Source organism: Pyrgilauda ruficollis, unplaced genomic scaffold (assembly GCF_017590135.1).
Source record: "Pyrgilauda ruficollis isolate IOZ18807 unplaced genomic scaffold, ASM1759013v1 scaffold93, whole genome shotgun sequence".
NCBI classification, from domain to species: Eukaryota; Metazoa; Chordata; class Aves; order Passeriformes; family Passeridae; genus Pyrgilauda; species Pyrgilauda ruficollis.
This window is the reverse complement of record NW_024531377.1, coordinates 3432224-3493171: the sequence shown is the minus strand read 5'-3', so window position 1 is coordinate 3493171 and position 60948 is coordinate 3432224. Positions and strand designations below refer to the sequence as shown.

The 60948-nt window shown below is 48.2% G+C and overlaps 3 protein-coding genes across 7 annotated transcripts in view; all 3 read right to left on the bottom strand.

Moving 5' to 3' along the window:
• Positions 1 to 8113: 8113 nt before the first annotated feature.
• LBH (LBH regulator of WNT signaling pathway) lies at positions 8114 to 19973 on the bottom strand. The gene is made up of 3 exons (XM_041489345.1): positions 19805 to 19973; positions 18936 to 19038; positions 8114 to 10594 (listed from the first exon to the last, which is right to left on the bottom strand). Exons 1-3 carry the CDS (start codon positions 19828 to 19830, stop codon positions 10394 to 10396), a joined length of 330 nt encoding a protein of 109 aa, XP_041345279.1. The 5' UTR covers positions 19831 to 19973; the 3' UTR covers positions 8114 to 10393.
• A 7632-nt stretch (positions 19974 to 27605) lies between these two features.
• LOC121365316 lies at positions 27606 to 41138 on the bottom strand. Its single transcript, XM_041489410.1, has 4 exons — positions 41060 to 41138; positions 40674 to 40850; positions 35405 to 35631; positions 27606 to 28239 (listed from the first exon to the last, which is right to left on the bottom strand). The coding sequence occupies exons 1-4, from the start codon at positions 41136 to 41138 to the stop codon at positions 27766 to 27768; spliced, it is 957 nt and encodes a 318-aa protein (XP_041345344.1). The 3' UTR covers positions 27606 to 27765.
• A 16877-nt stretch (positions 41139 to 58015) lies between these two features.
• YPEL5 (yippee like 5) overlaps positions 58016 to 60948 on the bottom strand; it is a 12611-nt gene continuing 9678 nt past the window's right edge. For all 5 annotated transcript variants that reach the window (XM_041489347.1, XM_041489346.1, XM_041489350.1 and 2 more), the window contains one exon: positions 58016 to 60172. In XM_041489347.1, the coding sequence (XP_041345281.1) occupies positions 59948 to 60172 (225 nt within the window). In that variant the 3' untranslated portion in view covers positions 58016 to 59947. The remainder of the gene's footprint in view (positions 60173 to 60948) is intronic.

Here is a 60948-nt window from a genome sequence, read left to right as displayed (position 1 = left end):
AAGAGAATCGTTATCTGCTATTTCACTTTGCTGGTTTCAGACTTGGCTCCAATTTTGTGAAAAACAAAATCACCTACAAAAATCCCACCCCTCCAACTGCAGCCCACTGGGTCATCTCACCCAGCCTCAAATCTCGTGGTAAACAACACTCATAATGACAGACACCAGGCTGCTCCAAGCCTCTGCACACATTTGTAATGTGTAACACAGCGCATGAAAACTGTATCTCTGTGTAATTAGCAGCGCTCAGCGCGGTGACTCAGACATTCCAGGGCACTTTCTTCTTGTCGTTAGTGTGCGAAATCTAACTTTACTCATTTTTTCCAATGACTTTGGACTTTAAAAACAGCAATTAGCAAAGGCAACTTGTTATCAGCTCCTGTCGGTTGCTCGTCCTCCTGCCAGTCCTCCGCTGTGTTTTGGTCACAGGCAAAGCTTTGGCAGTCATTTCCCCAGACTTGCTTTTTGTCCAGAGGACCAGGGCAGCCAAGTGAAGGAAATAGGTGCTAAACCTGAAACCCTTCCACATGTCTTCGTGTTAAGCATCTGAAGTAGCTGTAGACTGGGCCTTTATGTAACACGGCAAATAGCAGATAAGACATGGAATAAAACTTCAGGGGCATCATTTTCTCACTTCTCCTTCTAGTTGCCACTAGGAAAGTGAAAATACTGTACTCTCATCGTTGTGCTTCTCCTACCGTGTTTTTTACGGTGCCTCGCACCTGTGCTGCTCACAGCTGGCTTTACATGCATTGTAAAGCCATACATGCAGCTTTACATGCATTGTCACACACTGCTGCAGCTGCACGAATGGCAGGCTGCTGCTCTCCACTGCTGGTGGGTGCTCTGCCCTTCCATGAAATGTTTCCAAGGGTGCTATGGAGCCTGCAGTGCTTTGTGAGGGGCAGGGAAGCTGCTGCTCTCTCTAGCATGCTGCTGGTCCCTGTATTTTCTTTCCTGGTGGGACAGACCCCAGCAAAGGAGGTTGAAAGACCAGCATCCCCCTGAAATCTGTGGGGAGACTCTTGTCCAGCCAACCTGCCCAGGTGAGCCACCACGTACCTGGACTGACGTGTGGGAACAGAAAAATGCCCAAAAGAAATACTTAAGTCCACAACATTTTAATATGAAAAATTGGAGTGGAAATAACAACTTTTCCTGAGACACTGAGGTGATTCCTGGCGAGTAGATTGTGCTTGTCTGCCATTTGTTGCAGTGAATCTCTAACACCCACAGAAAGATGGGGCACTGTGCAAGCTCCACGTACACCCAGAGGTTTTTGCTTTGGGAGCAAGGGAGCAAACAGGATCAGACGCTACAGCTGGGCTGCAGAGAGAAGACAGGGAGTCTATTTAACCTCCTTGGTCTGTTTTCCTCAGCTCAGGTGGGAGGAACCTTATCAAGAGTTTCTGAACTAGCTGCATGTGGTTTGTCCCTGACACCTCTCCTTCTACTTTCATGGTCTCCATTGCAGTCTTGCCTGTGTGTTCCTCATTCTTCCCATTCGCCACTGGGGTTTTTTTCACCAGTCATGTCACTTCATGTGACTGATGTCCTGCTGGTTCGGGGTTATTTTTTAAGAAATGTGAATTTTCCAGCAAATTCAGTCCACTGGGCTCACACAGAATGGCTGCCCATGGATGCATTAATCTTTTTGCACTACAGAAGTGGGGGCACTGACATGTGAAGGGGCAAACCCAACAAGGTGAAGTTACAAAACAAACTAAGGGTGAGGTTCAGCTCATCTGGATTCAGCTGCTTGAAAGCTGGGCATGCAAAAACATTGAATGGTTTGGGTTTGGAGGGGACCTTAAAGATCATCTAGCTCCAGCCCCCTGCCATGGACAAGGATGTCTTCCACCAAAGCAGGCTGCTCAGGGCCCCATCCAACCTGGTCGTGAACACTTCCAGGAATGGGTAATCCACAGCTTCTCTGGGGAACCTGTGCCAGTGCCTCACCATCCTCACAATAAAGAATTCCTGCTAAAATCTAATCTAAACCTACTCTCTGAGTTTGAAGCCATTCCCCCTGTCCTGTCACTACAGGCCCTCCTAAATAGTTCCTTTCTGTCTTTCTTGTTAGGCTCCCTTCAGGTACTGGAAGGCTGCAATTAGGTTACCCCAAAGCCTTTTCTTTTCCAGGCTGAACAGTCCCGATTCTCTCAGCCTTTCCTCTTAGGAGAGCTGCTCCACCCCTCTAATCAACTACATGGTTATCTCCATCCTCTTGCTGGCCTGAGGACATTCTTTCCAGATAGGCTGTTAAAATGATTCACCTTCTGGAGATGTTTACTTCCTTCCATGGAGTACAGCAGGAGACCTAACAACTACCTCAGACTAAGCACCCAGATTTTAATTACGATGGAGGCAGCTTAGCGTGAGTAGCCCAGCGCCAGGATGGGAGGTGGCATCACAGGGTCTGAAGCTTTTGGGGTCCTTTCTTCCAGGGTCTGGAGCTTTTGCTGGCTCCCTGGGTAAAACCCAGCCAAATAAACCATTTCTTCTTACAGCAGTGGCTCTGGACATTTCTTCTGATCAGGTTTCCTCAAAAGTGACTGCTGCTGCATCACACCAGGAACCGTCCCTGTAGACAAACACCTAAGGCTTGTTGGAAGAGACAGGTATGGAAAGTTACTGATGAAAAGTCCCTATAAAGAACAAAATACTCAAGTTAAATATTATACTTCTTGCATTCTGTGGCCAATCCCATTTTACAGAGGTCAGGACTAGTTACAGAGGTTTAGTTGCTCAGATCAAGTAAGGCAGAGACAGGAAGTCCTGGAGAAATCTCTTGGGCTGCTACTGAGACAAAGTAGAAAGGATTCTGTATGGAAAGAAGCACATGGATAGGGTGCAATGTGTGACACATGCTGCAGCAAACAGGCAGCTGAGAAAGGCCCTGGAATGGGCCAGGACAGCTCAGGAGTCCATCTGGGAACAGCAGTGGGGTGCACAGTAGCAGGCAGCACGACTTTCCCCTGCCCCATATGAATGCCCACAGGCTCTTCCCCCTTCCACACAGAGGCACCCACAGCAGACCCAACCAGGAATCCACATCCGAGTGCTGCAGATTTGGGCAAATCCCATTCGGGTCAGCTGAGAGCCGCAGGGATAGAGACGGGTCATGAGACTACCCACTACAAAATCCCTTTGTCCTTGAGTGCAGGGGATAATGGCCCCAGCAGGATCTGCTGAGCCTGGCAGGGACTGAAGAGCCCCTGCAAAGTTCCCCTGGTGCTACTGTCACAGCAAGTTCATGCAGGAGACCCTGCTCTAAAGCTGCCTCTGCCTTCCCTGCCTGTGAAGGTATCCCAGATCCCAGCAGCTGGAACGTTACTGGCTGAAACCCAGCGGATCCATGCCAGAATGTGCCAATTTCTCAGGAGGCTGAGCAGAGGGAAAAGCAAGCTGTGGGCACTGGAGCAGGGGAGGGCAGGGCACTGAGAGGCAAATCCACCTGCACACACACACGGAGCCTCCTTGGAGCACTGGAAAGTGTTTTCCCACCCGAGGGAGCATGGAAAGCAGCTCCACCTCTGCTGCTTGCCCCACCAGCCACCTTCAGCCAGTTCAGCTCCAGCCGGGGGACCCAGCGTTGGTGTCACCCGGCCACAAAACAGGTTTTAAGCAGGGCAAGTGTGGCTGCAGCTCCGGTGGCAGCAGGGGTCAGTCCTCACCCCGCAGGCAGCATCCACGGCAGGCCTGGCGCTGCTGGCAACAGCTGCAGTGGAAAAGAGTCGTCAAACACCGCTCAGGAAGGCTCGTGCTTGACAAATATTTGTTGAGCTGATTGTAACCTGCCTGGCTCATACCTCTGAATGCAGAGAACCTGCGGGGAAGAGCTCAAACCCCTGCAATACAGCCACCCTTTCTCCCTGCCCCGGCGCAGCTGGAGAAAGCCACAAACCTGAGCCACCTCCTCACCCCAGCTGAGCTGTTCTCAGCCTGCAGAACAGCAGGGGCAGGCTGCTACATGGCAGTGACCACACTGGGATTATATTGCCCTGTGTCCCCTTGTGCTGATCCTCACCCTTGCAGTCCAGAGCCAAAGGCACTGGCCAGTGCGATCCTGGAGGAGGTGTGTCCCCTTGTGCTGATCCTCACCCTTGCAGTCCAGAGCCAAAGGCACCGGCCAGTGCAACCCTGGAGTAGGTGGGGAGTTGCCTGGCTGCAGCTGGATGAGGTTCTGGCTGCTGCTCCATCCCTAGCCAGTGCGATCCTGGAGGAGGTGGGGAGCTGCCTGGCTGCAGCTGGATGAGGCTCTGGCTGCTGCTCCATCCCTGCAGCTTGCAGCAGAGATGCAGGCTGTGTGCATGAGGCTCCCAGCATCCACGGCAGGGCACTGTGCACACAGCAGGTGGCCACGAGCACCCCATGGCCAGGGGATGTTTGGGACAGAGGCAGGACACGCTCTGGGACACAGAGGGTGGGAAATACCTGGGCTCCTGAACTGGCTGAGGGCAAAATAAAGAAGGAAACACTGAAAATGAAAGCAGAGCTGCTGTGACATTTTCATGCTTGGCTTCTGACATCCTCTCCCTCTCATACACTTGACTTCCTTGCTTATTTTTATCAGATGAAGCTGATGGTCGCTGCTACGGTAACCCTGTGTGGTTACAGCTCTGGCAGCACCGAGTGCTCAGTGCATGCTTCCTTTGTGGCTTGTGCAGTCTTCCCATCCCTCAGGGCTCTCAGAACAGTGGGTTTGACTTTGTTATGCCTCAGCTGCCAGTTGTGGTGGGTGGAGGTTCACCCCTCCAGGCTCTGTTCCCTTGTCCGAAGCCACTGCTATCTTCCATCTCTTTTGTCCTGTCTTTGCTCTCTTTGGTGGGAAAAGTACAGGTCACTGACCCCAAGCATGGGGCTGGGGGTTTTTGTTTTAAAGCAGATAAAGCACAAGACAACTTTCACAGAGTTGGTAAGTTGGTGTGGGAGAAAAAGCTCTTCATTGACAGGAAAAAGTCTGATTTGAAACAACAACAAAAAAATAACTTCTCTTGCTTGGACCCCAATCCTTCCCGTTTTAACCATTAGGGAAGGTGAGACCAGAGAACAAAGGACTCTCTTCCCCAGCTGGTTTGTCTCCAGTCCTGGCACCCAAACTGCCCCAGCCTGCTACCCCAGGCTTTTGGCTCATGCTGGGGCCATCAGCACAGCATGACACAGTCGAGCCCCACACATCTTTTCCTGCAGGTGAACTTCCACTGAGCAAAAGGTGGGAGCTGCAGAGGTCAGTGGGTGCCCTAGGGTGTGTCCTGTCCTTCAGGCATGAAACCATGGAGCTACAAGGAGCTTTGGCAGAGCAGCTCTCCACTGTCACACCTAACAACCCCACCCACAGTGCCCTCGCCTGCTTTGCAGCAGCTCCTGTTCTCTCCATCCCTGCTCATCATCACATAAACACACACAATGCTCCCACCAGTCCCAGGCATTTCCTGGGTGAAGCAGGTTTCTCTGCACTCAGTTCCTCCCTAGGTGATGAGCATGAAGCCTCCTCACTCCTACTCCTAAAACCAGCACTCATAAAGCTTCATTTGTGTAAGGATGGGTTTGAGCTTAGTTCAGCAGAGCTCCGCTCCAGCCAGGTTTGCACAGCCCTTTCTGCAGGTGGATGATCACCAGGGCTTCGGAAAGTGACACATTTGTAACCCAAGTGGCTCAAAGCCAATGACACTGTGCTATGACACTGCTGTGGGATGGGCCACCATGCCTCCAGGGATGTCCCACACGCTGCCCTCCCGCTGCAGAGACATTGACACAGACGCTGCTGACTGTGGGGACACCAGGCAGGAGCAGAACTAAACTCTGCTGTGCTCCTCGCAGATCCAGACACAGATTTGTGCTGGCCAAACATCAGCAGAAAGGCATCACTTGGACCATGAAACACCCAGAGCTTTTCTCCTCAAGTAAGGATTTAGGGAGAGGAATTCCTGTTGTTAATATAGAGATGTGTGTTGCTCAGGATTGCTTTTTGAGAGCACGGAGCACGTGCATTACAGGCTGTTGCTCCTCACATCCCCGGGTTTGTTCCAGGTGAGTAGACTTGGAGGATTTTGTTTTAGTTTTGATTGTGCTTCAAGGCATTTTAAAGCAGATCAGCATCACCAGGATGAAAGCTCCACATCCTCATAGGCTGGGAACTTCCTGCTGGGATTAAAATTGGAAGGAGACAGCTCACCTGAAAGAAAATTCAGCTTCTCCTGTTGCTTGCAATGATAAAGAGTGTGGTTACACCAGAGCACAACTTCAGCCTGCACCAAGGGGACCTGCATCTTAGGAGTGGCTGCTCCCCACGTGCAGTGCTGGTGCATTATCTTTGCACTCCCACAGAGTGAGAATTTTTCCTGTCTGCACCCAAATGCAGGCAAAGTCAGATACCAGCAGTTCATGTGCAGAGGTTCAAGTGACTGTGGGCTTGATGAAGGCAAACAGAAGTGGGTGCACACTGAACACTACAAATGAATTATCTGGGAGTGTGAACACAGGCTGAACGAAGCAGGACAGCAGAGCACAGCTTGCTGTGTCATCAGTTTCCACCACAGGGCAAAGCTTGAGGAGAACAAATGCCTCAGGTTTAAATGTGACCCAGGAGAGACATTGTTCTGTGTGCAAAGAAAGGTCCTTATGCCACCCTTCCTTTTTTTTGAGGATGACTAAGGCTCACCCATTCAGCAGCAAGCCCATTTTCATTTGATGATCCAAGTTCCAGTTTGGCCACAATAGTTGGAGTCAAGGAGCAGGAAAGAGCCTCCTTCCCACCAGCACTGCTCCAGGCAGATACAAGGCAGACCCCCTGGCTGAGCAAGCCCCACTCAGGGGCCAACCCTTCTGGTCTTACCCCAAAACAGGATGATACAGCAGGATTCATTCTTCATTCTGATGTGAGCCTGAAAAACCTGTTGGTGTGCAGCACATGGAAGCAGCAGACAAGTTCAGTATGTTTGCAGTTTCCCTAACCAGTGCTGTATTTTAAACAAAACCATTCTGGGTCAAGAATAAACATCTTTGCTGATTTCAGTTCAGCACATCTGGTCGTCTTGGAAATCCTGCAGCAGCTTCTACAAGGCAAGCAACTTCTGCTAAGGCAAGCAACTCTGTGCCTGAGGAAAGGAAGAAATCAAAGCACCTCTGCTAGAGGCTGACTGAAGAAAAGGAGAGGTCAGCTTTAATATTGCATTTGTTCCCATGGCATAAAATATCCATGAAGGTTCAGCATGATACAGTTCATCTTTGAACTGTGGGGCTCACATTGAGCATGACCTCAGTTCAAGCATTAAATGGAAGGGTCATTAGTTAGTGTGTTTAAACTAGTCTCATGTAAACATAACACTCCAGCCTCAGCTGGGCTTGTTTGCCTAGGTTAGATTAGAGTGTTAGCTGCCAAATGACAGGAACTTCTATCCATGTACCTTAAAGATATGGGAATGCCAGGGTATTTGCTTCTTATCACCGGGTCTTAGTGGAAAATTTAATCCCATTAAGTACACAGCTTGAATTACTGAATCCTGGCGTGGTCAGACTTGTACACCCAGAACAGTGCCTTGGTACCAGGGAAGCTCAGACTCACACTCAGAAATGCCATTTCCCCCAGCAGCATGTGGCCACTGGTGAGTGGCACAACTAGTCAGGAAGAGCTGACCTCTAGACCCAAAATGGCCAACACAGACAACCCCGGGTAGCTCAGCTGAGACCCCAGGAGCACACAGCAAGGCAAGGCTTGTCTTCATGAGTGCTGCTCAGGGCAGGGAAGAGCATGCACAGGGAACATGACTAACAGCAGCTGTGAATAGTTTCCACTCTCCATTACTTCATGTTTTGCAAGGTTAGGTAAGGGGGTAGATGTAGAGGACAGATACAAATACAATTTTTTTTTTAGGAATAAATAATCTGGAGCAGCAGTTTGCTGCAGCTTTTCACACAGCCATGAGCAACCACAGGAAGATGGAAGGCAAAGGTGCTGCCCCTCAAAGTTGACTTAGGTTTCCAATGCCAGAGGGCATGATCTGAGGCCAGCCACCAGTATGCAACCAGCATCTCCAGGCTCAGCTGATAGCCATGATCTGGAAGGCTGACCATCCCAACCCACTTTCACAGTAAAAACAAAGCCAGTATGTTTGGAAAGCATTTTCAAACTTTATTTACAACTGTCACAGTGACAAAAATGTAGTTTGAAAAAAATGCTAGCTTCTCCCTGAGGCTCAAAAAAGAATTACAGAAATATAGAATGTATATCATACAACAGGAGTTTTACTGGAGTGCTTTGTTCTTCAGATACGTTCAACAACAAATAGAAATATACACAATACTTCCAAAAAAAGGATGCAGACAGAAATATGCAAGTCTTTAGGGCAGACAGCAGGTCTGAAGTCCAAGGATTGCCATCTCACAGCTGCCCACATGGTAATATCTTTGATATAGAGCTTTGACTTGGTGGTACAGATGGTAGAGACCAATAGAGAGTAACACTTAGAAATAAGACAACTGGCTGGTATGCAGGTGTACAAGCTCACTCCAGTAAGACAGCAAGACTAGAACAAGTGTTACAGACACAACAGCTGAATCCATCACTAGAGAAAATGGCATCACCACATCATGGCTGTTCAGTGATCAACCATCCACCAAGGTGGGCAGGGAGAGTGTCTGACTGGGTCTGCGTGGCTGGACCAGAGGCCAGCTGCAGTGTAGGAACACCGAATTTCTCCTGCTTTGTGCTAACTCATCTCCAAACACCGATCTGTCCAAAAATAGTTACACAGCTGATAAATTATTGCCATTATGTTGAAACACAAGCAAGACAAGACTAAAACAATCCTGCCAATACGTTAAAAGCAGTTCCCAAACCCCACCAGCGTTTAACTACTCATGAGGTATTAAAAATACAAATACACACATGTCCAAATAGATTTTAAAAATGGAACCAGTTATAAGCAAAGGGGGGTGGCATTGGGATTATTATGGAAGTTTGGTTAAGGCCTTGACATTTCTTTTTCTCTTCCATGACCCCAGATTTGGTTTAGGTGGTAACTGCTCTCATCCTATCCCAAGATTGACTGGCTCCCAAGCTGGTCCCCAAAACTGCAAGACCATCCCTTTCCAGGAAAGCAGCAGGTAACCTTGTCTGGCAGCAGACTGGCCTTCTCCTTGAGACAGAATATGGTGAAGAGAGAACAAACCCAGACTTCACAAGCCAGTCTGCACTTCATTAAAACAACCATGAACACTTCACCCTCACTAAGAAGCAGGAATGCATCTTGTCTCAGGACACCCACGCTAATCCTCTTCCAGCAGACCCCATCCTGCAAATCCCACTGGTGATCCACACTAGATCTGGTGTTTCGTCTTTGGATGACCCCCAGGTCTGGCAGCCCCCCCACAACATTCCCCACCAGCCTGTCCTGCACTGAGGAGACCCTGCAGTGCAAAGCTGGAGGAGAATCCCCCCCACCCCTCTCAAGCCCACTGACCATCAAGTTAAGAGACACAAAACCCTACAACTTCAAGGACATCAAGGCAAGGAGGCATAAATCTCCACCCTTAGGCTTGGGGCACTGTACAAGACGAGACCACCCACAGCAGCCTCAGCAAATAGGAGAGAAAAATCTGAGGTGTTCAAACCTACATGAGCTCTTGCTGCAGACAGAAGCACCTTTTTACATCCGATGCACACCACCTCATGCTCACCACCTGCAAGATAAGCTAGGGCGTTGCAGGAGAGATGACAAGCAGCAGCCTAATGCTATCCTGCAAATACAGCTGCTCAGCATTGAAGAGTCTAAAGGCAAACAGGGGGAGAAAGTAACTTTGGGGAAAGTGGCTGGAAAACAGGCTCAACAGCGAGAGCAAGAAACCAGACTACTCCTATGGACGCTCACCTTACCCTAGGAGGTGCCGAACCAGGGAGAGCTACAGGCCCCTTGTCACTAGATCATTTAGCCATGCTTCGCTATAGACACCCTTCCACCCCCCAACACACAAAATGGAAGCTGTAAGAAAGGCAAATCTGAGATATTTTGGCTCTGTTCTCATGCTTTTAGCCGGAGGCAGCTCCCAGCCAAACGCTGCCACCTCCAACTGTCCTCCCCCTTCCCGAGCTCCCCCCTCCAGCAGTCCTCGTGTGGTCACCCTCTGCCATGTGCTTGGAATTTCACTGCTGCCTCCGCCTCGGAAAAATACAGATAATGATCTCGAGAACAGCAAACATTTCTCTGCGTTACTTCCTTCCTTCCTCAGGAGGTCTGGTGACACCGAGGGCTTCAGTTCTCGATACAGAGAATACAAAAAAACTAAGATCTCGCAGGTGCAAAATTGAACTTGTCTTATTAAAAAGACTTTCAAAGAAAGTGTGGCTCTTCCTTCAGAAGGGTGCAGTCCCTTGCCTTTCCGCAGATGCCATTTATTGCTCCTTGTTGTCCTTCTTTGCATCTTCACAGTTTTCTTCCTCCTCCTCCTCGTCCTCCTCCTGCACGAGGAACTCCTCGGGCGGCCATCTCAGCTCCCCGCTCTCCACGTCCCCCTCCGTGGGCTCCACCACGATGGAGGGCAGGCGGTCCTTCAGCTTACAGTAACGATCAAAGTCTGAGGGGTCGGGGAAGATCTGAAAGAGCCAAGGAACAGTCTGTGAGAGGGGCTGCACTCACACACTCTCACCAAAAAGCCAGCTCGAGACATTTAGGTCTCCAGGGCAGACTAGTCTGGACACAGAGTCAACCACTGAGTGATGGGAATACTCTTGAACTTGTCAATAACCTTTTCAAGTCTCCAAGAAATGGAAATGAGCACAGCCCAAGAGGCTCCCGAAGCACGCGCTTGCTTGGATAGTGCTCAGCAAATAGGCACCTGCCCTTTTGGATATTTATCCAAATGCCTTGTCACCCCCCCACCCCTGCTTTTGCATTAATGCTCTTCAGTTTGCACACAGAGCTCTCTCCATCAGAGAATCTGAGATCTCATTTCCTGCTGCTGGTCAGGCTGCACACCAGAACAGTTCTCCAGGCTCTGCTGCTGGGAGACAGGAAGGTCATGGCAACCCAGGGCTAGCACAGCCCAGATCCTTGCAGCAAGGGCCTGTGTCTGGTATCACTCCAGGGCCACGGTGCCAGCCTGAAATAGCTCAGCTGCATTTTAGAGATAACTCTGGCAGTATTCTGCACACTACAGCTACCACACATCAGCAGTGAAACTCAGCAGGACACTCATTTATGGAAGGGCTGGGGACTAGACTGTATTTCTTCAGGAAAGGGGTACCTGTGGCATAGCCAGCAGTCATGCACTGTATTTCTCATGCAGTGGATACAAGGACTCCTGCATCTCCAGCCCCTCAAGGTGCACCTTACCCATTCCCTCCCACCCACTGCTTGCCACATGGATGCACAAGCTTGTGCAGTGCAGCAGCACCAGGGCCCATACTCACTGGTACTGCTAGTGATGCACACTTTGATTCTACTAGGAACTGAGGCAAAGTGTGAGTAAAGGGAAAAAAAACCTGCTGGTGGAGTGTTAGCAGCAGCTTTGCACGACTAGATTGCAATATGAACAGAAAAGGTTGTGTTACTTGTGGGTAACTTGCTGGGGGAACACCTTCAAACCCCAGCTCATCCAGAAGGGAACTGGATGGGTGATAAAAAAATTTATCACTGCTGGGTGATAAAATCCACTTACTACATCAGACCTCCTGGTTAGTAGCCAGAAGATTAAACAACCACCACCTGCTATTTCAAACAATTTTATCAGAGTGTCCATTTCACATTAGACTTGCATTTAAACACTCCAAAGGGGAAAATGACAAAGTGCATTCTCCCCTTGAGGTTGTAGGCCAGGTGAAAAGTCATGTGGCTGTACTTTTCTTTGAAAATCATCTGCATTCAAGTGAGTTACAAGAGCATCCTTGCAGGGAGCAGCACTGCCAGCCTTAGCCTCAGTCTGAGAGCAAGATCTCATCTGCTTTGATCTTTGTGGTTCCAGTAACAAAAGCAGGCTCCCCATCCAGGAGCCCTGAGCATTAACCATGAAGCTTCATTCTGCTTGTGCCAATCATGTGGGTACCTACCACCTTGGGAAGCCCTGGCCACAAAAAGTGAAACAACATCCTATCAGCTCCTTCTTCAGCCTAGCAGCTGTTAGCTACAGCATCACCTCCTTGGCAATACTCAGTCTTCTACTGTTCAGCCTCATTTTTCCTTCACACCCAAAGCTTTGTGGCAATCAGATTGGAAAAGCCTTTGGGCTGCTACCTAACACAAATTCAGGCAAGGGAACAGAAAGAAATGCACAAATCAGGGGCTGTTTGCATGTGATCATCTGGTCCTGGGGACAGCGGTGTAAGACTCCAGCTCCCACCATCCATGTTTTTCAGGTGCACAAGAGCAGCTGAGGTCCCTTGAACACAGCCACATGAACCTGGGCATTGCAGTGTGAGCTACTTGCTATTAGTCACTCTCAGCACCAGTGAGACAGCAACTGTTTCTTGGAGCTTTGTGGCTTCTGCTTGGCCAAACAAAATCAGTTTCAGGCACATAGTGCATTACTGAAAGTACAGTCAGTGGCTCTTAAGCATCAAGTTATCTAAACCCAGGATAGGGGAAAAAAAATACTCTTGACATTACATGGTTTAGAAGGTTGCAATGGAAAAAAAAAAAGTGTGGTTCAAGAGGTTACATAAGCTGATAATGTCATGAAAATAGCCTCCTATGGAAGAAAAATAGCAGTATAATAATCAAACTAACCTTTGGCTGCTATTATTTTAAGCACATTAGGTCAAATTGGAGCAATTTCTTTGAAAATAGCCTGCCAGATTTTTTTTCCAGAAACTAAGTAGTAGTCATTTCCTTACAAACAAATATCCGCAAAATGTGGTGTGCAGCTTTTTTAATAATAAAAAAACCCTAGCACAATCTTATCTCAAACAGCTGCAGGACAGGCTGAACCCAAGAAGGTCAGGATTTTTTCCACTAAGTCATGCTTTTTAATCGTTGAGGCAGCATGAAGGGAGATGTTGCAACTGCACTTTGAAGGGGCGTGGACAGTCAATGGAAAAAATACAGAAAGGCAGATTTCCTCCAGTGTGATGGGCAGGGTGACAGCAGACCAAGCACAGGGGCCCAAGGAAAAAGGGTTTGAGACTAACTGTACATCTGGGGAAGCCAAGTGAGAAGGTTAATCCAACTAGCCTCCCCCTCCTCTTCACAGAAAAAGATAAGCAAGCACCAGCTCTCTCTGTCCTGCCCCAGTAGGGCCATGCCACATGTGCTGGTTCCACAGGCCTTATCTGGTCCCACTCCAGATTTAGAGAACGGAGGGAGAAAGAAACCTCCCTAACTTACAGCAAGCTCCACACTGGGAATTGCAGCAGCTCAGCTCTGACCTGGGAGCTCTGCACTCTCTAGCACAGCAGCCAGGACAGCAACACCTGCCTCCAAGCCTTCCTGCTCACATTATCCTGCCCAGGGCTGTGCGAGGAAGGCTCTGCACCTCCCACCTCACAAAGAGGACAAGAGCCATGGGTTAGCTTCTCCCTTTCATGCATGACACGGAGCCTCCTTGCACAGCTAAGGCAGACACCTTCCCCTGGCAGACCTGGTCACTTGATGGGGGACAAGTGACAAGCAAGTGGTTGTGATGGCTGCCTAAAAGCAAATTTACAGCAATTCAGAGGCATCTTCCACCCCTTCACTTGCATGATACAGCACAAGGGTCTGCAACTGCTTCCACACACAGCTTCCCCTGTAGCTGAGCCCCAAATCCTGGCCATGGAGAGACACATCCAACACCTCTAGATCCACAGAGGACATGGATGTTGCTTCTTACACTACTCAACACAGCTTCTAGCTAACAGCAAGACTGGTTTTTACAGGCCCCTCTGGATTTACGTCTGGGAACTGCTCTCCTCATGAACTTAGCCAGATCACACACAAACCAACCAAACTCTTGCCTTGCAGCTGGAAAAGGCAGGGAAAAGCAGAACTTGAAACAAAAGCTTGAAATGATTTTAGGATGATCATGTTTGCCTCTGTTTCAGATGATCTAGCTCTACTATCCTCAGATGAAGTCTTGGCAACAAGAACGGAAAGTTTTCATTGCCCTGGGGAGGCTCATAGCCTCTCTCAGCATTCACAAGGATGGAGAAACACCAAAAGCAGGAGAGATGTCAGGCAATTAAGAAGATTAGCTCAGCACTACCATAATCCAAGTGACACTTGTAAATTCAAAACAACTTCCACATGTGTGCTCCATACCAACACCCATAGTTAAAATGCCTGTCTCCCCTCCCATGGGGCTGAAAACTATTTAAATTGTATTACAGGGAGACTAAAGCAATGACATCTTTCCAAATTAAGTTACTGGTTTGGGGGAAAAGCTTTGCTTGACTGTCGTCAAGACTGCTCAAGTCTATACAAGACTGCGAAGTCCACACTGGGAGACATCCCACTTCAGGTATAGGATACACCCCTGATGGACACATCACTCATCCTCCTTAGACTGAAGGGCTGAATTTTGTGCCTCTTCAGCAATATCAATATTCCAAACCCCAAATCAGCACTGAAGTTGTGAAAACAAAACTTTAGTGCCACTGAGAAGCACGGCAAGCTCATGTCAGGAAGTGCTTCAGTCATCTCTCAGTGCCCTCTCTGGAGGACTTCTCGGGCCACAATGCATACATTTACTCACACAGCAGTCATGACTCAAGAACGAGCTCCAAGTATGTACACAGCAGCTGTGACTCAGGTTGATGAGCCACAACAAGTCCCCAGCCACAGAAATACTGCCCTGTCTCAGGGCATGATGTCAGGGAAACTTCCTACATCTAACCATTTTCCCTCAGAGCAACAAAGCATCAAAGTAGGGAGGAAAAAACATGCTCTGAGGTGTTGCTGCTGTCCTCAGTTTAGATTTCAGTGGAACACTTGTGCACAGCATAGCTGCCAAAATGATTGCTTTTGTATCTGTTTATCCCATATCCTGCTTCTGTCTTCACTGAGGTCCCAGACCCTGGCATACATATTGCCTATTAATCTTGTCTAGCAGCCATGCTTGCTATCATCACCTTTTTGCAGCCTGGTTTCAAAACCTTCCACAGCAGCAAGCAGCACCTCTGAAGGACTTCCCCTGTACAAATCAAAGCTGCACAGACATGAAGCACCCGACAAGAAAACAATTACAGAGGAAGGTGAATTTCCATTGAGCCAACAGCCCTTGGGCCAGTAACATACTGGTGGTCCAGTTTAACTGGAGGGATCCAGCACACACAGCTGAAGCCCCTCGACTCCCTGGGAAAGCCAGTGCTTCCCCAGGGCTGGTGAAGAGGTGTTGCACTCACCAGAAATGACTTCTCCAACACCCAGCTTTTGGCACAGCCACTGGATAGAGCCTTAAGCCTATTTACCCAGATTCAGGCACTCTGACGTGATTGCCAGCGAGCTGTGGCTGTGATTAACCTACACAGATCCCAGCATGATGCGATCATGACTTAAAGAGCTCAAGCTCCCCATGACAACCAAACCTGAGCTGAGGGCATGAGGCAAGCTCAGCCTCTGCAGGCCAGTCTCCTACACGGGAGCCTGAAGGACCAGCGAGTCACCTGCCAGCCAGCCTGCAGCAAGGCAGCACACTCAACTCAGGACACTGCCTCTGCTCAGAACACACACTTTGGGCATTAAGGCATTTTCAGTTGTGCTCAGACCCTGCTCCACTTCCAAGAAGCAAGGCAGGATTCCGGTCAAGGTACTGTTTTGACAACGGCTCCACGAAATGATTAATTCAGCCTCGGTTTCAGCGGCATTGTTCGTGCTGCTGGGAGACAGCACAGAGGACAAGCTGGCAGAGTGCTGATGAGGCTCTTCAAAGAACAGGTATTTCTGGGGCTGGGAAACAGCAAACAGTGCATTAGCTCTGGCTGGCAGCAGAAACAGCCTGGCTTGCTGGACACTGCCAGGCAGGAAGTGCATGAAGCCCTCCACAGCCACATCTGTTTGTAGCAGGGGCAACTTGAGCCATCAGCTGCATTTCAATGAGTTTTTTGTTTAGTAAGTCCCATGGGAATTATGGGACATCTATTAAAGATCCAGAAATAGCTTCTCACTGCAGGCACAAGACCCAGCATGACATCATCTCTTCAGTCACATCTTCTGTTTTGTCTATGCTGCCCTGTTCTGAGACTCCTGCCCCAAATTCACCATTCACTTCTGCTCAGGTCCTTGGAATCTGTTGGCTGAACCATCTTCAGGGGGATCAGAAAGCAGCTTGCCATCACAAATACAGTAATAAAAGCTGTCTTACAGAGGATGACTTTGAAGCTAGCACGCTAGTTTACAAGCATTTTGCATACTAACTGTGAAAAAAGGCAATCCTGTGATGAGAAAACATGTTTGCCTTAAGCCTATGGAAGCAACTCAGTTAATACTGGTACTCCTTCTGCAGTCTGAGTTCTCACTATTGAGCAGTGATGCCCAGCCCAGCAAAGGGCACAGTGCTTTACCTGAGGAGGAGACTGCAGACCTTCAGCTGATGTCTAGGACAGACAGACACCCCAGCGGGTGGAAGATGCAGAAGAAAAAAAAATCAACAACCCAAGCTCCTTTCATAACCACTGAGACAGAGAGGAGCCAAGAAGTTCACTGAACTCCACAAGACAGAGGAAGTCAGACTGCTGAAGTTCATACTCAGGGTATGAGCTTGCTTCTTCAGTTTACTTCCAAATAAAAGAAAAAAAAAGACTTTCATCTGCCTGGCTCTGGCGGCAGAAGCAGCCCCCAGTCTCACAGGCAACATCCCACTCACCAACTCCCAGGCAGTCCCTGCTCTACACAGCTTTAAGGGGGAAATTTTGAACCCCAGTTTGAGGTCATCTCTGTAGTAAAATAAATTCAAGTTCTACTGAAGGAACAGGACAAAATGTTGAAGGTAAAAGCTTGATTCTGGCTCCACTTTTTACTTTTTGCCTCTCATAGCCAGCCAAGGGCTGTTACACTGTGAGTGCCTGACTCTGCAGATGAGTAGAGGAAGATGCTGCAGCTTACAACAACAAGCCTCAGTGTAGGAGCAGTCATGCTCCATTAGCCCTGTCTGGTTTTAAGTTATTGCACTACAGCTCTCAGACAAGCATACAATTTTCCATGTACCAAACTCTCTCCATCAGCAAGATGAGGCACAAAGTGCCAAAGCCTGAGGTAGAACAAAAAGTTCATGGTGCTATTTGCATCAGATTTGCCCTTGCTGGTCTCAGTTGACTTTCAGCCCTCTAAGGATGCTTTGAACATACCTTGACTTACACTGTGACATTCTCAGCCTAGCAGCCAGAGAAGGATGGCTGGATCCTGCTCCCCAATCCTCTTTACACTAACCTGATTTAGAGGTAGACCTCATACACAGCCCACACACTAATAAGGGTCTTCCATTTCAACTCCTCTACTCTTGCTGCCATCTCTCTTCATCACATCAAGGTGAAGTGCCTTGCAGGCACATTTGAAAAAAAATTATCTACAACTAGACCACTAAAGAGAATAGATCTAGGATGCAGAAGCCCTGCACAGATAGGAGTCGTCAGCTTTTATGACTCACATGTTCAGGTGATCCACTCAAAACCAAACAGTCCTGTTCCCCAGTTGGCCAAAGCAGACTTTATCAAGGTTATTAGCACGTGGGGAAGAACCTCACTGAAGTGATCATTAGAACAAGCAGGGCACCTAGATTCTGCCTCTCCCTGGGAATTTGGATGGGTAAATAGAGGCATTTGACCTGAGTGGGTTAAGCCTCTTCATGAGGTGACCCATAAAGACAGCCCATGCAGACTGCTTTGATTGCTTCAGATTTAACAACTGGCATTGCCTCTGTCTGTAAGAGAGGCTGTATACTCCCCACTAGCTCAAGTACTGAAGCACAGCTATAAACCAAACAACTTGCATTACCCAGAGCCAGAATCCTGACTAAAAGAAGGAATGCATCCCCTTTTCCTCCACATAGCTATGCCTTCTGCTGGAGGCCTCAGTGGTGGCCCGAAGTTCAGTCGATTTCATGCTCCAGTGCACTGCTGCTGCCTTGTAGTTCCCTTTTCAGACACAAATATGCAAACATTCGGCACCTCATCTGAATGCACACTCGGAGCAAATGCCTCCGTGCAGATTGTGTAACATCTGCAAAGGACAAAGCCTGCATCTGGATGTGCCGGTAAGAGTCACCCGACACACACAGCAGATGCAAGTCATCTGCCAGCATTCAGCATCTATGTCAGATCTCATCAACGAGCCTCCTGGAAGTGAGCTGGGAAGCTAAGGTGCCTAACTTGTGCTTTGATTAACTACAGGCTAGGAAATGAAAGGGATATTAAGACTAAATCTAGCTGCAGACTGCTTCTTCATTGATCTTGAGATTAATAGCTAACTACATTGTTCAGAAGTTTCATAATGAATGCAACTTGTGCCTCCAGGTACTGATATCTCCAGTGACATTTCATAGCTCACTTAGGCTGTGTCTGGCCTCACTGTATTTTACAGAGGATTGTTAACCCTCTCAAATGGGTACATCTGTCAGGAAAACCAAGAATTAGATCAAAAAAAAAAAGTGGATGCCATATAAACAGCCTCCTCCTGCTCTCAGCAGATCAGCTGTATGATTTGTCACAAAGATCTCAAGAGCCCTCTCAGCTCAGTGAGTGGCATGAATCCTTCTTTAGCCCATCTCCCACTGAGCCCCGGGAATGCTGAATGAGCAGGGGCTCGGTCACTTCAAAACAAGCAAATCCTCTGCCAACCCACACTGATAGCGAGTGATATTTTAGACAACCATCTCCTGCCAAGCAAACATTCCAGTCTGTTGACTAGTTCTCACTACTGCAAGACCTGCTATTAGGTCAGGCTATGGAAACGTACGTTAGACCAAGCTTACAGTCGAGCCCAGGCAATTCCACATGGGATTAGTGCCTCAACTGCCAGCAAAACACTTACCTGATACGACAGCCCATCCTTGCGGGGGCTTAGTCCGATCTCATCCATGGCTGGGGTGTTCATCATCACTTCAGTCATTTCAGCGGATCTCAGATAATCAGAGCTAGAGACAAAAGACAGCATTCCAGTGATCTGAGGGGCTCCGGCAGGACCGAGCACGGTTCAAGCGGCGAAGCGAGCAGCAGAGGCTGTAGGCAGTCTATTTCTGGTCCCTTCCTTCCTGCCCCCCCTTGGAAGGCAGCGGAAAAAGCTCAGTACCTCGTAAGCTGGAGCTACATCCAATGCCCTGGGAGCACCTCCCCGGCTCTCCCCCCAAGAGCCCAGCTCAAGCACACCCGGGGACGCTCCGGCAGCACCGCTTCGCTTTTAACTCCGCATTTAACTCCGCTTCCTCCAGCTCTGCCCCGCGGGGAGGGGGGAAGTAGAAAACCACAGTGAATAAAGTGCAAGCGCGGGGGTTTTGGTTTTTCTTTCAGTTTTTTTAAAAATTATATTTTATTTCTCAAGCCGGTGTGCTTTGGATCCCACTGACTTATTTTACAACCTCGGGGACTCCCACGCCAGCGGAGCGCGCGGCGCCAATTCCAGCTCGGCTCTTACAGCCTTAATGGCATTTCCAGCTCCAGAAAGTGAAGCGAGCGAGCTCCCGCAGCGGCTCATCCGTCCCGCACCGCCCGCCGGGGCAACTGCCGCCACCGGCCGCTGTCCCGGAACCGCTCCCCGGCGGCCCTCGCCGTCCCGCTGCCTCGCCTCCTCCCGGGACACTGACCCGGCTGAAGGGGCTCGGCCTCAAGCGTCCCCCCGGCAGCACCCCGTGACGGCAAAGCCGCCATGCCCCCGCCCGCCCCCCGCGGGAAGCGCCCACTCACCAGGGCAGGGGACACAGCACAGACATGAAGTCCCAGCAGAGGCTGCCCCGGGCGGGGGGTGGCGGAAGGGGCACCCAGGCGCTGCGGGACGATGCGCGGCGCTGCCGGGGACCGACCACGCTCCCTCACGCCTCGGCCGCCGCCTCCGCTCTGAGCCCCGCGACTGCCGCCGCGCCGCCTTAAATGGCCCCGGGGGGCGTGGCCCGGCCCCAGCCCCGCCCACCCGCCTGACGTCAACTTTTTCATGAATGGTCTCGACGCGCGCCGCCTGCGGGGGGAGGTGTCGGGGTGTCTGTCCGTCCCATGTCCCATGTCCCATGTCCCATGTCCCCGCGAGCGGGTGGCGGTGACCACGGCCACCCCGTCCCGGGCGTTCCCAGCGCAGACAGGTGTGTTGCCGCTGTTTCGGCCCGGGCCGAGGCGGGGTGCGGCCCCCCGGCCCTGCTGCCGGCCGTGCCCCGAGCATCACCGCGCCCGGCGCTGGGTCTCACGGAGCGGGTCTCAAACCCGGCCCCTTCGTGGGGCGGTGGTGGCCGGGGACACGGGCAGGGACGGCACGTGCCGAGTGGCGGCAGCGGCCGCCCAGCCCCGCTCCTGCCAGCGCCTTCTGTGCCCCGCACCGCAAAAGCTGAGCGAGCAGCTTCAAGGGGCCGAGTTATATTTAGCAAAACAATGTGAATCAATGACGGGAAGGCGCAGGAGCAGAGAGAGGCAAATCCATTCGCTGCCCGGGCAGGTGAGCACCGTGGGCAGCTGTAGGTGAAGCATATTTCCTGCATTCCCCTCCCAACGTGAAACTTCTGGAAGGCAAAGTGCAAAAGGCCTGAGCACCCCAAACTCAGCATGACTCCCGATTTTGTGCATCGATCTGCTGGTGTTCGTGCAGCCCGAGGAGCAGGCTGTGCCCCGACGCACATGCCTGCAGGGCAGGGCTCATGGCCACAGGATGGGCCGGGCTGTCCAAGGCTGCTGAGAGATGCTCAGGGCTTTTGGGGACAGTTCCCCCCTCTGTTTGCTTTCCCAGGGATGTTGCCATACGCTGACAGGTGAAGTTTAGTGCCGGGACTGTTTGGATTCCACCTGTTGCTCCATGCTGCTGCTCAGACTTTGCCAACACAGTGGATAACCAAGCACACACAAACGCTTCTCGTGTTTCCTTCAAACGCAGAACACTCAGCTGCTGCCGTGCTTCACACACGTCTATGCACGGGCAAATACGTGCTATTTGCCCCAGTTTTTAAGTGCTAAAAAAGAACTTAAAAGCACTTAAAGTTCAGTGGGTCTGAAGGGAAGCTTTGCCCTCAGCTCCACTCAGCTAGCCTCCAGACTGTGTATAAGTGTGTACTTCGTGCATGTGTTTCCTCAGACCGGATAATTTAATCTTCTTAGATTGATATTATATAATGTGAGCGTATGTGGGTGTTTCACATCAGGCTGCAGCAAGCTGCTGCTTTGTGCCACATCAAAATGAATCACAAGGAGTCGATCGAGCCCCTGCAAGCATGTGGAAATTCAGGTGGGTGCGAGTGAGCTCCCTGCAAAGGGCCACCAGTCACCTTCCACAAGGTTAAAGGGAGGGGAGGCAGCAGAGGGGACTCGGTGCACACAGTCCCCTTGAGCCTCCTGACAATGAGGTTTGGAGTCAGGGAGAGGAGTAAGAGCACAACCAAGTCTCCAAAGTGCTGGGGAAACAGCTTACCTGTGTTTTGCAGGTCTGTTTGCCTGGTCCCCCTCTCCCTGCTGCATCCCCTGGGACACACACGTTCACACTGACTGTCTTTGCTGATTTCTCCACTAAGAGAACACAAAGACTTGACCTGTAAAATGCTTTTTTGATGCTGAACAGCCCAGCTCAGTGCCTGGTGGTATGTGCAAAGGCTGGGAGACCACTCTGGGAGAAGGAGAGACAGGGTGCTGCTTCAGTCAAGTATCTTAAAATTAATTTTACAGCCTGCCCCAAGCACTTTCATCTCTCACCATGTCCAGTTAAAATGTGGGACATGAGATGGGGACATAGCTCAATTCCCTGGGATGTTTCACTCACAGCAACCCTGCCTGTGTCCCTCAAACATATACACACCTACTATGCATTTCCTGGTGGTGTCTGTACAAAATAAAAGCTGATGAAAAACCAACATGCCCCCCAGGCCCCCTTGCACCAGGCACACTGATTTGTCATTCTAAATGCCTTCCTACACTCAGCAGGGCTTGAAGTTCAAGGTTTTTTCCCTCCTTGGGAAGCTCATTCCTTTAAGTATATAATTTTTGATACAACAAAGTCCCTGAAGGAGGTCAAGGGACAGAACTGGGGCTCAACCTCCTCTCCATGGCTCCTGCAGCCACCACTGAGAAAAAGCAGTTCAGATCAGCCCTTTGCCTATCTCCTCTGGGCTCTCTTGCCATCTTGGCTGGCATGGGAAGATATTCAAGTTTCCACCTGGATAAGTGCCTTACAAGGGAGTGAGGGGGATGACTCGGAACAAAATCCCTGGATGCCTCTGTGCTGAGTATGCAGATTACTTCCCAACGACTGGGTGAGAACATGGGCCCTGGCCCTGGCCAATTCCCATCGGGAGGCCTGGGGATCCGTGCTTTTACTGCTCGCTCTGGCTCCAAGCCACGGCGAGATTTATTTGTGTGATTAACCCTCAGCGCGTTAATAGCCCTTTTGAAAGCAAAGGCACACCTCCAGTGATTCCCATCAGTGATTCCCATCAGCCACACTTGGCTGCTTCCCTGCTTCAGGGTGGCTCCACAGCCCGTGGCCACCAGCGTGAGGTTCCGTGGGTGAGCTGTGTACCAGGAACACTGCACCTTTGGCCCTACCCTTGGGGGAAGTCTTGCTGAAGGTATCCAGGTGTCCCAGGGATGTAAGATGTGTTATAAGCCTGGGGAGGCGTTCTCCATGCAAGGGAGTTGTCCTAAAGCAGCTCCTTCTGCTTTACTTGCCCCAGCCAGGTGTGAAAAGCTGGGGCTGCAGAGGTGAGCAGGAGGGGCTGTTGTACCTGCGGCTCCCATCTTGCTAAGAACAAGCTTTTCCCTTTGGATAAGCCTTTATGTCAACGTCTAGGCTGAAAATGAGGGAGCCCAGTTAACCCTTGAGCTGCTGAGCTGCCACCTTGGAAATGGTATGTCCATGCAATCAGTTTTCATTACATCCCACATCCTAAAATGCCAAGTCCTCACTTCTCTCAGAGTGCAAAGCAAGAGGATTTTCTTGCCATCCATGACCTCACAACCACAGAGCAGTACATGGGAGTAGAGAATAAAATGGGATTAGCTCAAAGTCTTTGATCACAAATGAGAATGAACCTGTGCTCATTCTCTGATCTCTTGATAGGAGCAAGATACAAGCATTTCAAATTGCTCTTTTTTTGTCTTTTATTTTCAGCCAGTTCTAGTAAATGAAGCTCATCCTGCTCTGATTTCCACTTCTTCCCTCATCTCAATGCTCACCAAGTCCCTGTTTCACTGCTGTGTATTTTTGCACTAAACACTGTGGACTCCCCAGTCACCTGGGGGCAGGAACAGCAGCACTTGGGCTCTCAGCTGGGATAAAGGGCTTTCCAGGGCGTTGAGCTAAGGGGAACCAGATGAGTCCCCGTGCCTTTTTTATTACCTTCAGTTAATTTTATAAATCTCTGTAATATTTTGCTTTTTAGGACAACATAAGCCAGTAAACAAATGGTAGCTTATACGTTCTGGATCAGCAGCAATCCAGCAGGAGCAGAGTGATGACAGAGCATTGCTGTCCTCCTGGAAGACACTTGTGCATCAGCAGAGCCAAGGAGATTGCTCATTTCCCCATATTTTCCCTTAACCTGCTTGGAATGTAAGAGTTTTCGTTGCATTTGCCTCCAAGCAAACACAAGACACTGCATGTCTGGATTTAGATCCCACTCGGCACGGGCTGACCGCACGACAGCCGGCCCCGCTGGCATGTCAGCCCCTCTGCAGCCATGCACGTGGCCACCTCCCTTTTCCATGGGGCAACTGAGGCTGCACGAGGCGACGTGACCAGCGCAGGGTCACCCTTAGGGTCACCTCCATTTGGGAGCGGAGCTCGCCAGTTCTTGTCTCCCGGCCAGCGTTGTGAATCCTACGGGGAAAGTTTCCTAGTGAAAAAATAAACTCTTCCCACTTGGAATTTAAAAACAAAACCATGGAAACATTTCTCTCCGTCCTAATGTTTTGCAAGAAGTTATTTTAACAAATTTAAATTTGGGGCTTGATTTGACCGTCCGGTGCCCTTTGAAATAGTTGAATCCAGGCCACCACCGCAACCACACTGGAGCCAGGCCTTGAGCTCCGGCTTGCCTGACATCCCACCAGCACCTTGGGCATTTAAGTCCCCCCTCATCTGCTGAGAGGTGGTCAGGCTCCCCCCGGTTCTGGGTTCCTGCACACACAGTGTGCAGTAGCTTGTTTTGCTTCACCAAGTTTCATGACCCCCTTGCAAATAGTTTGCATGCCCAGGGATGCTGCAGACAAGCTGAAACAGCTGCCACCTGCAGGCTGCCACCTTGGTGGCACCACCAGAGACTGTCCCATGTGCCTCTGACCAGCAAAATTTTCCTAAGAGGTGGTGACTGCAGCTCAAACAAACTCGGGGCTGTCCCTGCATGGCCCTACCTGTGCATGACCTGGCACAAACCCCCTCCTCTCCGTGCTCGTGGCACACATTCTATTTATTTCCTTGGAAAAAAATAGGCTCTCGCAGTGTCATTCTTTCCAGCCACTTTCCACATAGCATCGCATTTCACAGTGACTTTCAGAGAGTGATTGAGAAGAAAAGGCCACTCAACGTTTGGCTGTCCTGCTCTGTGTGCCTCCTGTTGAAGGGGGTTGGAGAGCAGAGAGGAAAATGGGGTTCATACTCTGTGCTGAAAAGCAAAAAGGATGGATACAGCTGGCAGAGTAGAGAGGTTTGATCTTATAGACCCAGATGGGCTGCTAAGGGCCTGGGAATTGGATCTGCTTTTGCAAGGTTGCCTCTGGTTTTATTTTACAGTGACCCCCCAGGAAGGAAAGGGCCGTGCTGGAGCTGAGTCTGGAGCCTCTGGTGAGGCTGGCTCGGGGTGGCTCAGCTGGTTTCCATCCAGCTCTGCAGACCCGATTCAGCCAAAACCTTAATCTTGTCCTGATAATTAGGTTTATGCTTAAGGACTTTTCTGAACTGGGGCCTTCCTTGGATGGTGACAGCCCCTGTAGATAACCATAAGGAGAGTGGAAAGGCCAGCGACAGGAGGAAAGGACAAAGGACATGGCTTCTCTGTCCCAAGAAACCGAAAATATGAAGACCTTGGTTTCTTTACTGTTTCTTCTCTTTTCCTCTGCATTCCTAGAGGTGGCACAGCTTGTTAGCCCCATGACCAGAGTTTCACCCAATGCCTGGTCCTTGTTTCACCCAGCCCTGCCTGGGACATGTCCCCACACAGCCTGCAGTTTCCTGGGCATGTGGCTGGTCTCCGTGACTCTTCCCTGGCCCCGTCTGTTGCCCACCGTTCTCACCAGAGGGGCAGAATTTCAGAGACATTTTGCAATAAGGTAAAATTCTACAAAGCAGGAGAGAATTGGGCTCAAAAGCCCAGAGAAGGGGGTTTGATGTGGACCTCACATGGTGTATGTAGGTGTCTCACCAGCATCCCCTCCAGGTTCCTGCAAAAGGGGGTGTTCTTCTCCATCCTTCTGATGGCTCCTGCAGGAGATGCACTTGGATAAAGCATGGATGAGCAGCAGAGCCCCACGTTCAGGGCAGGAGGACGTGTCCTTGCTGGACTCTCTGGAGTTATAGCGAGCACCCTGCACCCTCAAGGAAGCCAGCAGAAGATGTGAGCTCTCAATGTGGCTCCAGATCATGCCAATACAAAAGGACACATTGAGAACAACGAGTGTCTGGATTAATATTTATATTCTGTCAAGGGAATAGAAATGCCTTTTGGCTGGAATTGGAAGATCTTTCATTTAAAAAATTGAATCCTTTACTCAGTCACTGCATTTCCACTTTTCATCATTCTAGAGTTTTATTTATTGATGGATTTATTTTTTTTAACAGGGTATGTTTTTTTAACAGCATAGTTTTTGGGGTTTTTTAAAACAGAGTTTATTTTTTTAAACACTGATATTTATTTCCCTTTTTATAATCTGTTTTAATCTGGTCAGATGAGCAGTGCCCTGAGACAAGGCGACATCTCCCCTTCCCGGTTTCTGGCAGGTCACTTGCAAGCATCAGGGAGACAGTGGGAGCATGAGAAACACAAAGATAAGTCCCCTGCCTAAGAGGGAGAGAAGCAACATGGAAATCCAAGCATCAAGAAGGCACCAAAACACAGGAGCTAACTGGGGGTATTCATTCCTTCTGTAATATCTCATCTATGCTGTAATTAGAGCTGTGACCACTGCTATCACAGCACAGGGCAACTTTTACACCAGTAATACCATTTTTGCACCAAAGGAGGACTAACATTCTCGATGTCAGGCACGTCTGTCTCAATAGAAGTGAGCCAGTGCTCTAGCTCTGGCTGCTGTGAGAGCAGGCAAACCATTGTGTCCCCACCACAAAGCATGGGAGAGGACAAGCAGGGGCATGGCAGCCCCTGGAGTTTCCCCAGCAGAGTCAGCTTTGTTAAAAAGTGTTGAAAGGACCTGGGGCAGAAAATCAATGATGAAAATCTAATATTGATTTAGGGAATAGCTGCTCACCCAGCAGAGCCCCAAGCTCTTCTACTTGTTGGAATGAAAGCTGGACTTAGGAAGAGCTATGGCCACGCTGCAGAGGAGGAGCATGGGACAGCTTGCACCAGGATGTGGCCTGGCTCCTGGAAGGCATCCAGCTCCTCTGGCTTTGTGGTAGGTCCAGGCTTGGGGAGCAAATCCAGAGGGACTCTTGGGAGAGAGGGACTCTGACCACATGGGTCTCAGCAATGCTCCTCTCCACACCCTGTCCTGCATGTGCACAGGTGTGCAGGAGCCAGCACGGTCCCTTGCGGTCATCGGCCTGTCCCATCCCTGTCCTGATGAAAGGTTCTTACTGTTGCCTATTAAATCAAACCATGATGCTCAGCACTGACCTCAACTCTGACCTAAAAGAGCCTACATCTGTCAAGGAGCAAGAAGTAATCCCATAAAATCCTCAGCTTCCTACTTAAGAGTGGAGGCTAGTTAGCCTTTTGCCTTCTGCTCCGAGAGCTCACTAAGACAGGGATCGATGCAGTAATTGCTTCTTTGGGGACTTGAGGAATGAGTAGCTAAAGTAGCTCAGCTCTGAAGTCCTGTGCTTTCTCAGTGGCAGCTCTTCTCTCCCTTTCCAAAGGCTGCAGCATGGCCCCAGTGGGGATTTGTGTTCTGCTCTCGGTGAGACTTCTCAATCCCTGGTTTGTGAACCACTGCCCAGAATAACTGTGTGGCAGGATGATTCCTTCCTCCCCTCACCCACCACTACTCCTACCATTCCCAAAGCAGCAGGGAAAGGATCCTGGCCCCATCTCATCACATGCCATACAGTTACAGACATGGAAGTGGGACAGTCTTCGCTGTGTAAACCCTCCATCCAGCGAGGCCCCCAGGAAGGGTCACTGCAGTTTGTCTTACACAGCTCCGGGTGCTTCCCATGGTAGGAAGCAGCCTGGTGGCTCCTGTCCTCGGCAGCTGCATTGTCTGGCCAGCCCGCAGGCTAAGGGATGGGCTTTATCTTAAATCTTTCACTACTCTTGAAGAATAGTAATCAGACAGCTCGGTCATGCCTCCAAAGGAGACAAATTCCCTGCTCACCTACCTCTACTCGTATGGACTTCAGTGCAATTGCACCAGGAGAAAACCCCCTTTGCCCCGCTGCGGTGACCGCTCCCAGCTGCTGAGGGCACCCAGGACACGCCGTGTCCCCATGCCACCCTGTGCCCACAGGTGGGAGCGTCCCCGTCCTGCCATGCAACCTGGGCACTGAAATTCCTGCACAAAGCATCTTAGGGGGAAATTGCGTCCAGAGCGTGCACCGGCGGCACGAGCTGATGCTCGTCCAGGTCTCCGAGTCGTTCAGGACCGGTGTCCAGGATGGGGGAGCAGGGAAAGCGGCCGGCTGCCGAGGCTCGATCCACGTCTCTCCAGCCGCTCTTCATCCCCCCGCGCCTCCTCTTGCTCCCGCGGCGTGCGGGACACGCTCCCTGCCGGGAGCGCCCGGCCCTGCAGCATCCTCTGCGGGGAGCGGCCCCGGGCGCCGCGCATCCATCTGTCCTCGGTACGGGACAGACGGACGGGCCACGCCGTGCGCCCAGCGGGGCTGCTCGGCGTTTCGCAGCTGCGGAGCAAGGCTGCGTGCCGGGTTTGCGGGTGGGGACTCCCGTTCGGTAGGCAGACGGCAGCAGAGGGTTTGTGGGTGGGAAGGTGTCTCCAAACACAGCCTCAGCCTCCACCAGCTCAGTCTTGCAGTCGGGGTGTTTCTGCAATATGGAAATCTATCACCACGACTCCCCCCTCTGCAAAAGAGCACTTGGCAGCCGAGGAAGTAGGTTGTGAGTGCAGTCACAACCGATGCTGCAAGAAGTGGCACTCGTCCCACAGGAAGCCTCTTAAAATGCTCCACGGACCCCGTGCAGAGCATCACCGACACCTCCATGGTGCAGCCACCCCTACAGGAGGGTTTGCAGATGAGGCCATGCCAGCCTGGCTCTGCAGCAGTTTGACAGGCATGGGGAAGGATGGGGATGGCCTTCTCCACTTGAAATTAAAATCTACATAAGCAGGCAGGAGAACCAGCAGCCCCCCCTGCCAGGGCTGAGCGAGGTGGCTGGAGTTGGCATCAGGTGGCAAATGTGCCTGGACCTTCAGAGCATCTCAGTCTGTATGAAGGAGGAATCGTCCCACTCACCTGACTGTGGAGCACACGGCCTCACCACCACAGGACACATGGAGGCCCAGCCTGCTCGCAGAGGGAGCCAATAGATTCCCCGGGTTATATTGGACAAAGTCAAAACCTGCAGCTCAGCTGTGGTGCCTGGGAGCAAGGGATGGCACAGAGGCCTCACCAGGGATGGCTTTCTCATTGCAGCACCAGCTACTGCACCAGACCAAAACCAGCACCTCATCTGAAATATGGTGTTCTCTGACCTGGCAAAAACCATGCTGGGCTTGCAAGGTGGGGCTGGATGGCTACACAGGGAGCTGCACAGGAATCAGGCCCCACATCTGTGTCTGCAAGGAAGCTCATCTCCCTTATCAGTGTCAGTGTTGACCCAGCCTTGCCTGGGTATTGAGAACTATCAGCCCCACCACCCTGAGGGTGTGCCAGGGGCAGGTCCTTGCAGAGATAACCCAGCTCTTGTGTCAGCAAGCCATGCCTCCAAACACCACGACACACCCCACTTCTTGTGGGGAGCCCTTGGGCCAGCAGAGAGACCCAGCACCAGGGAGGTGGGAAGGAGGATGATACAGCAGCAGGGCTGGCCAAACCTTGCTGTGAGCTGCTTCAATAGAAAAGCAATCACTCATGCTCCACCTAAAAGTCTGTGATTTAATCCTGGGGGACCAACAAGGGGAGATCCAAGATAAACAACATCTGTGCATTCACAAATAGGAAATGGAGTTGCTTTCATGTCCTGAGCCTGTTGATTAACCAGGTTATTGTTTGGCTTGGCACTAGAAGCTCAGTGACTTGGAAAGAAGGTAACTAAACGGGATCATTTTGTTACACACCCTGAATTTGAGAATCTTTAAATAGTGTACGGGTTTGCATTTTGCCTGCAGAAGACTGATGGGAAAAGGTAGCAGAAGAGTGCAGATGGCTATCAGAAAGGAACCTGTGTTTAGTCTGCTTGTGCCAGATGGGAATGGAAAGTTCTCTCCCTTGCCAAGTGTTTAAAAGAGGAAATAGGATGTGATATTCTGCGTCCCACTCCTTTCTCTCCCCTGAAACCAACTCACTGCTCTACTTCCATTTGTTGTAAAAAGGTAAAAAAAAAAAAAAAAAAAAAAAAAAAAAAAAAAAGTAGCTTGGCCCATGTAAAGCCTTGGAGACAGTTGGCGACACACCTTGTTCCTTTTTAATGTGTTTATTATGTGGAGACGGATGGAACAGTGTATTTTTATAAGCAGCACTGCACAGCACCTGTCCTTCAGTCACTCATATTCATGCATGTCACAGAAACAACACTGCAAAGTCCCCAAACCATCTTCTGCTGTCATCTCCTCCACAAAACTCAAGATTCAGACACCTTGGATGACAAAGCTTCCCATGAGATGGACCAAAGCTTCTTGCCTGAAATTCCTATGCTTTCCCCTGGTTAATAGATCCAGGTCTGCTCTGAACTGCAGCTGCCTGGGGAACTTGCGGAGGTGGGGGAGGCTGGGATCATGAGGCTGGTTTGAGGCACTGCTTTAGGGAGTTCCAGGGATTGACCCAACGCTGCCCTGTCCACACAAGTGCTGCAGCACTTGGTGATGTGGCACATCAGTAAACTCGGGTTAATTGCAGAAATATCTTACGGATGTGGAGGATGTGGATAACAGAATCACAAAGCAGGTCTGGGCAGAAAGGTCTGGTCCAGGACCTCCTGTCCAGCCCCTGCTTGGAGCCAAGCTGGCCTGCAAAGTTAAGCAGGTAGCTGAGGGCCAGTCCAGGTGAGCTGTAAGTGTTTTCCAGAGCAGAGCTCCCACCACCTCCCCAGGCAACAGGTCCAGGGCCTCACTATCCCCATGGTGAACATTTTTCTTTCTCCCTAACCAGAACTTCCCTCTGCAGTTTGTGCCTGTTGCCTCTTGCCATGTTCCTCCAAGAAGGGTCTGGCCCCACTTTCTCACCAGCCCCACATAGGGGATGGATGACAGTAGCCAGACCCCCACCTTTGCTTCTTGCTCTCCAGATGGGACAAACCACCTCCACAAAATGTAAAGCAATGTCCTCATAGCAACAATATCCACCCAGCTGGTCTCAAGCACAGGCACTTCTGCAGTGTCCTACAGCTATAGCTTCTGAAGGATGGCTTTGATCACTTATTTCCCCAGGTAATTAAAGAACATTTGTATAACCTTTTCAGAGAGGCAAATGGCCTCTTGTGCTCCAGCCCCGATCCGTGTGTACCCAGAAATGAAACCATGACTGAGCAGAGCAGCCCTGTGTGTAACAGCAGAGCCTTCAGGAGAAAAGGTTCTATCACACCCTCCCATACAGCCTCCAGGCCACCCCACAAACACACCTGCCTTGTTCACAAAGCCACGGGGAGCTGGGTCTGGGCACGGTCCCCACCGCTGTGGAAATCCTTCGAGGAGGAGAGGGAACAGGGGCCAGCACCCACCCAGCTGGAGATGCTGCAGCTGCTGGGCACTGACCACATGGCATCTCCAGATGAAAGGACACAGCTCCTCAGAGTAGGGATGAGGCACCCAATAGAGGGGGGAGGGCTGAGCCTGGTGGCCGGAGTGTGGGCAGGAGGGCAGGAGGGAGCTGGGGCAGCCTGGTCCCCTGCCTGCCCCTGGTGTGTGCAGGAAGCCATCAGGCAGCTACAGGACTCCAAGGACCTGGGGATTTAATGAGCAGTTTCAGGAATGCTCTCAGCTTTGCTGTCTCTGGCACTAATTACTAAATGTTTCCAAAGCTGCTGTCTGTGTGAAACAAGGCCCTTCATTACATCAGTGCTGCTGTGGGCAGCAGGGCAATACTGCGAGGGTGTCTGCTCAATTTGGAGGGGCTGTGCCTGTTATTCCTACCTTTTTCTCACAAGGGAAAGAAGGGATAAGGCCTGCCTCTCACTGTCACATGAGAGGTGCTGTCACTTAAAAAGCCAGGCATTAGGCTGTCCTGCCTCTGCTCTGGGAGGGTGTAAGCTTCTCAGGTGTGGGGAGCATGGGAATGGGGCAGAAATAAGCCTGGCCTGCCCAGGATATGTGTGAGGACCTGCCTCCAGCTGGCAGGAAATCCACATGGAGACTGGTGAGATCAGTTTAATAATGATCGTAGGAGAGGATGCGAGAAGGAAAGGCAGGGACAGGGAGAGATGAATGCAAGATGGATGGATGGCTGGGATCTGACTGGCAAAAAGTGAGAGCTGTGGAGTTAGGACAAGGCCAGGTACACATGGGGACAGTTGTAGGAGAGAAGCATAGATAGTGCTGGATGTTTTTGTAAAAAAGTTGCCATGAGGAATGGCCACCCAAAGGTCAGATTTTCCCCGTGCTAGTGCCTGCCCCCAGCAAAGGCACGGCACACAGGGAGGCAGCTGTACTCGCTGTCTGCCAAAGGGCCAGCCAGGTTCCCATCCCTTGTCCGTTTCTCTGCTGGTAAGAGGCAGGGAGAAGTGCTTGACTGCATCCAGGGTGGTGTGAAGCCCCACTGTGTTTTTTCTAAGTGAGACTCCCCGGATCACAGCCCCCTCAAAGCTGTTGGATGGTCACAACCCCCTGACAATCTGCAGGCAGCCTGGCAGGTCTTGCTCCCCAACTACACTCATTGCTCTCAGGTACAGAAAGGTAAAATATTTTCCATTGCTCTGGGCTCCTGGAAGGTTAAGCCCTGGTTAAGGAGAGCTCCCAAACAAGCAGTTTGACAAGTTGTGCCACCAATGCAGAGAGCTACGGCCACATCTAGGCGGGAGTGGGGGCCGAGCGCATCCCTGCTGCAGGGCTGCACTTTGGCAGGGAGGGATTTAGCCCTAAGACTCTTAGTGACGCATCTTGGGAGACTTAGGCTGAGCCTGGCTTGCAGAGACGTGACCCGTGCTGCATTTCCCGTGGTCACCTGCCAGTCTGCATTATGTGAGCTGTCACCCGCTCCCAGACACAACACGTGAGCGCGGTGGCACAGGGGCTTGGCAGACAAGGAGGGGGAAAACCAGCCCAATTCCTTACTTGGCCAAGCCTTGCCCCTGCACCAAGGCTGCTGAAACACAACGTGGGGCTGCTTCCAAAGAACAAAACCTACTGCTTAAAGCTGACAGGGAACCAGCAACCAGTTTGCTGTTGCCTTAACTGGAAGGAGGATGTGCTGAGGGACCTCATGTCTCTGGGTCATCTACAGGAGAGTCCTTCCCACTGCCTTGTGGAGGTCAGCATTTAGGATGGGGAAGAGCCAGGACTGTGATTGCTGAATTCTGGCTCCTGTTTGACCTGTATTTGTAAGAATTGCAGTATGAGTCACTGCAAACAAAGCAGCAAAGGCACAATTTAATGACGTTGTTTATAATAATCCTATCTACAGGTGTATTTTTATAGCTGAAGAAAATGGGGAAAGGAAAATAAAGGTCTTACTTTGCCTTGCAGAAAGGCAGTCCCAGGGCCAGGACCAGCCCTGGGAGAAAACAGCAACATGCTGGTTTTCACTGTGAGGAATGGCTTGCACAGAGACCACCCACTCTGAGAACTGACCTGACTTTGGTGATCACATTCAGCTGAGATGAAAGTTGAAACAAGGCCAGCTGTAATCCCCAAGAAACCAGGCCACTCTCAGGACTCAGGACAATCAGGTCCCATTAAAAAGCGTCTGCCAGACTGATGTCCTGTGGGTTTCATTACTGTGCTTAGCTAGAAATCATTGGTGAGGACTGATCTCCTGTGGCCTGGGGAAGGAGCTCAAAAGCTGCAGGCCAGTTTCAGGTGCAGCAATGTCTGTTTTCAGAATTTCTTGTCTCCCAAAGGCAATGGGATGGTGCCTTTGGCAAGTAGTGTGCTCAGCTTCTTCCCTAAAAGACATGGAAACTTAGGAAGAGAAATGTGACAGTCTTGGAAGTGACAGGTGAAGCGCTCGAAGTGCTCCGCACGTGACAGGGCACAGCTAATAAGGAGCAAAGAGGACATCATGGAAATGCCTGCTACTGTTTGCTTTTTTTCCTCACCATCCGTTTGTCTTTTGACTATTGCAAAGTCTCCGAGCCACAATTAGGAGTGAACTTGTTGCAAGAGTTCCCAGATTTAATTGAGCTCCCTTGAAATGAAACCATTTATAACAACCTTTTGCAAGGACGAAACACGATGTACTGTGCTCTGGTACAGCCAAGAATATGCTGTCCTGGGGGCTGGGGAGCCCCGCTGCAGCACACAGGGACAGCTGCCACCCAGGGACAAGCTCCCTGCTGGTCCAGCAGCTTGAGCCCAATCCCACTAAAATCAGTAGGAATTTTAAGATCCCTGAAGCAGGAGTCATAGGATGCAGAAGTCAGGTCTGGCTCCAGGAAATATATTTAGTAGAGAGGAACAAGAGCAGGTTGTTAGGAAGACAACTTTTTTTGGTTTATTTCATGTATCTCACCTCCCCAAGGTAGTGAGATCCCCATCCTAGTCCCTAACTGGAGTGCATCTAATGGGACCTTGATTTGCCTTTTTTAATCAATGAGGAACACTCCCTGCCCTGCCTCTTGGCAGGACAGACAAAAATGCTCACGTTACAGTGGTGGAAGCATAGAAGGGCAGATCCAGACCTTGGCTCATATTCTGGACCTCTTGCTCATCCCTGCTCCTGAACAGCTAGACCTGGGTGGCAGCTGAGGACTTCTTCATGTATTTTTGGAAGAGAAGTCTCCTAGCTGTCTAGAAATCACACACTTGCCTTTCTGCCTGTCTGGGGCAAGAGCACATGATGCCAAAGTCACGAGCTGACCCTGGGTGACACTTGGGCATCTCTGGCTAGTATAGGAATAGAGCACAGGGTCATGGCAGGATCAGTCATTTACTCACTAAAAAAAGGTTGGTTTGGACTAAAGGGGAGTGTTTGCAAATGTCACCCCAAGTCAGCAGACAGTCACACCAGTGCTTCAGACATTAGGGTTAAACCCAAGTACAAAGAAGCCCTGGCTGGCTTCAGACTTCTTTCAGGGAAGTTCTTTCATTTTGCTGAGCAAACCAAACTACCAGAAATGTTCGCTTCTGACTGATCTAAAATGAACCCACTTGACCTTCTTCCTGATTTGATTAATAGGGGAAAGAATTTCGTATTTGTACAGTTTAATAACAAGCCATCAAGGAGAAGCCATGAACTGTGGGTGAGCCATGTCGGGAGCCTCCTGGAGAAGGAAAAATTGTCCCAGCCTGACCTGCAGCAGCTGCAGCACCATGAGCTCAGTGGAGCTCTTCAAGATTCACCGAGGTGCCTTCTCCAAGGCCCTGAATGTTGCAGCTGGAAGACACCCCTCATGGCTTAGGGGTGCTGCCAAGAATGGTTGCATTATCAAAAAGTCCTAATTGCAGATTTTACAAGAAAAAACATAATCAGCATGGGGTACTTGTAGTGGGGAGAGAAAGAAAAAAGACATGCAGCCTTCTTTTACAAATAAAGTAATTTTAAAATGTTGAAATGTGTCTAAAATAAAAAAAGGCCACTCTGTAGAACTGGTCCAAACCAACATGACAGTAAAACAGGAACCTATCTGCCTTGTTTTACAGCCTCCTGCCCTCCACACCCAGCAAAGCCCAACACCAGGGGACCAGCCTTGTGTCCAAAGAAGTCACGACTTGCAAGAGCAAATTTGGGAGAAGCTGCGTGGCAGAGTAACTTTGAAGAGAAGCAGCTTGTTTCCTTTGGGGACAGGGAGGAAGGGATATTACTAAGTAAAAACTGCCATGGCTTTTATCCGTGCGTGTCTAAACGCAAACCTGGCTTCACCCGAGGCTTCAGGTACTTACATGACACGAGCAGACGCTGCCGATGGTTGTTGCTCTCCTCTGACACACACTTGTTTCATGCTTTAGCGGGACAAATGAGCCCGGCCGGGGGTTTTTGCGGGGCGGCAGCGGCGGTGCGGGAGCCCGTGCCGCTGTGTGCCGACAGCAGAGGGGGGTGTTGGGCCGCTTTTCCCGCTCATCCCGTGCCCGGCCCGCCGGCCGAGCGGGAGCTCCGCCGCCCGGCCGCCCTCAGAGCCCGGCGGGGCAGCGGAGCCACCGCGGGCCCCTCCGGCCGGCCCGGAGGGCACCGGCTCCCGTCGTGTGCCCGATGGAACGGAGGCATGGGGGTCTGCAAGGGCCCCCTCCTCATCTCCAGGTTCGGGTTTTGTCCTGCCAGCTTCTGTTTCAGCTTTTCTATTTTTCAGATTCTGTTCTGCTTTAATGTGCAAGTCTAGGCTTCATATTAGGAGACGGCCCGTCTAGTCTCTGTTCTAGGTCAGCCTTCACAAGGCATCGCTGCCGCCCCTCGGCTGCTCCCGCGCCGTGTCAGAGCAAAGCTCCTCCATGGGCAGCCCTCAGGAGCACAACCCACACCTGGAAAGTGGCCCCCAGTGAGCAGGGTGAGGGGTGGAATTCATTCCCACCAGAGAACTGGAAGTGCTCAGCTCTGTGGGGCCTTGGATCGTGGCCTCTGACAGTCACAGGCCGGAGGTAAACTCATAGAACTGGAGAATGGTGTGGGTTGGAGGGAGCCTTAAAGGTCACTTAGTTCCAAACTCCTGTCAGGGCCAGGGATAACTTCCACTAGACCAGGTTGCTAAAAGCCCCATCCAACCTGGCCTTGAATGAACACTTCCAGGGAAGGGGCATCCACAACTTCTCTGGGCAACCTGTGCCAGCACTTCACCAGCCTCTAAGCAAAGAACTCCTTCCTAACATCTAACCTAAATCGCTCCTCTTTTAGTTTACAACCATTTCGCCTTGTCCTATCCCAATCTGCCCATTTAAAAAGGTCACTCTCCCTTTTTTTAATAAGTCCTCTTTAAGTATTTGAAGGTGCTCTAGGGTCTTTTCGGAGCTTTCTCCAGGTTGAACAGCCCCAGCTGTCTCAGCCTGTTTTCATAGGAGAGGTGCCCCAGCCCTCTGAGTGTCTTTCTGGCCTTCCACTGGACTGTCTCTAAGAAGTCCATGTCTCTCTGCTGGACCCCAGAGCTGGGCACAGAACTCCAGGTGGGGGTCTCCCAAGGGCAGAGCAGAGGGGCAGGATCCCCTCCCTCAGCCCAATGATGGTGCTGCTTATGATGCATTCATGAGAACCCCCTAAGTCCTCAATGGGGCTGCTCTCAAGGAGTTCTTCTCCCTGTCTCTACTCATGTCTGGGACTGCCCCAACCCAGGTGTTGCAGATGGCCTCACTCCGAGCAGGTCCTGGAGCAGGACAAAGGGACAAAGGCCCTCTCTGCTGCAGTGCTGTGCAACCTGCCCATGCAGGCCAGTCGTGCAGCTGGTCCCCCTGAAATGGTGTATTTCATGGTTAAAAAGGCACTGCAGGGGAAAAGTCCACCTTTTATAAATTGGTTGAGCTCCTGGGGACAAAAGGTATTCTATGAAGTTAAATATTAAAGCTACCCTGGATTATTCATTAAGCATCAATTATCATCATCACATTTACTGTCAGATGTTTCAACGCTGCTATTCTGCTCCAGGAGGGAACATATTTTTAGGCTGGTTTCTGAAGGAAGGATGTTCTTGGGGTCAGCTGTGCAGCATGCTTGTCTGTCTGTCCTCACTGATTCGGTGAGGACATTTCAGCCAAAGTTTTTGGCAGGCTGGAAGCCTCCACGCGCTGTGTTGCTGCAGATTAATTAGCCAGGGGGATGGTGGGGAGCCCCCAGACCCAGCTAGTGGTGTGGGTGCAGGTAGAGCAAGCACCTGAGGGGTGCAAGAAAAGCTCCAGGCAGGGCAGCTTTGGTGCCAGCACTGGGGAGCTCAGCCATGGGACACAACACCTTGGGAGACTTCAGCTTCCCTAACTCTGCTGCCCAATGAATAATTTACAGAAATACCTGCCAGCTGTGAACTGGCTCCTTATTCCACATCATTTCTGCTACTCCTGCCTCCCCTTGTTTGTGCTTTTATGGCATTACACAGTTGGAACAAGCTTTGGTTTAACAATAAAGGCAGCTTCATCTGCAAAACAGGATGTTCCAAAATAAGATCTAATTTTCCTCTGTGAGAACCTAAGGCAAAAGTAAATTGATATCCACTCTAAAGGCAAACACAAACAAGGACTTATTATTTATCATTAAAACATCCTTAAAAGGCTCTAGAGCCCTAAAAGCAAAAGTTTTGTGCTGTATAAAAGAGTTATGTTTCTGAGATGTATCAGTTCAATAATTAAAACAGCATCTATGAAATATAAATGTAAGATATTAATAAATTAAATTAAATTAAAGCCACTGAAAGCCAATTATCTTGTAAAAGATCTCTGATAGCTAAACTAATGAGATGTAGAAAGATTAATTTAGATCCCCATTTTGGGAGGTGATTATAAATTGCTATAATGCCACATCCAGTTACTAGGTTGTTATTGAAACCTGTGAAATACATTTGGAAAGGTTTTTAAATATTCAGGATGAAGTAGAAATTAGAAAGGAGTTAGAAATAATTAAAAATTAGCTGTCTTGTCATATTGCAGCTTTAATCCTATTACCTCTTCTAGTTTACAAAGCTTCAGATGTCTCTCAAAGCATTGATCTGTGGGGACGGTGGGGTTTATGAGCAGGGATTTATGTCTTTTAATAACTGCTGAACCTCAAATATTTCTCTGGTTTTGCTTATTTGAGGAACTGTTTCAGCGTAGGATTATTGCCCTTGCTGCCAGCACTGCCTGATGGATTTCTTTGGCCATGGGGGCAGGACAGGCCATCAGCCATGGTCCCATTGAGCCCCCAAAGAGCCACTGCTTTCCTTGCAGCTCCTGGTGAAACCGCTGAGGAGCATCAGTGATGGTCTTTGAGGTCAGGGCGAAGCACAGGGCCTTTGTGCCTCTGTTTCTGTGGCTGTTGTAGCAAAGCACAGAGCTCTTGGGGAATGCAGTAGAGTGGTGGGGGTGCAATGCATGCCCATGACCCACAGACTATGCTAGAGGTTGGCCATGAGGTTGGCCACGAGGTTTTGGTTGGGACCTGCCATGCAGGGAGCTCTTGGAGAGCTTTGTCTAAGGACTCAGGGACTCACCCCTCAGCGCTCAGTTTTGCTTCCCCTGGCCCAAGGGTGCCAAAACGTCTCCAGCAGCATGTCTTGGCTGTATTTTTACAGAGCAGTGGGAGCATGGCAATCTCTCCCTGAGCCAGCAGGAAAATTGCAGGTAGGGGAGGGCAGTGGGGCCTTGAAACCTCTGGCACAGGGTGATAGCAGCAGCCCCGGTGCTGTGAGCTACTCCCCCAGGGGCAGCTGCTGCATCAGCAGGGACACGGCCTTGGGGCTGGCACACTGCACTCAGGGGCAGCAGGGAGGGCGAGCAGCAGCTCGGCAAGGTGTGCACAGCTCTGCCTGCAGGGTCAGTGCCCACATCCCCGGATCTGGGGGAGGAGGAGCAGGGCGAGGGGAGCCTTAGGGCACCACTGACAGCCCCGGGTGGACTCCAGCAGCAGAGAAGGAGGCAGAATCTCACCAGCAGCAGCACCCTGGAGAGGCAGACAGAGGAGTTCCGTCGTCAGCACTGTGCTCCTTGGAGGTGAAGGACTTGTGCCAGGACACTTGCAGCCATCCTTGGGCAGAGGAAGGGTGAGCATGAACTGGGGAAAGGCATAGCAGACAAGGGAGGGGGTGGGTTTGATACTGATAAGGGATTGATTTTCACTTTTATCTCCTTTTTCTCTAATAGTCTAGATAATATCACCCAGCACTGTAAGTGGATTGATTAACACTCTTTGATCAGGCTGTTAGAACTCTGAAGTAGTCAAACAGCAGATTGATTCTCCTCCTGTGTGAGGTGTTTCCCCAGCCCATGTAAAGGCACCAACTGTGGTGCACAGAACCGTCAGAGAAGGCAGCAGCCCTCTGGGGAGCCCTTATGGCATTTTTGTGAGTAGCCTTTCTGAGAGAGCCTTTTTTTGGGTGCCATCCTGTGGCAGTCAGAGACAACCAGCAACAAGGCTGCTCTGTGTTCACAGAGCCTCAAGTGTCTTGCTGAAAGCATAGCACCTGGTTTTGGGGGCAACACAGACTAGTTGAAAATATTGAAGTGGGGAACCCAGCAGGTTTGAAAGCCGTCCTCCCACCTAGGGAAGAGAAATGTTCAAGGGATGCCTCTAACCATCCTTGGACAGACGAATGAAAGCTCTCTGCCTTGTCTGTGAGAAGAGATAAATTAGAAATCCCTGCTTAGGGGATTTCTTGGTTGAGAAAACCTTTTGGAGGGAAAAAGTACACTAGAAAAACAACAAAGGAGCAAGCCCAGATTTGGGTGAGGCTCTGCCGTCTTCTCTCAACCTGCCTGAGCTGTAGTTTGTAAACAGACCTTTCTGTAAAGTCTAAAATACCTGCAGAGAAGACAAAAAGATGTCAGAGCTGGCAAATTGGGTTACTCAGTGGGGAACAAACCCCTGGGGTCCAAACTCTTGCAGAAGTATGCAGCAGGCTGACCTAGAGTTTGCCAAATTAAAAGAGATGACCAAATGTAAACTCTTCTCCCAAAAATCCTTAAAATGTGCAGGAGCGTGGGCTGTGTGGTTAGTTGCCAAAAGCTTAGCTGAAGAAAAACAGGCAGCCCAGGTAGAAATTCAGAAGCTAAGGGAGGAAAACAAGAAACTGAAAGAAGAAATAAAGGCTCAGCGGCTTAAACTAGAGGAGGGTATAACTCAAGAAAGAGCTGTGGCCATGGAAAAAGTGCGAAGTGTTCTCCAGTATCAAGAGGTGTGTGAACATAAAAAGGCCATTTTGAGTGAAAATCAGGCACTGAAGGAAAAAGTAGCCATCAGTACAAAAGCCGTAGAGGAGGCACAAGGAACAATCCAATTACTGGTGCAAAAAATACAGACCCTAAAAGAGAGGGGCACAGACCACCAGGCCTGTGAAGTCAAGATAGAAAAGTTAAAAGCCGCATTAGAGGCGAAGCACGGGGCTGTCACAAAAACACCCCATCGAAGGGATGATGAGCACTGGGATGGAAAGGAGTGGGTTAATCCGGATGGAAGCCCCTCCAAAGAGGAGTGTAAGCCTGCAAGCCCACAGTCAGTAGTTTTTGAGAGGCCAGAAGGATTTAAAGCAAATCCTGTTTCGCTTACCTGCGCTCCAGCGGCTGGGAAGAGGGAGAGGGGAGTAGCGGAGCAGGGCAGTGAGAGAAGCGTGCAGCCGCAGGCAGAGCAGGTTCTCAGGGAGGGAAGAACCACCGCTGGCCCAGCTCCTCACCACTTCAGACCCAGGGGCACCCAGGGAAGGAGAGAGCAGTCCGCAGGGAGCGTCTGGGCAAGGGAGGGCAGAGGGGGATCCGGGAGAGGAAGGGGCAGCAGAGGAAGGGAAAGCTCCAGGGATATGCGGGACCCAGAGGTGCTGCAGAGCACTGCCTCTGCTGCTGTGAGCCCCCAGAGCCCCTTCCTGGGAAAAGGGAGGAGAGGAAGGTGGCAGGGCAAGAGACAGTGGCAGTACAGTGCAGCCCCCCGATTTGTGGTACATAATACCGTGGCCAGCAGGGAGTTAAGCACGATACGAGTGGAGATATGGAGGGAGCTTCGGAGGCAGCGGGAGGACATGGCCCGCTGGGATAATGCTCCCACCAGAGTTCTGTTGGATCGCCTGCTGGAGATCAGCGGGAGAAGAGAGGGAAGCGAGCCCGGGGCTCCTGCCCTCCCTGTCTTAGCCTAGAGCAGACAGTCCCCCTCTTCCCCGGGCTCGAGGTCGGACCAAAACCGGGCCACTGGGGAAGGCTCCCACACTGGGAGCGCTGGGAAATGGGAAGCAGAGCCCTCGAGGTATCGTCCATGTCACGAATAAAGTTGGGGCACCAGAGCGTGTCTGGTGCAAATTGAGAAGGCTCCTCTGAGGAGAGAAATGCAGGAGGAGTGAAGTGTTAAGGGGGTTTGGGTTTGCTTGTTTTTAAAGGAGAAACACAGAAGGAAAAGTTGACTTTTCCAGCAGGAACAAGTCAGGGCTGCAGTAAAGCAGAGGCTGCTTGAGCGCTGCCACAGCCACCCTGGCACCCACTCTGCTGCCCTGAGTCTGGGCAGGGGTATCAAATGCTGCTCAGGCCAAGTTAGCAGAAGCTATTTTGGGAAAAAAGAAAGCTTTTAGGACTGATAAAACACTGGAGCTGTGATACCAGCTGGGCTGTAGCACTTGTGAGTAGTGATGTGCAGCACTAGGACTGGGAATGAGCTCTAGGTATGAAGGGCTGTGCAAGAAAGGTTACAGGAGTCCCAAGCATGGTATAAACCCTGAGGGTGAAGCAAGAAGGAAAGAATAACATCTTCTTTCTGGGTCTTCTGTAGGTAATCCAAAAGAATTTGGACTTACAAAAAGAAAAAAAAAGCCCATAATTTAAAAAAATAATACCTGTCTGCTGTCAGAGGCAAAGCAGAGAAATCAAGACATAAAAGCAGAGCAAATTCAAGAGGTACCAACAAAATGAAGCAGCTCATGTTTAGCATTAGTCTTGTTAAATTCAGTAGTGTGTTCTCACAAAAGCTTGTGGAAGTATGTGCAGCAAAGACATTTAGGAGTGGTATCAAAAAAAAAAAAAAAGGAAAAAGGATTGAAACAGAGGAATGTGAACTAATTGCTACCAATGCTCAAAAAGTTACAAACTGGAAAAGTAGCAGATTATGTATGTACCTATAAAGTTTTGAGGGGATGGTTATTAATAATAAAATATTCTAATTGACTTGGGACAGAATTCGCTCTGAAAGCAAAAAGTTAAATGTGTGATGCATGGTTGGTGCATTAACACCAGTGTTTTTTTCTTAGAGTGGGGAAAAAGAGAAGTAAAAAAAAGGAAGTACGTAAAGTATATGGTAAAGTATACACATTAATGTAATAATTTTAAATTAAAATATAAAGTTATTCTGTTATAGAGATATGATGGAACCAGCTGAAGCAATTATGATGGAGGATTGGTGAGCAACTGTTTAAAAATGTAAGCTAATAAATTGTATAAAAATATGTGAAGATGCAGTTTATTAGATCCTTAATATCATCAAAACTTCTATGGGTGCATATGTTTTCTATCTTTTTTAACTGAGATAACTATTCATAACAATCTTTGCTGTTTTGTCTTCCATAGGTAGCATAGAAGAATAAGTAACAATACCAAATTAGGAATTAAGATATTATTAATTGTATGATGCTTGCTTTCTTGCTTTTATTATGCTTTGTTATCATACATGCATTGATGTGTGGAAAAACATAATCTCCTTTTTTTTAGAACAGTTGCTATTACTGAAGCTCAAGTAAGAGAAAAGAATTAACAAGCTGTGGTGACAATGAAAAACTTGATCCATTTTAAAGGGGTCACCATCTCCAAATAAGAGACATCTAGAAATCTAGTTTTCCTTGATGAGTATGGACATCCTGTTACTGATAGTGATCCTGACTGATAGAGCACCTGTATATGTGAAACAGGAAACACACAGCTGAAAAACTTAAGTACTTTTGGATACTATGAGAAGCAAAGATGAACAAATGAAGTATAGAAATTTTTAGTAGGGTAAATTATATTTAAAAAAATATATACACTTAATGTAGCTTTGCACCATTTTTAGTTTAATTTAGAGCACCTCTGTATAAACTGATGGTACTGGGATAGGTAGAAAGCTGAAGGTCCCCAGTGGTGGGGATATCAAATCACTGCATACATGGATGATACATGTAGTGTGCTGATGAATAAGTTAATTTTGTTATGGAGGAGATGAGGATGTGACTTTAGACACTGACAGCAGGAGGTTTCCTGAGATGAGAGCTGCACAGTGGCCGTGTCAAGCAGCCCAGCAAGGTGGAGTGCTCCCAGTTGCCTCTCTGCAGGGACACCAGCAAGCAAGAAGCACTTACATGTGCAAATTGCTTACAAAAAGATAATCAGTTTAGAACTGGCTCTAGCCAGAGGTGAATATGAAATGTACCCTTTGGTTTCCAGTGGGAATGTAATCACTTATATGGGATCCAGCTGTGTTTGTGTGTATCTCCAGAATCCAGAAATCACCTCTGCATGTCTAAGTTATCTGGTAATGCATGACTGTTTAATGTGACTTTAATTTAAATGTATGATTTTAATGACACAATATTTTTACATACAAGTGACACTAAAATTGCTAGAAACTTTTAAACTGTGTACTGAACAAAGAAACTTTTGAACTGTGTACATCTGGGCTGGGTTTTGACCAGTTGTTGCAGATTACAGCATCTACCTGTAATTTTTGTAGTCTCACAGACACCAAAGCAAGGTTTGCAGTATGTCAGAAAAATGAGCAAGTTGCTCTTACTACAACAGCAATAAAAGATGCTGGCCATCATACTTGGTGTAAATCCTTCCTTGTTGGCACTTCCATCATCTACTGAAATTTTTAACTAGGCTAGAAGTCTAGAAGTGTAATCCTGGGAATTGCAGGAATTCAGTTAATTGTGCAAACTATTCAACTGGCTAAAATATTACAAAAAACAAGCAGCAGCCATGCACCTAAGTCAAGAGCTACAGGCCACCCTCAGACCCACACGAGGCAAGACCAGGTAGGAAAGAGCAAATGCCTCCAAGAAGATCAGCTGCTCGGTCCTGGTGGGGAGCCTTGAGCCACAGGAGGGTTTGTGATATCCTTGCTGGACTCGTGTGTGACAGCTCATGCCCGTGGGGTGGCAGATGGGCTCTGTTTGCCTATAGCCCATGAAACAGCCTGGCCACTGCCAGAAACGGGCCACAGGCCGTTCACTAATGCTGCAAAACCTGAGAGAGAGGTCTGTGAACCTTGCTTTGGTTGGGACACGCAGGGACCCAGCAGCCCCGGTGCTATGAGCTACTCCCCCACAGGCAGCTGCTGCATCAACAGAGGAGCTGACCTTGGGGCAGGGAAACATCACTCACAGCAGCCAGGAGCAGCTCTGCCAGGTGTGCACAGCTCTGCCGGGGCCAGTGCAATGCACCCAGCTCTGAGGACTGAGGAGCACTGCAAGAGGAGCCTTAAAGATCGGGTAGAAGCAGCCCCAGGTGGACTCCAGCAGAGGAGGAGGCAGAATCACCATGACCATCCTCCCACCACTGTGCTGCTGGAGCAAAGGACTTGTTGGGCCCATGACACCTGCAGCCCTCCCCCTTCTCCTGGGGGACAGACAGCACCTCTGAATCTGGTACCCTGGAAAGCTGCAGCAGATAAAGTGCTCTTATGTGTTAGTTTTGACCTCTTCTCTCTAATACTCTAGGTAATATTCTTTATCATTTTTAGCCTCATTGTAATTGACAAGTACTCTCTGAGCACACTGCTAAAACTTTTAAGTAGACTACCAATAAATTAAATGTCTTCTCATGCTAGCTGTGTTTCTCTAGCCAACATGAATGGCAAAAGTAGTGGTAAAACAACATTGCCTTCCATGAGAGAAGTATTTTCTAAGCTGAAATAATGATGAAGGGAAAAATGAGAGTCCAAAGGTAATCTCAGAGAACTGGGTCTAATTAAGTATCACTCTTCATTGTCTTTCCAGGCTACATTATCAAGCCCAGGCCTTCTTGGCCTTTCTCTGCAGTGCTGCCACTTGCTCAACAAATGATTAAATAATCTCTCTGCTCACAGTGCAGGTAATTCAGTGAAATGCCCAATTTCTAAAGCACAGTCTCAGAGATACTGAAAACCAGTGTGCACAAGCCCCCTCTCTGACACTAGCAGCCCGTGTACAGAGCATCATATCTCAGGTATTTTAGGATGTGTACAATGTTGTTCAAACCCAGAGCAAGCTGCTGGCACCTCCATCCCACCAGGGAATAACTGGAGTACAAATCTGGGTCAGGTCAGGAGAGCAGACATTGATTTACAAAAGCTATGGCAGAGGAACAGGTTCTGCTGCTGTGAGAGCTGTTTGCAGGGTGGATAGAAGGTTTACACTCCCTTAAACGTGCTGTGTGAAAGACAAACAGTGGGGTACAAATTGTACACATCTGTCACACACAGGGCTGCCAGACCACTCAGGCCAGTCTGGATTCTTTCTTCATCACAGGAACTGGTTTATCACAGAGGTTACACAGTGATTACTGCTTCAGGAGGCTGGGTGAAGGTTCAGTCAGGAAGCTGCTTACACCCTAGCATTTCTACTTCCAAGTCCTCCAGAAGTTCCTCATGGCAATCAGCAGTGCAGGGACACTGCCCATTAAATGGAAACATGGAGCTGCTGGCAGCTATGATGGGGGTTTATCCCTCAGGAGGATGGGTGAGACAGACTTCACACTGTGAGACACAGCTGCTGCACCACACATCTGACACTCGCCTGCATAAATACTTTTAAACAAAATTCCTGACTCCCCACTGTGAGCCAACTTAGTCCCTGCTGTTGCCACCAGCCCTCAGGAGAGTCATCCTGGAGCATTGCATGGTGCAGCCAGTACAGCACAGAGAGCCACGCCCTGCCAGCCATGCCCACAGACTGTTCCTGTCTGTCAGGCTACTGGTCAGACTCTGGCCTGTCAAGGAGGGGATCTGAAAGGATTTGCTTTACCTTGGCACTGACTTTTACACATCTTCTCATTCAGGGTCCACCACACAATTTTCCACATCAGTGGAGTTTCATCACAGGTTAATGTCCCAGTCACCACTGGGATGAAGAGGTGACCCACCAGCCAAGGCTACATACACTCCTTATGGATACAAGAGAATACACTTTGGGGAAAAGAGAGCCAGGAGATTCTAATCCAAAAAATTGCAAAACCAAGAAGAGATTTCTTTCTCACGAGAGTATCTCCAAGCACTCCTGTATCAGGACAAGGAACCACAAACTGGCAAGGTCAGTATTTACAAAAGCAGCTAGTCTGAGAACAGCAAAACCTGATTTTCAGATCAATCATACATCTCACTTGTCTCTGTGCTCACTGCACCACTGCAAACCTGTCTCTAGATTGCCCAAGTCTAGTTCACGTGGCTGTATGAGAGCACTGAGCCCAGCGAGCCTGGCACACTCACACCTGTGTTCAGGAACCACAGTGATTCCCCATCCTCCTTCAAGGCTGCACATAAACCCCTCCTCCTTCTTCAGGGCACTGTGCATCCCTCAGACAGTGATCTCCTACCAACATTGCAGGCCCTTAATTTATTTTTAAGGGGGCTTTAAAACTCCTCCTAATTACAGCAGTCATCATTTGTTTAATCATCCAAATTCCTCTGTGTGCTGGGTTGCCTTCCTGGCCTCAGGATTCAGCTTTCTGACACATCTTAAAAATACTCCTGCACACCTGACCCTTAAAACATTAACTCTCTTCCTGTCTTGCTCACTATTTTAGGTGGCCTTTGACTACATAATCTGAAGTCATATTCCCCAAATTTCAAATCAGCGTCAAAGCATCTGTTAAAAGAATGGTACAATTACAGCATTTTCTTTTAGGTCTGAAATGTAAACCATTTCAGTACCTTCTGCCTAATAACAGTGAACCACAATATTGTCCTTTAGGTCTGACATATAAATCATTTCAGTACCTTATGCCTAATTACAATGAACTGGTGAAAGTGTCTAGAATAGGCAAAGGGAAAAAAGATAATTTATATGCAATAGTAATTCTTCTTTTCTTTGACAAAAAATATAGAGAAAAAGATTTTGCATAAACCTCAATCTTTCCCTTTGTCTTGTTGTTCTTTCCTTTTTGATGTCTGAATAAAAAGGGAGTAAGGAAAGTTTACATTCATAGAAACAAATGCTGCAAGATTCACAGAACAGCTTCTGTGTTGATTATTCCTCAGCATCTCCCAGGCCTATTAAAGCACTCAAAGATATTCAAGGGAAAACATTACAGAAATGTTTTTCTTTAATAAAAATCAGTTTAGCCATCCAAACAAGTGTGATATGTCCAAGGACAGGCTACTGTAATACAGGCAGGCTTCAAACTGGCCTGTTTTGTTTGTCACATCGCAAAGTTATTCCAAAATATTCCCTGCTACATCTCAGCCCTCTCAGATATCTCAAATGGCTCTCATAGAGAAGCAAGTTTTTCCTTCTTGGACATATGTTTGCATTTTTACAGGTAAAATATCAACTTGTTATTGAGCTCTCACATTTCCAGTCTCCAGATAGATGCGTTCCTAGAACAAGGAGGAATGCAGGGAGGATAGAAGTTAGCATAACACAGGACAAAGGCAAAATAGGAACTGGTACACATCTGGAAAAACTCTCAGGTATGGCTCCTACAACTTCCTAGTCCCTGCAGAAGTAAGCAGTGGTATAACTCCCCAGCTGCAGGTAATTCCTGGCAGGAGCATTGTTATTATTAAGGATCTTGGCAACGAGAGTCTCAACAGTGGTTCCACTTGCTAAGTCACCATCCAACATATCCCATAAACTCATCAGTCTGGCTGAAAAAGGGTAACATCAATACAAGCAGAGAAACTTGAGGCACTTGTTTGTTCTTCCTTTCCACCCCTTAATCTGGCAATCCTCTTTTCCTCACCCTATTTTAGGCTATTTTTTGTGACTCCTTCAATATCCTTCAATTCTGGTGGAAAAGTCTACTTTTAGCCCACACCACAGATGTTCCAAAGGCAGTGACTGACTCAAGTTAGTCTTGTGATGGAAACCATCCTGTAGCTTTATGTTGCCATGGCTTCTTTAGTTGACAAAATAGTACTTTTGACAGACAACTTCTACATCCTTCACAGCCCTCTTATTTCACACAGGGTAGTGGCAACTTCAAAGGCAGAAAGTGAAAATACTTTTCCTTGTAGGGAAAAGGGGTTTAGGGGAAGGCTGGTGGCAGCAGTGGACATAGTCCCGAGGCCTCTTCATTCCCAGGGCTGTACCACCTGCCATCCTTCTGAATGCACTTGATGCAGGTAGGATTTTTCAGCAACAAAATGCAGCCCAGTACTGGTAACTGCTGATTCACTCAGGCAATCTGTGAGGCTGTCCTGGATTCAATGAAGCTTGACCAATATGTTTTCCTGCGCTCCTCAGCAGAGTTGCTGGTGGGTGACACACAGAGCATCTCCCTCTCCCCACAGTGCAATGCTTATGGTCTGCAGAGATCAGAGAATATGCTCAGTTGGGAGGGACCCACAGGGATCATTGAGTCCAGCTCCAGACCTGCACAGGACTCTGCAGGAATCATGTGCTGAGAGTGTTGTCCAAATGTTTTTGAACCCTGGCATCTTGGTGCTGGATATCAGAAATACCCACACTTCAATTCAGTGCTTCTGCATCTACAGTGAAGGTATCAGCCACCAGCTATTAACTCCTGCTTGTTCCTCCTCTCCTCCTTTGGGAAAGGGATCTAGGGAGGCATCATGTTTGATACTGCAGTGCAGCCCTCTGCAGAGCAGGAGGAAATGTCTAAATCAGGTCCTGTCAGATGTAGGCGTTAAGCCACGTTCAGCCTCTGTGCAGGCTGTGCATCCCAACTTCTCCAGCCAGAAGCTGGCCCCTGATCTTCCTCTATTCTCCCCCATAAAATCTATTCTCCCCTTAATCTATTTATTATGGAAAGGGGGAGAAAGAGACAGAGAGAGTCACTAAAAATTTTTTAAAAATCAGTCAAAACATACCAGCTACCGCTTCCCTCTGCATTTGCATCTCAGCCTCATTATGTCACCTGAACAATAGGAATTCTCACGGACTATTTTAAGGTGGCAGCTGCCTTGGAAAGCTCCAAGTCTGACATTCTCTGTGTGGAATCCTGGGGAAATAAAGTTGCTTCAGATTTCCTATAAATACTTCTTCAACCAACACGAGATGAACAGTGTCTGTTCCAAAGCTTGATGTTGCAATAAACAGTGGTGAAACACAGCTTTGGGAAGAACCTGACCCAAGTTTTATTTCAGAAGGAGCATGCAAACTTGGGATCTGACCTGAGAACCTGAAGCGATGCAGACGTGTTTCATCCTAAAGACAATAGCCAGATACCATATATCCTTCAAGTCAGTAACAAACAGTGCTTCCCTTTCAAATCCCATAGATATCTAGTTCAGCCAGATCAGGATGAGCTGGAATCATAAATCACTTTAATCACAAATTGCAACAGCAGCCTCCTGGGGAAGGTTGACTGAAGTTATTCTATGAGGATAAATCCAAGTGTCTTTGTTAGCAGCTTTGACCAATCAGAAAAATAAAATGAGAATTTTTCATGAAAATTTTTAAGGCCCAGATACACTCCTCAGGGAAAGGCTCTCCCCTTTGGACAGGGCATCCCAACCCTCTCAGCTAAAAGTTAGGCAGAGGAGATCTGGCAAAGGCCAAGAAAGCAGGCAGGACCATATCTCCAGGCCACAGTGATTCAGTAGAAGTCAAGCCCACACTTCTTTTGCTCCCAGGTAATAAATAATTTGCAGGCTGCCAAGTTCTGCTTCAGGTTTCACTCCCCAACATTCCTAGATGTTGAAACTCCCACAGTCTCTCTTATGCTGTCAGAAAATAGCTCTTCATTAAAATAGAGGGTTGCTAAGGTATGGCATATGGTATATCCCCAGCCATTAATATTTCTGAAACACAGACCTTGATTATTGGAATGCGCACATCCCACTGCAGAGCTGATGATGGGGGAAGGGACACGCAGATACCCCCAGGAGGCCAGCTGGCACTGATGGATCCATATCATGCCAGGAGGGTCAGCTCCCAGATGCTTTTGGGAGGGAGTGCAACAGCGTTTTTTTAACAGCAGAAATCTTTAAAACAGCGCTGATGTGTGGAACACCGATGCTTTGCAGAGGAGCTGGATTTATCCACACACACATGAAGCAAGGCATGTAGTAAAAAGACATTTGACAGGCATTCCTCCCTGAGGTCTGGTCACAAGAAATATCAGAGGAGCACAAAATACCCCTCTGTAAAAAAAATATATTGAAAGGAGCATGGAAGGCAATCCACTGTCTATGGACACACACTGCAGTGCCCAGCTGCAGCATTCTCTTTTGTTTCCTAGGCTGAGAGAGGGAAATAATGGTATCTCTATTCAGGGGTCCCTGTCACTGCTCACTTCACCTCTGTGGAAATTAATTTTGTCACCTCTATCACACCCCACCAGCTGCAGCCAGGGCAGCTTGGGATTTCATTAAAGGTGAGCTGGGGATGGTTACCAGATACAATCAAAGCAGCCTAGTCAGAAGAACTTCATTTGTTGAGGGAGCCATGGAAAGGACCCTGCATTAATCTTAAGGACTTCCAGGATCAGTTTCAAAATAGAAAGGTGGAATGTCTGTAGAGGACCCCTGTTTGAGTCTCTGGCACTTTTCACACAAATCCTACCTAGAAAAAAAAGAGTCAATAAGAGCTCTGGACCCTATTGATCTAACAAGAAATAACATGGATTTGGTAGTGTAGAAAGAGTAGCCAAAGCCAAGAAACAGTGAGCAAAAGGTCTTCAAGAAAAAAGATGGTAGTTTGAAAGGATGTCACAATAAGAAGTGTTCAGCTTGTGATGGACAGATGGAGACAAAAGACAAGAAGCAAAGGTAGAGAAGAAATTAAGATGGCAGACAACCAAATTTGTTTATCTGAGAGGACTTGAAAGGAATCCTTCTGAAAGGGGACTGAAAAATTTCACCATTTCATTGCCTTTTAATTCAGCACCACTCTAAGCCTTGCCATGAGGCACAACTGAGTTAATATTTGGAATTGTCCTGCCTAAAAAACTGAAATAAATGATTTAGTGTTTTTAACACTATCTGATGCAGACAGGAAAATTTACAACAGCAAAGTCACCCAACACTAAAGAACACTTGCAGGTGTAAAGAAGGTATTCTTTAGGGAAGATGTGCTTAGAAGTATGTTTCAGGAGACTGGCAATCTCACCACATGTGCACAAGATCAAGTGAAACCAAAACACACCAGGTACTATAATTTCATCTCTACTCTATATAATTCCTCTCTATAGATATATACATATTCATCTATACAGAATAATATATGTATATATATTTCTTGTCATACCAAACCTGCTGGGAATTAGTAGCTCCAATGAAGTAAGCTGATTTCAAGAGGGAAAAAAAAGTGTAAAGTAGAGAAGAATCAGGTCCATAGCCTTTCAAACACTGATTATTTGGCAGCTAATCAGTGCTTGAAAAGGGCCCTGAACTAAGGCATTTCTAAGGCAATACTGTGAACAATTTTACAAAGTTAAAAGATTCACAAAAGTATATGCCTCTGATAGATTTCACAAAACTGCCCATTGAAGACAAGAAAAACCAGATGTATGTATGAATCCTGAAAGGACATCTCAAAGCATAGTAAATGAAGAAAAAAAGTAGTTTTCCATTCCCGTGTCCAAACTGATGCACTTGTTGGCAGCTGGGCTCTCTTTTCTGTTGAGCTGAAATGTCTGTCCAAAAAATGACTCCTGAATGAAGGCTGCTTGGCACTTGCCAGCACACAGCTCTTTTCAGCTGGCTATGATTTTGCTCACAAAGCATTACACAGTTGAAGTTTTCCCTGCTGGAGGTCTGCGTTAGGATAGGTTATTACATTCTAAAACAGTTCCTCTCGAAACAGGCATTTCTGAAAACCAGGCTCAGGGGATTTGCATGATTCTGCCCTTTTAAAACAAGGTGTCCAATTACTTTGTTAAAAAGTTGTGACACAACACTTTGGAGCTGGGCCTTGAAATTTGGCAGTGCTGTCACTCCAGAAGACGCCTTTTGCCATTACCTGTGTGTGTGCAGAGGGGCGTGCAGTGTCCATCTCGCCACCCTGGGTGCCAGCCCAGCCCCGTGCAGCAGAGATGAGCAGAGCCCTCCAGACCTGTCTGTGCTGAGCATCAGTGCCAGCGGGGCAGGAACTGAGAACAGACCTAGCACTTCACGTGTGTGTGTGTGTGTGTGTGCAGAGATGAAAACCTGATTTCTGCTGCAGCCTACCCCCCAGCGGTGTGCTGGCAGGGCTGTGTGTGCTGTTGGCGTGACAGCCCGGCGGCTCAGACCGGCCAGAGCCCCTCGGTGTCCCCGGCTCGCCGCACGCAGCGCTGTCACCGCCGGGGTGAGGAGGAGCGGCAGCGGGAGCGGAGCCCGGCACCAGAACCGCAGCTCTGGGGCCCCGCGGGGAGCAACAAGGACACCGGCCGAACACCCAGCAGGGATGCAAGGAGCAGGGCAGGAAGGACAAAGTGGCGCCAGAGGCAGTGTGGGGAGGTGACAAGCGGCCGAAGCACGGACTGCAGGAGGAGCAAAGCACACTGGGGTGCAGAGGACAGGGAGAGAAGGGATCCAAAAGGAGACGACAGGTAAAGGAGCCAGGGATGAGCATCACCTTCCCCAAGGCGCCTGGAGCCGATATCTAAGCATCAACACTGCCGGCAGGTAACAGCAAAACCTCTGGCAGAGCACCTTTCTCTGCCTTTGCTTTCCCTTCCTGTGGCAAGCGTCCCCCACTTTCTCACATAAAAACACCAATGCTGCTGAAGTGAGTTTTATGGGGGGAATGGCTTTGTGTCTATTTTTAGGAATAACGGTAGAATCTTACATCCTAGATTTGCACTGGACTGAGTGTTAAAAACTGTTGTTTTTCTGTGCCTCTGGTTTGTTTTTGCAGGCAGCCAAAGCTTCAGAAGCCCTGAGCTTACCTGCAGCTTGACAGAGCAAATGAAGCAGGGTGAGATAGAAAGCTGCCTCCCACTGCTCCCCCCTTTCCCAGGAATGTGGCACATGAATCATGGTGCTGCTCTCTCCCTGACAGAGAGCATGCATGGAGCACGAACCTTCCCAAGCTCAGGAACCTGGGAACAGGAGTCAGTTAGGCAGCTTGGATAGGAAATACAATGTAATTTTCATCTTCCCGCTTCTTCCTGTAAAGTCCTACATGGAGCAGGAAATTCACCAACTCCACGTACCAGAAAGGGAAAAATACAAACACCAACCAAAACAAAAAAAAACCCACAACTGCCTCAACCAAACCAGAACTAGCATACAAACTGAAAATAAAATTCCCAGTCCCATACTGAAACTTTACATCAAATCTAAAGCCTTCATCTGTCATCTGCTCAGCTTTCTTCATCAAAAAGCTTCCTCCAGCTACTGGTTAAGCAGCAGTCAGCCTTGGAGTTTAAGCAGTGATGATTACTGCACCAAAGGGGGTTCCCAGTTCAAACCCCAGTCATGAAGAAGCCAGCAATTACAAATACTTAATCTCATTTTCTTTTAGTTTTGCCACTTAAATGCACATCAGAAAGTTCATTTTCAAACTGCCTTTAGAAACAAAATTAGTAAGAAGTCCAGCAGTCTGGAGTTAGGAATGGTGGGATGGAGGCTGTAGCTACAAGTTCAATGCATATCATATAAAAGGGTGACAATGGTGCCATCCTTCCTCTTGTCGATCACATGGCACTTTCATCCCCAAGCTGCACGTATGCAGGGACAGGATAACCAGGTGCTGCCCAATGCATTGGAAATCTGGCATTTTTCAAGTGTTCTACTTCTGTGACCTAAATCGTATCTCTCTGATGTACTTTCAGCTACAATGTGAAATCCCGTGAGGAACTTCATCCCAAGAATGCACTCTCTTTGAGTACATCACTAAGCTAATCCCTCCTCAGCAGGGAGCCATGGAATAGACAATCCATGGATCCCTCTGCACTGTGACAACTAATCCATAGTACTGGTACAGTACAGGATAGAAGTGACCACCTAATATTGCCAAAAGCAGGCACTTCCCCAAGTCCTCAAGCTGCCCTAATTCTGCAGGAAAGGCGCAACAATCACTAGAGACCAAACCAGAGACAATAAAAATGGGCTGAAGTGGGGAAAGAACTGCTGGCCAAATACCAGGAGCATAACCACAGGAGCATAACCACAGAGGCTCTCTCTGCACTCTGTCCATGGGATGTACCTGAGCTCTCACTACCAAATCCAGAGCATCCCACCTTTTTGACCGTGCACGTGTGCCAAGCTCTACCCCTGAAAATAACAAATGCCCTCTTTTTTAATAAAAATTTTATACTCACCATATACCTGTGCCTGGAATATTACTTTTCAAACTCTTCCAGGGACAGAGGATTGTTGTCTCTAAAGACAGCTGAAAGCCACCAGCCAGTTCTTTGGTTAAGCAGCCTTGTATGAGCCAGTTTGTTTTGTGTTCCCCTCTTAGAAAAGGGATCTCCCTACTCCACTAACTACATCTGTTGCAACATCTGCCATTAGTGTGCAAACAGCCATGGCATGCAGTCTGTTGTAATCCAGTAAACTTACTGTTTCAAACACCTGTAAATGTTTACAACTATCAAATCAAATGCTTACAAAAGGACAAAGCAAAATCCCGTATCTAAACATCCCGAAGTCCCAGAGAGAAACAGCACTAGATCTTGATGTCAGGCAAACACACATCTCTCTCCTGGGCAGAGCCAAAATCTGAACATCCCATTTACCCCTCATGCTTAGAAAATCCAAATTATTACCATAGTCTTTTGTTCTTTCTCCTACTTTCACTTTTATACAAATATAAGTTCCTGTTAGTAATAAATGCTTCACCTAATGAGAACAGAAGAGCCTACCTCAAAGGACAAATACCTTCCAGCTGCCTTCATCCAAGCACAACACAGAGCCTGTACCAAAGTTAGCCCTGGTGCTGCACTTCCCATTCCTCTCTTCACCAGGGTACCTTAGATCCTCTGCAATGCCCAAGTGATTTCCACTTTCCCTGAACCCACACCAGGCAAAAAGAAAAGGCACAAGTTCACCTCTAGAATTTCTCCCACCTCTACTGCTTTAGAGTGACCAGTTTAGTTGACATGAATCTCACACATACACACTCTTTCACCTGGGTTTCTTCTCCATACCCTAAGTCCCATGCAGGGAGATTTTTGGCCATATCTTAGACAAGCTCTGGGATTTATTTTTGCAGGAACAAGTCAAACAAGAACACAGCCGTGCCTTCCAACTGAGCAGCACACAGAGCACTCTGTACCAAATTGTAAGTATTTCATGTCCTTCAGAGGGAAATGCCATGTTTAAGAGGCACAGACTGCTGTCTCTTAGTCACCTCCTTTTTAAAAGGAGGACTTGAAATGCAAACTTAAGCAAATCACACCTGAAATAACATCAGAAGGAGAGAGATGCAGCACAGCAATGGAAGTATCCTGTGAATGAGGTCTTCCTTCACATCACCTCTACCCAGAGTACAATGTTCAGTCAAGCATCACTCCCAAACAACCTCTGCCTAGACTTGGGGATGAGAGATGATGAAATCACTAATATTCTGCCATAAGGGCCTTTAAGTAAATGCAGCAGCAGCCTAGCAGCCGTTTTACTGAGCTCACTGAAATCCATTCAAGTCAGAGCAACACTATCAGTAAACAAAAGGCTGGAAGGCAAATTTGAGATTTCTCCCCTTAAACTTTCCTACATGTACCAGAAATCCTTACATGAGAGAGATGCAGGGAAGGAAGTAACTATGAGACCAGGAAGAACTCCACACTTGCAGAAACCAGGCTCCTCAGCAGCTCTTGAAGGTCTTTGCCACACAACAAGTAATGAGACAGCCAGCAGCTCACTTTCTTTGACCATATTTCAGATCTTCTGCAAGAAGAAAAAAGCTTGCACAGGAACTTTATCTACCAGGTCATGCTCCTCCTCATCACTCAAAACAATATTTTGAAGTTTTCGGGCAATTTTAACTCTGGGTTATGAAGAGAGGGGCCTCAAAATTGCTTAGTTCTTTTAAGTTCTGCAAAACCAGGATTGGAGAGCAATTCTTATCAGCGCCCCAAGCAAAATAAAAAGGCAGAAGCATTTCCTTGTCAGGCATCAAGGAGTCTGCAAAGCCCTTGAGATCCACAGGAAAGCAAGCATCACTGGATTTTTAAAATTTATTGTTGTTCTAAGTAAAGGCAGGCCCAAGAAGGAAACATAATACATTTCTGGCTTTTGCAGAATGTTACTGCAGTATCAGCTTGTGTTTCTTGTCTAAAATAGAGTTCATCAACCAGCTAGCTTCTTCCCACATCAATGCCAGAGCCTTCCCAGCCACCTCATCCTTGTACCCAGCAATTGTGTCCTCACCTGCAGCTTCACCTGTTCCTTACCTGCTCATCCACTGATGATCTGCCAACTATTTTTCCTAAAGCTCTGACCCAAATCTGCAGAGACAAGCTTGCCCTGTAAGAATAAGGCTGTGGCAGTGACCACAGCCAACCCCAGAGCCCTGGGTAAGGCCACTTTTTCTATCAGAGCCACAAGACATATATGTCATTTCAAAAGTTCTTCTAACGTGCTTGGAGAGCCTAAGCAAAATGCTTTTACACTTCACAAACACACCATCCAAACTTTTCCTCTTTCCAAAGCTGTGTTTGCTGAAACAGTAGCAAGTAAGTATTTCACTTTCAAATACACCCACAGGATGGGATCCCAGCATGGGTGACATGAACTCTAATCCAGCCCATGTCATGCCAAAGTCACAGCATCACTGCTGGCCCAAGCTGCAGCCTATGAGCACAGGTTCTGAGGTCTCCAGGAATGCAAGGTGCACTCTGCTGTGCACTGCAATTTCCTTGCTCCCTTCTTTACCTCAGGCCCCACTACACGCCAGGCAAAAGATCAGTGTGGTGGCACATTTTCCCGTGCCAGCCCTCATTTGAGAATGAATCCCAGGCTACTGCACTATTACAAAACTGCAGCTGATTCCAAATAGCAACGTCTCCTCTGTCTCTAGATGTGCTGTAACCAATGGCCTTGTTCCCCACAGATAAGTTATCTGTGTTCACACACCAAGTGCTCCTCAAGGAGGAGGAGCCAAAATATAGGAGGCTAAACTCCCCCAGAGCCATCAGAAGTGATACAGGAGGGAACAGCATGTAAGCTAAAACTGCAAGCCAAAGTCTACTGTTGTAAAGCTGCAGAGGACTTGCTTGAGTCTCATGGGATTTTAAAGAATTCACCTCACATATGTTTTTCAAATCAAAGGCTTTGTGAAAAGTAATTTTTAGCATCTCACACCAACATTCTACCGAAATGGTCTTAATATAAGTCAGAATAAGAGCCCCAGTCTCCATCGCACCAACAAAATAATCCTTTCATCTCAGTTCTTCAGCTTTAGAAGTTGACCAGCTGCTGGCAGGTTTCTGGCTAACATTTTAACACAAAGGAAAAAGTCACAGAAGTCCAGATATAGAATACCAAATTCATTAATTCCCAAGCCATTTCAGAAGCTCAAGTTTCTTGCAGAAGGCGGATTTTTGCTTAGTTTGCTGTCTTTTCAAAGTCATGGAAAGACATTTGGCACCCAGAATTCCACAAAATGAGACATTTCTTGTTTTCTCTCTAACAGGAATAAATTGAAGGCTTTCAAGTGTCCAAGTGGTATGCATGAATCTCTACTTGGCACCTTCCAAAATCAACAGAACTCTTTTACCACCTATACAGAAAGGGATGCTCGTCAACAGCTTGTCACTATGCTGCAGAAACTTAACACAAGGAATGAAAGATGGGTTATGTGATTTGGCTGGCAGGCTCTATGACAATAACTCTAAAAGAACAGCAAAGATCAGTTCAGGACAAAACATACTTTATTGTACTGTAATGTCAGAAGTACAAGAAAAGTACTGCAGAGAACCATGCTAATGGCGCCTCCAGGGTCTGTGAAGGACAGAAGTACAAGATAATGGGGTACTACTGTACTCAGTGCAAAAACTGATTCATTTGAGGCACAAGTACACTATTGTTTAAGCAGCTTGATTCAAGCACAGCTCTGGTATGTGATCTACTCTGTTTTCTTTCTATGTGACATTTCTAGAACAAAGCTACCTTTACATGAAAGAGGCAGTAGATTCAAGTCAGGGGTGTCCAACTTGCCACCTGGCAACCAAAAAAAAATACTCTGCATAGTCACCCCCCACATCTTAGTTTCAGATATGGAGCTGTGGCTAGAGAAGAAAAATTACTCTGAAAGGTCAGAACCCAGATCCATTTGGCTGGGTGGGTTCCCCTCCTTTCTTGCGTCTGTGGGTACCTTATTTCACGTTGACCACAAATTATCCAATAAGAAAAAAAACTACAACCAACTCATATCTTGGATAAGAAATCAGACATATCTAACATTCAAATAAATTTCAGCCCTTGAGATCCTAACTTATGGCTTAAGACACAATGAAATTGTTTGGGCACCCTTGAGTTAAGTTAATGAAGAGCATTTTTGCTAAAAAAGGCAAGCAAGCTCACTGTTTTAAACAGAGCTGACCTCTACAAGAACAAAGCAGGAATCCAAGTCACTAGTTACTACTAGGCTGACATGTACTGCTGCCCAGAAAGATAAAAACATAACATCACAATGAAAACGTTCAACAAAGTTGAAAGATAAAGGTTTCAACACCAGAAGCAGCATTTGAAAACAAGCTGTTTAAGTTAATCTTTTCAAGAGATGCAGATTGCATAACTCTACGCATGAACAAACATGCTGGCAATCTTCTCCTTTTACACAGCAGCTGTGTTTAACATAGGAAGTTCTGGGTTTAAAGAAAGCTACTTGAAGAAGAATTAAGATTTGCAATTCCCTGTCTAACTTAATGAGATTAGTAGAGAAACGAAAAAAAATTTACTACTGAAACAGTAGTTTCTCAGTGGATCCCTATCATTACAAACACAGCCGGATTTGTAAGCAATGCAAGACTAAACAGACAGCTATTACTTTATATTATTACTATGCTCATAAGTTACATCTGTTAAAGTTAAAAAAAGCCAAGCAGTTTCACCCTATTTCAAGGATAGTTTCCAATCAACACCAGTTTACATGGTGAATGGGACTTCACGAATAAACAAGGAATGGTGACATCTTTGGGTCAAGAATGACAAGAAATAATGGGCTCTGTGCTACCAATCAACCTCAACAAGAATATGGCACATGGGCCAGCCCAAGCTGTACCAACACTGAACCTTTAGCACTCAGCACAAATTCGGATCTCTTCACTTTAGCTAGCAAACCAGGTGAAAAGGCTGGGTAAAAAAAACCCAAAAAACCAAAAACCTAACTAAAAACTCAAGCCAAAAGTTGGAATATACTTTTTTTAAAAAATCTGTAGTTTTAAAATAACTTGATACTGACATCAGTTTGTGCAAACTAAAAAAAAAAACCAAAAACCTCATTGAATTTCTCTCCAACAAAAGACAAATCCTGCAAATATTTTCCTTTTAGCCCACTGTACCTTAAGATACAATCTCAAATCTAACAGATGTAAATGAAAGAGAGAAGTTACAGCATCTGCACAACATTCTTTCTACAAACAGCTGCTGGAGGGAAAGTAAAATATAAAAGGAATAAAGAAAGTAAGGTTCCATCTGAAATAAGTCTCACAATCTTTCCCACTTTGTAGTCCATGAATCCGACTCTGATGCTAAGGTGACAGTGTATGTAAGCAGATTTTTTTGTTGATTTTATTACATCGGAGTTTCAATTGAAGAGAACCTGAGAAGAGACTGGAGCCTCTTCAGGAATTGTCGGATGGAACGTGCTCCTCGAAGCCTTCGCTCTCCCGGACCAAGGCTCTTTCCAGGATAACGCGACCTTCCTTGTAGCGCTGGCTGTCTTCAGTGGCAAACTCATAGATCCAGCCCAGCTTGCTGTTGCAGTTCTTGCAGCTCACGTCCCGCACCATGTGGCGGCCGGTGAGCATGACCCGATCCTGAACTTCACTGTACTGCAGATTGACCACCTGGGACAGACACACAGCACAGGGAACACAGGATTAGTCTGCCATGGGGAAACCTGCTAAATGACTAGCAGCACTTAGAAGGGAAGAGCCTGAGGCACCACACACGAACTGAAAACTGCAGTGTAAAAAATCTCCTTTGTGAGAGAGAGGGTAACACCTTAAAGATGTGCTTCACAGTGATGTAAAACCCTCACATTTTAACTGAGAGACACGGATTGCTATCACAAAATATGCAAAAAGGGCTGTATTTAACTCTGTGTGAAAAGCTCCCAGTGAACAGCTTGTAAATTTATATTAATCCAGTTGTAATGTATATAACCCATTTCTAGCAACTGATGTGATCACCAAGTCCCAGAACTCAGAAACAAAATATTAAAAGAGGTACTTTAAAAGTCTTGCAGTGCTTTTGAAATAATTGCCTAAGAAAAAGCCAGGGTCAGTGGCTGAGAACGTAGCCATGAAACATGCACCTTTTTGTGTGCTATATCAGCAGTTTATATATACTTGCAACTTCTTTTGCAGCATCACCACAAAACCAGGATGTTTACTTCATTGAGAAGTTGATGTCAGAACTATACCGAAGCTGCTGATTTGCAGATTCTAAAAGATGGGACTATACTACTTCCTCAGCTTTGGACCTGACTGCTTCAAATGTACAGCTTCTGACTGCAGAAATGCAAAACCTCAAACTGCTGTAATTAAACCGCACAACTTAACATTAAAAAAAAATCTGAACTCCAGGATCCAGACCTTATTGGATGAGGAAGAAATCTCTC

Coding starts and splice junctions, on each gene's coding strand:
- LOC121365316 (XM_041489410.1), bottom strand. CDS start 41,138: ATGTCCTCCCGCTGCCTCCGAAGCTCCCTCCATATCTCCACTCGTATC. Junction 40,851..41,059: donor CCTGCTGGCCACGGTATTAT/GTACCACAAATC, acceptor TCCCTTGCCCAG/ACGCTCCCTGCGGACTGCTC. Junction 28,240..35,404: donor GCAGCGTCTGCTCGTGTCAT/GTAAGTACCTGA, acceptor TCCATATTGCAG/AAACACCCCGACTGCAAGAC.
- LBH (XM_041489345.1), bottom strand. CDS start 19,830: ATGTCTGTGCTGTGTCCCCTGCCCTG. Junction 19,039..19,804: donor GTGCTGTGTCCCCTGCCCTG/GTGAGTGGGCGC, acceptor TTTTGTCTCTAG/CTCTGATTATCTGAGATCCG. Junction 10,595..18,935: donor AGGATGGGCTGTCGTATCAG/GTAAGTGTTTTG, acceptor TGGCTCTTTCAG/ATCTTCCCCGACCCCTCAGA.